At 38.3% G+C, this 72,089-nt stretch overlaps 4 protein-coding genes across 4 annotated transcripts; 3 read left to right on the plus strand and 1 right to left on the minus strand.

Moving 5' to 3' along the window:
* Positions 1-11,395: 11,395 nt before the first annotated feature.
* On the minus strand, positions 11,396-37,676 carry rragd (ras-related GTP binding D). Its single transcript, XM_053510591.1, has 7 exons — positions 37,374-37,676; positions 34,349-34,644; positions 33,720-33,919; positions 32,017-32,131; positions 29,874-30,016; positions 23,016-23,164; positions 11,396-14,384 (listed from the first exon to the last, which is right to left on the minus strand). The coding sequence occupies exons 1-7, from the start codon at positions 37,615-37,617 to the stop codon at positions 14,233-14,235; spliced, it is 1,299 nt and encodes a 432-aa protein (XP_053366566.1). The 5' UTR covers positions 37,618-37,676; the 3' UTR covers positions 11,396-14,232.
* A 4,240-nt stretch (positions 37,677-41,916) lies between these two features.
* gja10a (gap junction protein alpha 10 a) lies at positions 41,917-43,335 on the plus strand. Its single transcript, XM_053509681.1, has one exon. The coding sequence runs from the start codon at positions 41,917-41,919 to the stop codon at positions 43,333-43,335; it is 1,419 nt and encodes a 472-aa protein (XP_053365656.1).
* A 9,770-nt stretch (positions 43,336-53,105) lies between these two features.
* manea (mannosidase, endo-alpha) lies at positions 53,106-57,584 on the plus strand. The gene is made up of 5 exons (XM_053509219.1): positions 53,106-53,175; positions 54,117-54,733; positions 54,850-54,959; positions 55,696-55,768; positions 56,526-57,584. Exons 2-5 carry the CDS (start codon positions 54,199-54,201, stop codon positions 57,152-57,154), a joined length of 1,347 nt encoding a protein of 448 aa, XP_053365194.1. The 5' UTR covers positions 53,106-53,175; positions 54,117-54,198; the 3' UTR covers positions 57,155-57,584.
* A 10,504-nt stretch (positions 57,585-68,088) lies between these two features.
* On the plus strand, positions 68,089-69,916 carry fut9a (fucosyltransferase 9a). Its single transcript, XM_053510031.1, has 2 exons — positions 68,089-68,192; positions 68,285-69,916. The coding sequence occupies exons 1-2, from the start codon at positions 68,174-68,176 to the stop codon at positions 69,394-69,396; spliced, it is 1,131 nt and encodes a 376-aa protein (XP_053366006.1). The 5' UTR covers positions 68,089-68,173; the 3' UTR covers positions 69,397-69,916.
* The last annotated feature ends 2,173 nt before the right edge of the window (positions 69,917-72,089 follow it).

The following is a 72,089-nucleotide window of genomic DNA, read 5'->3' on the forward strand; positions in this document are numbered from 1 at the left end:
CCTCGCCATGTGGCATTACTCCAATCAGTCACTGATTATTTTTCCTGTGAAGCTTTTTAATCATCAAATATTACAATACAGTGAGCTATGGGTCTATTACTGCATTATTATATTCCTAAAATTTGTACTAATCCTTTAAATATGAAAAAATAATAATCATCTGTCTATATTGAAACAGCTCCATAAAATATATTTAGCCGATTTATCCCTGAGGGTGTGTGATATTTCGAGAATACCCCGACGGACACTAATCTTCAGAGTAACCTCTGTTGTTTGGGGGTGTGTTTGAAATGAGGATCCAGAGGAGCAGATGGTGTGTCCCTCTCTCTCTCTCTCTCTCTCTCATGCTCTCAGCTTTGTGGCTGCTGTAGTTCAGCTTATCTGGGATTTCGAGGCAGATTCCCTGCAGCAACTCCTGAGCTCCGCATACACACCGGGCCTCAACCCGAACCACAGCCTCGGTCTCTAAAGTGCCTCTTATGTAAAACATATCTCACAATAATAATAACAATAATAATACAATCTTGCTGCTTGGTTTGGCTTTTGTGATGCACCTTTAACAACTTGACAAGCAAGGTTTTTGTAAATTGAATATTAAAAGCTATTTAATGTGAATTAAGATGCAGAATGTAGAATACTTATTAATATTCGAATTAAATCTTTATCTCTGGAAGTCATCTTGTTACTAAATCCCTTTAATCATAACCGTTTATTTTATTTATATAATGGCTACACAGTTCACAATGCTTAAGGGCAAATATTGATTGCAAAGGTGTGTATTCCCTTTGTACTTTACAATTGATCTCCAAAACATAATTCTTTTGTTTTTTTTCTTTTTAATTCTATAACCTAAATATTACAACATTTTTTTAAATCTCAACAATGGTGTCAAGTAGTAAGTTCAAAAGTTTTCACCCTCGTTTACATATTCTAGGACACGCTTAACGTTTGTTGAGCGATATCACAAGGTTTAAGGATTTTCAGTATTTATTATACTCCAGGATTGTTTTTCAGAACGCCAATTCTTGACATGACAAAGCCAATAAGTCTGGATCTCGTTTAAATCTCACAACTAAACCTTTCTACTACTTTCACGATTTCTGCTATAATTCCCCTTACAATTAAGAAAATAAAAACAATCCGACAGTGTGCGGACTCCTATTATTAATTTGGTATCGTTTTTAAAGTCTATTTCTATTGCTGACTTTTAAAATAAACATGTTTCCAGTAACAAATAATATGTCGCGGAATAATATCTCACAAATGATTGGTTTACTAAATACAGTACGACGCTATCCAGTGACAGCACTCAAACCTGCAGCTGTAATTAGACAACAAACGAAGGTCCTGGCAGTGCCGATTTTCAGGACCTGTCATGTTCCATGTATGGGAAAATGCTTTTAAAGAAATTTTCTTACTGGCTTGTTGATTTTTTTCTGAAATATTTCTAAAACATTACTAAATAAAGTGTAAGTATGACAAAATACATACAGCTCACATTAGAACCTGGGATATATACTAAAATATATAATATATAATAAAATCTTCTATATTGATAAAAGAAAGGTTTAGTCTGTACATTGGTCAGAACTCACTATTTCAATGATCTCAGAAAATGTTTCTGTCTGTATGTCTGTATGTCTGTCCAGCCGATTTTGTCACAACATCACACAAAACTGGTTGGACAAATTTTATAAAACTTTACCAGTCCTTCGGTATTTGCCGGAAGTCAAACCTCGAACTAAATCCCACCATGAACTAAATCACACTGTTGAGTTGAAGGGAAATCATGAGCAGTTTTACCCATCGAGGTGGGTGTGGCTATATGCGTCACTCAGCATAACCAATCAATGCAATAGTTTATTTTAAATACTATTGATGAATGGGTGAATTAATGTATGTTTATTCTTCCTGCGAGAAATTTAAAACCAGTTTGTCTAATACGTTCCAAAAACAGGGTGCTAATAAACGGCTCGTTAAAGCAAACACATCCGCAGCAGTCGAATGTGAGGGTGTGTAAAATACCCGAGAAAAGTTATGTGACACATTTAATAATCTACTTTAAACAAGAAGTGCATTTAGCTGACGACAAAAAAAAAATACAACTTAGTGTAAACAAGGCGTAAGATCCTCAACCTTACAGAATGTGATTTCTTTGTATTAATAAGTTAGACAGAGAGTTCTGCCGTACAGAAAGACAGACAGACATGGATGTGGGCTTCAACCTCAAATAATAATAATAATAATAATAATAATAATATTACTTATTACATTAAAGATCAGCAGATTATTTTTAGCTTTAACCTTTAAACTGACCTTTAACTGACTGTTTCTACAAACTCTTTCTGGGTACTCACACCAGTAATACATAAAATTATATATAAAAACTTTTGCGGTTGTAGTCATGTTAACTGTGTAAGCAAGAGATTTTCTATAAATGTTCATGTTTTGGGGGCGTGACCATCAATAGTGATACTTCACCCCAACCCTGCCGTGTCCTTATATCCCCCAGGACGTACCTAACGATTGCTTTCTCACACACACACATTTTCATTGTGTGTATTCAATAACCAAATCTTAAATTGTTCTAACAAGATAAAGTTGAAGAAAAGAGAACGCATGATGTTTGATGTCTAATGGGTCGGATCAGAAGTCTTTTTGAAGTGAAATTATATTTTCCAATTAGCCCAGCGTTCAACATCCCAAATTCTGAATTCGGCTCTTTTGATTAAAGTCCTGTTTGCTGACGGAATAACGACACAAAGCAGGAAACGCCTGAATGATAATGAAAAGGGTGCTCGAGCCACAGAACAAACACCGGAGTCAGTTAGGGACAAAGTGCTTTGCGTAACAATGAACCCTTAAGCAAAGGAATTAGAGGTATTTGTTATTCATCGACCTGGGAATGGTGTGTGGTCGTAAGCTGACGGTAAGTCCATACAGAAATATGGTACCGAGACCATAGTGCAGTCTTTAGTGCAGGTTTGGTCTACATCAGGTGGACGTGTGTGTTAAGGGCCAGGATGTACAGCAAATTAAATACCAGAGTTCAGATTTTAACAGATAAACCGTCAAAAGCACTGGATGTTCAAGTCAAACCAGGACTTTTGATTGCTCAGAGTAACAGAACATGATTCTATTTTTCTATATAATCTCCCGCTACACTAATGTTTGAGCTGCATCACGTCTGGAACGCCAGCCTCCCAGGAACTCCTTTAATGGCTTTTTCCAAATGTCTTGGAGCGAGGTCAGGGGGACGTGCCAATAACTCCCAGCCGAGTTCCTGTAATGTGCAGGTGGTGATGGGGAATGATTGTGTGTACTGTACAGTTCACACACAGATGCGTCTGCAAGTTGGTGACAAGTTATCCATCGTTTTTTTTTTACAAGGACTAGGCTTTCCACTCCACTGACTCCGAGCCACCTCAGCCGGGATCATCATTCATGACGGTACGTGCTTCTTTAAAACACTCACATGTTTTAATGCAGCTAAAAGTCTCATCACCGTTCTGAGCTCGAAGTCTCCTGCAAATGTCGGCTGTTTCATTCAAGAGAAAAAAGAAAGAAAAAACTTTCTTCGAATTCAAAAAGTCTCAGTTTGACTTGAACACCACTCCAACATCATCATTTCGATATTAAAACTGATTCGCAGGAACACTTCATCTGATCCGTGACTAATAAACAGAAATAAAAAAAAAATCTCTTCAGTTTACTGCAAGTTTATTAACATTCTCGGAAGGAGTCTGCAGTTTTAGTGTTTCCTAACGGTTTTTTTTTTTTTTTCCCACCGCGGAAAAAGCAGCATAAGGATTGTAAACAGGTTGATTAAAGTGAATGTTTCATGCCTGCGTTATACATATTCACATCTCAGCAGGAAGCGAGCGCAGATGCCAGATCCGCTGTTTGCTTATATCCAAAAATTTCTGCCTGAAACTCCTCTTCAAAGACCTTTCTAGATTTTGTTTTTCATGCAACAGCAGAGAAAATTGTTCTGCACCCTGCTGTACATCTATGAAATATTTAGGCTGGACAAAAAAAAAGGGAAAACAATGTCCTTCTGAATCATAACTCTCAGCCTAGGTTGTGATGTAGGAGTAGAAACAAATGCAACTCGTGTCTTTAGATTGATTTGTTTCGTGACACATTGTTCAAGTGCAACAGGGTTACCAGTCAAAGACCGTAGAGATTACTGGGAAACAGTTATATCAATATAAAACATCATATAAAATATCAGATAATGCAGTCCGTTAAATTATTTTACTGTTATATTCTTAAATCTCTTAGATCTGATGGTGTTGATTCATTTTCTATAACAGCAGCCCTGATAGTCCATCCAGCTACTGTAGATTTCAAATAATATTAAACATTGTGTATATTGTATGATTCTGCATTTTAAACTCTGCCAGTTTGTTATTTAAGCATTTATGTGCTTTGAAAAAAGCTTATTTTTATTAATCATTAACAAAAAAATGTGTACATAATATTATATTAATAATAATAACTAATGCTGTTAGAAATAAAGCTGCACATTTCTCTTAATTTTAAAAGAAATTAAGGAAAGATTTTATAACAGTTGTTACATTAACGACTGATATATGAAAATTAAGTTAGATGGATATACTTTCCCAGATATAATACTGCATAATACAACAGCCACAGCAGTCTATACACTATGTACAGTTGCACTCAAAATTATTCAATTAGGTTTTTTTGGGCAAAATAACTTGCAGCTGTTTGTAATAAATCAGTGAAACGAGAGCAATTTAATTCGCTCAACTCAGCCAATATAACAAGTGGTTTCTTTAAAGTCAACACAAATGGCCCCTTTTAATGATTACTGCAGCTCCAGAATTAATTAACCCCTGAGTAAAATCCCTCATTAGAGCAACTAATTAGATGGCTCAGGTGTAGTAGACTGAGAAGGCATCAAATACCTGGACTTTCTGGAGATTTGTTGAAAGGAGGTGTTTGACTGCGTGTCAGAAATGGCTAAGTCAAGAAAGTTGTCCAGAAAGTTAAGTACAAGAATTAAAAAAAAAAAAATAGAAAAGGTACTAAATGTTCCTAGAAACACAGTTGGAAGCTTATTTCACAAGTTTAAAGTTAAAGGAACAGTGGCTACCCTACCTGAACGTGGCAGAAAGAGGAAGCTCTCACCTGCTGCTACCAGATTCCTGAGGAGGCAAGTGTTGAAAAAAAAAAAAAAAAACTCAATTGACTGCAAAAGACCTAAAAAAAAGGTTTGATGGCAGCAGGCACTGAAGTTTCACTCTGCACTATAAGGTGCATACTGAACACTGAAGGTCACCCCAAGGCGTACCCCACTACTGACCCTAAAACACGAGAAACGTCGGCTCCAAAATGTGAAAACCATATAAAAAAGTTTGCAAATTCTGTTCCATGGACTTTTCGAACCCGTGAACCAGCGTGGTATGTTTCGGGGAGAAAGAATGAGGTCTGTGCAGAAAAGTGGGGGCTGCTTCGCTTCCTCTGGCACTGGAAACCCGCAGTGTGATGGGTTCAATCAAGTGTCTTCAGGGAAAACGTCGTGTTATCTGTGAGGAAGCTGAAACTTGAGTGTCTTCAGACCGTCCAACAGGACAATGATCTCGAGCATACTTTAAAGTCCACCAAGGCTTGGTTTCAGAAGAAGTCCTGGAGGGTTCTGGAGGGCCATCTGACTTCAATCCAGTATAAAGTCTTTGGTGGGATTTGAAAAAGCAGTTGCAGCACGCAAACCCAAGACTCTTATGTACTCAACTAAAACCCAAGTACTGCATCTTACTAAAAAAGAGGCTATGAGGGATGGGCTAAGATCCCTCAGAAACACTGCGAGAAGCTATCGCCGGCTATACGCCACGTTTGCAGCAGGTCGTAAGGGCTAAAGGGGGCCTTCCTAAGGACTCAAGATGTTTCTCATCAAGGGATTGAATTATTTTAATACTGCAGTAATCATTAAAAGTAGCAATTTGTGTTCACTTTGGAGAAACCACTTGCCCTATTAGCCGTGTTGAGCGATTTAAATTGCTCTTATTTCACTAATTTATTACGAACAGCTGCAAGTTAGTAATTTTGGCCAAAAAGATTTTTTTTGCAAAAAAAAAAAGGTCACACTATAATATTTCATTCAACTGCTTTTAGCCTTGATTGCGGCACATAATTTGGTGTTCATGTGTGAAAATGATTGCTCATTCTCACAGAGCCACTCTGTCACACTGGAATACGGCGTGTGCCATCAGGGAAGAAGAAAAACTCCACAGATGTGATACTCTGGTGATTCAGAACGTTCAGGTGGTCAGCTGACTTCATTTTATTGCCCCATAACGTTGCTGAAACTAGACCTGAGTAACTGATCAACCCCAGATCATAACACTGTCTCCAGAGGCTTGTACAGTGGACACTATGCATGATTGCTTCATGCGCTCCCCTTCTTACCCTGACACGCCCATCACTCTGGAATAGGGTCAGTCTGGACTCATCAGGTCACATGACCTTTTTCCTTTGCTCTAAAGTCCAATCTTTATGGTTACTTATGGACATGGCTGTTCAGTCCCAGTCCTGTAAGGACTGATCATTTTTTTCCCAATTACATTCCTTATGTGGAGTTGTATACAGTATTTGACATTTCCAGTGATTTTAATATTTTCTTTGCTTAATGCAGGCCAATAATTAGACTTTTCTGAAACTCAACTTTTTTTCCCCCTTCTGGCCAGACTAAGTGCGTACACCAATGCCTCTCTCATAAAGGGTGCAGAGTCTCAAGTGACCTCAAGGCACCTCTTCTAGGAGTCTAATGGCCTGGGGAAAGATACTGCTCATGAATCTCAGCACTGATACTTAGTAGCCTTTTATTTCCCAAATTAAAGGAGTGTGACTGTTCAGTCTGGGCAGACGTGATTCCCAGCTGCAGTTTTTATATGCACCATATTAAAACACTCTCGGTGTTGTTTATACTGTACATAAGCGATAAGACCCGAGTTCCTACAGGAGATGAGTGTAACAGATGTTAAAACCTTAGTATGTCTCCAGGGTGGTGTGGCTCATATTTCATGTTACATCTCACTTTCATTTTTATTTTTTGACAAGCCATCTGAGCCAGATAAATACAAATTGAGTTAACTGCCTCTTTATGATTTTGGTGTAAAAGTAACATCCGAGTTATTAATGCTTTCAATTTTAAAGCCGCAAAATCGCTATCAAGGTAGCAGTCCTGTTCGATTTATTCCTTTTGTTTATATAGTTAATAACAGTAATTTTCCTGTTTCTAAGTTCACTCCGGTGGTAATATGAGGGCAGTGAGCTATGATCAAGTGCATGCAAACTAGCAGAACTATTAAACTGCCAACAAAGCTGTGTTTAAACACGGATATATCTCTCTCCCCCGCTAAGAAATAAAAAAAAAGATAGCAAATAGAGCAACAAACCGATGAATTCACCAGTGCTTGAGTGTGAGCGTTCTTCATCATGCTTGTCATCTGATGACAGTCCAGACTTTGGGGATTTACAAGCTGTCTAAATTAACATACTCGCAGCTTTACGTGCTACAGTTTAGGTATCACTAAAGCTTACAGCTTTTCTTAAATTGTTGGAATGATTCAAAGTTTTTTTTATAAATCTTTTCAATCCATTAAAGATCTCATGTTTAAAACGTTTAATTGTTACGTTATGCAATTACGTTGGGTTACATTATAGGTTATTATCAATGGCATTTTTAGAATATTCCAAAAACATTCACTCAGCCCTCTTACATTATGCTCAACAGGATGTTGCATCATGAAGTTGTTCAAATATCATAGAGATAAAAAAAGTTTTACAGAATACTAACTTTATAATTTCTTTTTTGCATTCCATTATGATTTTGACCTTCGAGGTCATGTTGAAAGTACAACAATGTTATAAATGTATACAGTAAGTCCCCTACATACGAACATTTGAGTTACAAACTTTCGAAGACACGAACATGCGTTTGCGTATGTTCATTTGTGGAATGTCCTGGCATACAGTGTCACATGCATGCAGCGTGTAAATAACAAAAAAAAAAGAAAATAATTGAGAGAATGGATTGAGGTGAAAAGATAGCAGACACCGCCCATTCCTTTAGCATGATTCGTACAACCATAGGCACGATTTTAAAGATCAAGGACAAGATCATGGAACATGTTAGTTTTTTACTGCGTATAGTCAACTGTGTTAGTATAAGTACCTACACAATGTTTGTTGAACTTACAAACAAACTTGACTTACGAACAAGCTCTCAGAACTCATTCATATGTAGAGGACATACTGTATATAAGACATTTGTTACTTCCTTGACAAAAATCCTTAAATTGCCTTTAATACAGTATCAACATCCCATTAGCATTGATGCTAGTTATCCACATATTTGCTATAAGGTTTTCTGACATTATGACATTATGATAGAGACCACTTTCCCAGGTCTCTATCTTATGCATCTCACTTTGTTCTAAATGTTTTTTCCTCGTTCCTTATATGGTAATACTTCCTATGGCTCGCAGGAATCAGAATATGCTAATGTGCTTCCTATCATCTGTCTGTCTCCGAGTCTCCATACGACTAATTCTCTTTGTTCTCCCTGGAACATGCTAATTACCTTTGTACCTCTGTAACAGACATACGCAACACCATGTGCCTGAAACATTTAATTACTCTGTATATCCTGTACATAAACTAGAGAAAACTTCAGACGTGTCATGGAAGGGCGGCCGGTAAGACACATGGCGAACACATTGAGTGATAATTACTCTTCCTTTAATTTATTTTAAATCTAACACTAACTCAACACTGTGACATTCAAAATGGTTGCATGTGCTTAAGAGCGGAATTTAACTTGTCAGCAAAGAGAGCGTCGTTTGTGTTTAAAAACACATTTCTAAACAAGTTAAATGACATTGTTTTCTCAAAAGCATTGTGGTTTTTTTTATTCAAAACCAAATATCTCATTATCTGCATTCATTAATTGTCTTGCTTATTCCTATTGTGTACCTTTCAGCTTTTTATTACAAATGCTTTATCCTGAATTGTTTATTATAAATGAATTCATATTAGATTTTACACTATTAATGCATTTTTTCCTTTAATAATTGTGTGCATGTATAGAAAAATATATTTCCTAATTAAAAGAATAAAAAAAAAATTTTTTCTGTATTTTTTCCTTAAAAGCATCTTAATAATAATAAACAATATTTTTAACAACACTGGATAAACCAAAATTGTGCAAACATTAAATGCATATTTAATAAGACAAACCTCATTTAGATAAGCAGGCGTATTTACAAAAAAAAAAAAAAAAAACATAAAAACATCAGCAATCATAAAAAGCAAAGATTTATTTTCATACCTATTGTTTTAAAAATTACTTCACTAATCTATGAATAGTGTCTTAACTACAAAATGAAGCACCGACCTCCTACCCAAATCTTAAATATATGCAAAAAATATGATTTTGATTGCATTAATACAACAGAAATGCAAATAATGAATAATGATGCACGTTGGGTGGAACATCCCTGCCATCAGATTTGCTCGTGGCTTACCCAACTACTGCTACAGAGTAAATGGAGTTTAAGAGATTATAAAACCCAAACATGAAATTGTCTTACATAACCAACTGCGGCTTCGCTGCACACAATTTAGCATCCGTCCCAAGAGGAGCAGCTGTTACATCAGCAGCTTTGACCTCATCAGGGTCACCGGCTCTCGTGTTGAAGGAAAAGATTCATTGGGGATTACACTTAGTGCTTTACACACATGCAAACTACCGTACACGTAGTACTGTACACACACACACACACACACACACACATCACTCAGTCCAATGAAGCGTCGAGTGAAGGATTTCAATCATCCAGGTTAAGGGGGGTTTTAGTATGTGTGGTTTGTGAGCAGACCCACCGGAGGTCAAATGTCATTCTGTTATCGAGACTGCAGAGGAGAAGGCATGTGTGTGTGTGTGTGTGTGTGTGTGGATTCTTTTTAACAAAACAGTGCGGTACTGCAGCTTGCTGCTTGCACAACAGTCACTGCAGTTGCTAATTTAACTCGATATCTCATTATTTCAGGAAAATTGGTCCTTATATCGCAGCCTTTCTAGCTAGTATGTCAATATTTGACCTCTTATAATTTTACGTAAACGTTTCTTTTACTTACTATCTCATTTCTTCTAGGTAGAATGTTGACATAATATCTCAATAATATCTAATTATTTTTAGTTATGTTGTTACTCTTAGTTTGTATCTTATTGTTTTATAATATTTTGCTCACTATATTTCTACTAGCTGTTGCTATTTTGACTTAATATCTAATTTCTTCAAGCTGTTATTACTTCTACTTAAAATCTCATATGTATTGGTTTATCTTCTATCTCATTATGTAAAAGTATGATGTTTTTACTTTTTTACTTCATTATTTCTACATATTATGTTGAGTTGTTGTTGCTTTTATGTACTATCTCATAATTTCAAGATAGTAGAATGTTACTTTTAACCTGCCATTCTTTTGATATCCTATTGTGTAAGAATATTGTTTTTTTTATTATATATTATCTTTAGCAATTATGTTGCTATGTTGACCCAATATCTCATGATGTCAAGCTACGTTGTTACTTTTATTTACTATATAATTATTCTCATAATTTCGAAATTGTTTGCCAAAATTTTGATATAGAATCTTATAGAATCTATAGAATTTTAAAATAATAATGTTACTTTTATTTAGTATCCTATTAGTATATCACTATTTTAGCCTAAAATCCAATTATGCAAAGATATTATTTTAATACTTTTACTTATGCTCTCATCTTTAAAATGCTTGACCTAATATTTATTTCATGATGGACTACTGTTACTCGTAATTGATCTCATTATTTCTAGCTAGTACTGTATATACAGTAGCCATTTTGACCTAATATCTATTATTTACAGATATTGTCATTTTTACCATTATTTACGGATATTATTTCATAATTCTTTACTACAGTATTTTAACCGAATACATTATTTCAAGATGTTATTATTTTAATTAAATATGTCCTTTTTAAATAAATGAAATTAATAATTGAAAATAAGATATTAAAGTAAAATACTAATATTTATTATACTATAATATTTATATAATTTTAATGTATATAATAATTACAAAAAAATCTTAGGAAAAAATATTTTAAAAATAATTATTTTACTTTGTTACCATTGGAGAGAAAACTGTGAAGCAGAGTGTTTGTCAGATAGAACCTTTGAACATCTAAAGAAGAAATATGTAAACAAATTTATACTTCATAACATCAGTCACTTGAGAGAGAGAGAATGAATAAGACATGACCAACAGGTGCAATCTTCTGTAATATTCTTTAATATTAGTATAAATAAATAAATATTCAGCAATTTAGCAGCATAATAAACAGTGGGTATAAACAGCGCAAAACTAATTAAACACTTTCAACTTTTTCTGAAATGACCAAAGTTATTGACTACGCAAAGCAAACATTTAAACATTGATTTCATTATGTTATAAAAAAAGTGCACAATTAGCACCTAACTAATCTAACTGTCCTAAATGTGAAAAAGCAAAGAACTAAGCGCTGATCTGATTAATTTTAACTCCTAATAAATGACTTCCCACTGCGTTCTTTCTGTAACAATATTTTATGGCTTTTTATATGCAACAGGTAACATTTTAAAAAGATTTAGTTTTCAGGAAACAGTACGAAATTTCAGTGTACAGGAGTGAATTTTAAAAATTAAATATAGTTTTATATCTGTTTTATAGAAAAATGACACATTTGTGCAAATGGTATGAAAATGTACGCACTTTCTACATTCAATGCTTTTTTTCTTAAAAAAACAAACAAACCAACAACAAAGAATAAACTAAAAAAGGAAACAGGATTTGAATCTTTAAGCCAAAATTCAGTCAGACATTCACCGTTATTTTTTCTTCCGCACAAACGTAGCATAGGATACGTGATTCTTCCGATTTATCTTGTTTAATTTTGTACTGGAGCAAGCACATAGAGTTCCTTTCATAGAGTTCAGTAGGTTAGATATTTCTTAAGTGACTTCTAATTTTGTGTGATGCTTAGGGTTTAATCTCCAACATACAGAATAGGTTAAGGGCTAAAAAAAACCCAAATTGCTTTGGCCATCATGGAGGCTAAGTACTGTACTGCATTCCTCTGGACAGTGTCTGCTATCACTTTGTGCAAAAGACTCAGCGGTTTGTGCTCTAAAAATAACACCATGGGCTACACTCATTAACCAGATCTCATTCGTTTAACCACATGAACTGTTTGTGTGCTCCTGAGAGTTTGAATTAGTTCACAGCATCATTCTTAGCACAATGATGTCAATCCCAAACTCAAGCATGCGAGGAGCCCAGCTAATTAGGACCTAGTTGAGTCATATCAACTAGACTTCTTTCTTGTAAGGTTGAAATGTTTCACTATCCATCCAAGTACCTTCTTCAGTCAACCTCACCTGGACGACTGAGAATCTTCACCAACAACGATAGCTCAGCGAACATTAAAACTTAGGGTCGAGACCTCCGATTGGTGCAGTGGTAAAGTGCTCGCAAGTTTAATTCCCGGGTGATGCTGTAACCTCTCGCAGCTGGAGGTCTAGAGAGACCTGATTGGCCGAGCTCTCTCGGGGGGAGTAATAAGAGGTACTCAGCGCTCCCACATTAAACACGGCTCTACAGCCAATCAGGGGCATCTGTGAGCTCACGCAAGCCGAAGGAGCAGATAGCGCTGTCCCTCGAGTGTGTTACAGTGTGTGAGCGAGCAGTTCGAAAAGATGTGGTCGGCATGGTTTGGAGAAAACACGTGATGGTCTTCAGCCCTCTCGATTGAGTGATGGTAGTAGCCTTGGAAGGAGGTAAAAAGTTACAGGGAGGAATTGGACATGGCTAAATTTGGAAGAAAATCAGGGAGAAACTTCCTAATTTTTTTTTAAATATAATCCTCCAAGTCATACTCAAAAGGAAACCAGATGCATTAGCAATAACAGAGTTAGATGAGACCAGTTTGACTGAGGATCCAATTGTTGCACACAACTTTGACACAAGTTTCACCCCAGATGCCCGTTCTGACACAACACTCCCATTTTATCCAGGCTTGGGACCGCCACTGCATCCAGTTTGGGTATCGGGTGTGAATTGAACCCTTCTACACGGCAGGCAAGAAACCGATCGCTGAGCCACCGATGCCCATCGACTGAGTATCCAATTCATTAAAATATGAATTATTTTTCTTGCTTTGGCGGCCGTAGTAGCAGGAGACGGCCAGGAAGAGATATTCAATTCAGTTTTATTTATATAGCGCTTTTAACAATGGTCCTTGTCTCAAAGCAGCTTCACAAAAATGAAAAGGAAATTTATGGAAGTGTGTATGTGTGAGAAAAATGTGTCTAGATAATAATGAGATTGTCTCTGATGAGCAAGCCATCAAAGGTGAAGGCAAGGAAAAACTTCCTGAGATGGCAAAGGGAAGAAACCTTGAGAGGAACCCACTCAACAGGGAGCTGTAAATAATAAAGAGAGAAAAGTAGGAAAGGAGGAGGAAGAAGAAGACAGCGGCCAACGTCCTGCTGTAGAAGAGACAACTAATTCAGAAGCAACAGGTCAGACGGAGAGCAAACACAGAGAAGCAGGAGCAGCACAGTTCAGAAAAAAAAGCAGAATTTTCAGGAAAACGAGCCTCATTTCTATTCCTCCGTGCTGGGCTGCCTGGTTGAGGATCTCACCATGTCAAATACAACCACAAAACAGGATCTAATTCTGTGAGAGAGCCTGGGTGGCTATAGATTTTAACTAGCTTCAGAACACAAACATGTCTTATTTGATTGACTACACCGAGCGAACCAATAAGAACTTCGCGTACAGTTTCACTGTTTGCAACTCGCGTCACTTCGAGTGTTTCTGTCGATCTCTAAAATAAAATGGCAAATTCTTCCTCTTCCCCCCACATACCGGGGCGTTCACACTGGGTCGGAGAAAAGTCAGCAAAACTAATATCCTACTTCTAACTTCATCTAACTTGCTATGAAATGAACAGAACTACCTTAAATCTCATATTACTATAACAGTATGATTTAAAGAATGGATGCCACACTTCTGATTTTCTATTAAAGTTTAGAAAAAAAAAAGTTGACAATTAAGATAATTGCGTATTTAATCTGTATGAATAATTTGGCTTGGTTTATTCTCTACGGGAAGTCTTTAGTGGTGCGGAGTGTGTGTCCCGTTCGGCACGCTCTGCTTGCTCCACCGTCTCTGGTTGAGAAGTTTACGGTTTCTTTGCACCTTCAGTCTCAGGTCGAACACCTCCTCTATGGCCTTCTTGAAGCAGTGGAAGTTGTAGTCGATGAGTCCTGAGGATGTGAAGAAAGGTTAACTTTACAGTCATGAGAAAATTGTTTTAAATACATTTATATCTAATACAAAAAAACATTATGATTTTACATAATTGGAAACATGTCGCTTGTCCATTTCATGATCGCTGGCTAGGTTTATTTTATTTATGTAGAGAGAAATTTCATCAGACTTTGGAAGCTTTCCTTTTGCTTAACTAAACTCTTTCAAGGCGAGTTGTGAGCTCATTATCTAATGAAACATTTAAGCAATAAAAGGTTGGAGTTGATTACAAGTTTAGTGATACAAGTAAAGAAGGCCATTGTTATGCTGAGAAACAGATCAATCAGACAATTTGCACAAACTTAAGCAAGGGCCAGATCAATAAGTTGGTAAAGTCTTGAAAACAAGGAATTTACTGTTAGGTTCAGCAACAGTAACAATCCTTCTTTCCATGTTCTCCCCATGCTTGGTGAGGTCCTTCTGGGTACTCTGGATTCCTCTCACAGTCCAAAGATATAAAGGTTAGGCTAATTGGCGTTCCCAAATTGCCCGTAGGCTTATTCCGACAACTCATACATTTCAAACTTTAACTGTAAACCATTTCTTCTGATTTGTCCAGCTTAAGGTCCCAGGGAGTGCATCAGGGTTCTCTATTAGGTCCTCTGTGAATGGTATTTACTCACAATTTATTAATCAAATGATTAATAATCAAACGATTACCTTTACACTCAACAACAGAAAGGATTATACTTCGGTTTAGAAAAAAATTAAAAATTAACCTGTGACAAAATTGGAAGAAAAGAGTATGGCAAAAGAAGAGTACTGTATGGAGAAGGAAAGGAAAAGCTCATGATCCTAAAATATTATGTGTAGGACACAGTGGAGACAGCGTTATGGGATGAGAACTAGGTCTCTGGTGGTTTACTGATGATAAAAGTAACAGGATGAATTCTGAAGTGTACTTTCTGCACAAATTAAGTAAAATACTGCAAAGTGATCCAGACTACAGATGGATAATGACTTAAAAGTACCATGAAAGCAACCTGAGGCAAAGAAATTAAATGCCTTAAAAGGCTGAATTAGTCACCTGACTTTAACCTAATTGAGCTACTATTTACTTAGTGAAGACAAAACTGAAAGCAGAAAAACCCACAAACAGTAAGAGTGGAACCGTTCGATGGAACGTATGTATTCCAGAGGGATTTCGAGCCCTGAAGTGCTCAGTACTTTAGCCCTAAGCTGGATTCTTCCTCTCCAACTCAGACCTCACCTTACACACCCAAAAAATCTGCTACATGATTCAATACTAAATAAAATATCATCGATCAGCAAGGGCATACCAAACACTAACACAAAACTTCGCTATTAAATAAAGTAATACAGAAATAGTAAAAGTTTTAGTGATAAATACTCTTACAATAGATCCTGTGCATTAAAAACCTGTTTTGTTTTTAAATTCTTTGAACGAAGGAATCTGAAAAGAATTGAAAGTGTATTTGTACTATGTTATGCTGGTTTGACTGATGCTGCTGATAAATTTACTGTATTTAAAGGTAAAGAAAGAAAATAAAGGCTGCGACAGACTAAAAGACTGAAGCGCTGCCGCATCGCTCTCTGTAGATTCATCCATCCAGGATCCTCTGTAGTCCAACTACGGACGATGAAGGCCAATAATGACATGTATTGTTCATGCATCGTGGCCTTTGGTTAACATTTACACACTACGGGCAATTTGTGAACGCTAATTAGCATAATCTGCATGTCTTTGGAATGAAAAAAAGATCCCTACAACTGGGATAAAGCTGAATTGTAAAGTTCTACCGTACGAGGCAGGGAGTCACGAGTGAAGAAGCTACTATAGGAGCTTTAAGTCAAACGCTTTATCTGCTCAGTTTTGTACACACACTCGTTTCTGCCTGGCCATCTGCCAAAAGAATGAACGCAAATAAAATTTTAACCAGTACATGGACATCAAACGCTAATGCAAAAAAATATACCGTCGTAAAAAGTGCATCATTATAACGCTCTGGAAGAGAAAAGAAGGAAAACATTTAAATCAGTAATCCGAGTACTTTGCGTGTCGCCATAAAAGAGTACGAAAGTCTCGAATAAAGTGTGTTATTGAATAATTTACAAAGCTATTAGCCCCGGACAGTAAACCGATTTAGCGGCGGATATTCTCTAAGGCGATGTGATTACCTCCTTTTTCACAAACAATATATTTTATTACAATACACAGACGCTGATTTAACAACACCGAAACCCCACAGACTTGATGTTAAGGATGTAGATACAGTTAATATCTTAAGGTTTTACAAAATAGTTTGCGTGTTTAAACCGGTTCACATGAGGGGAAAAAGGCTTAGAGGTCTTTAAATCCAATTATCTATTTATCCATCCATTTTCTGTACTGGTTTAGTGGGAGGCCTTGAGCCCATCCCAGGAAATTCGGGGCACAAGTTTGGGATGGTGGGGGGGACCATGGAGTGCAATCCCATTGCACACACACACACACACATACTGTACAATTATACACTACAGGCCATTAGTACATGCTTGCACAGTATTAGAGGAACTCCAATAAGAACACTGGAAAACTGGGAGAACATGTAAACTCCATGCACACAGACCGAAGGCAAGATTCAAGATCCTTAAAACCCGGAGGTACCAGGCGATCGTGATAACCGCACCATAAGCCACCATGTTGCCTCCGTGCTACAAATAATAAAAAATGAAATGAAAATCCCCAGCGATGGTGCTGGAGATTAGAGCCATGGAGATAAAGTTCTTTATAACACGAGGAAGAAATAAATGCAGAAAAAAAACTAATCAAAAAAGGAGAGAGGGATTAAGGTAGTAAGATTGGGTGAAAACGTGTTGTGGTGAGACGCTACAAAGACCGGAGTCTGACATCTTATCAGCAGCGCGGCTATAAATCAGCTAGCAGGGCGAGGCTTCCCCTCTCTTACAAGGTAAAAATAGACATAAAGTATGGTTGGGTTTTGGCATCCACGTCGTCGGAAACTCGTAATAAAATTCCTGGTGAACGAAGGCGTGAAAGCGATTGACATTTACAGGAGACTTGTTCACGACTCCCTGCTGTTATCGGAAATTCCTCGACAGCTCCCGACCAATCCGAATCGGGGGAAAAGGCTGTGGCACAAATCATTATGGATGTTACATTTTATGGACAAGGCTTAGTATTAGGGAATTCATTTGAAAAATATTTTACGTAAAAGCTTGTCAGCTAAAAACAGACAAATCCTTGAAACTCATGTAACATTACATCCTGAAAATATATCTAGCGCTTTATCAGTTTTATGCGTTTGGCGTTAAACGGACAAACTTTGACAACTTTTCTGCAAACTCTGTGAACTTTTAGAGATAACTTACAGAAAGCATCACACATGCACCATGAATGAAATAAATGATTTAGGCTGAACTGGATTTGTGAATGTGATGCAAGCGGAGTTTGAGTCAAACCGGGACTTCTAATGAAATTTCGGGTGAATGAAAGCGCAAAAGCTATTGATATTTACAGAAGACTTCTAGCACAGTATGGTGATGAGACTCTTAGCTGCAGTAAAATATTTAAACGGTGCAAACAGTTTAAAGAAGGCTGTACATCCGTGAATGAGGATCTCGACCGAGGTGGCTCGAGCTCGCTGCAGTCGTTCCGGTGATTAGTCATCAAGTGTATAAGATACCATAAGATGTACCTTTAAAATTTCTATGTTACAGCAGCAAAGAACAACGTGCAACATAAAGGAGTCACAGTGCCATGTATAAAGACAATAAAAAGAAAAAATTTACATTATCAGAAAAAAATAGTTATACACAGTACAGTGTATAAATACAAAAAAAGGGGGAAAACAATCAAATCAAATTGCACTAGGTAATATAATATTGCACAGTTCAAAAAAGATGTTATTGCACAATTACTATTGCACAAAAAATTCTAGATATTGTAACTATATCATGAGATAATGTACTGTACTGTAGCTATATATAGAATATTGTAACTATTGCAACCATTGTAACGCCTGATCCGTGAAAATCGATGTCGACGCATCTCATTTACCACCATTTACACATTACAGGGCCACGCCCCCCCCTACAGTCCTGACCCCGCCCCAAGCCATTTCCACATGTTTGAGAAAAGCTGTTAAAGGAGTTCCTGGGAGGCCAGTGTTTTAAAAAAACTTTCTACCTTGATGGTGTTCAAGCACTAGTGAAACAATGTGCGTTAGTGTAGCAGGGGATTATATAGAGAAATACAGAGAGTTTTTAAATCTTATAACTGTGTTCTGTTATTCTGTACAATCAAAAGTCCCGGTTTGACCTGAACACCAATACACAGTTTTTAGTTTGTGTAACTGAGCACATATGCACTCCAGTGACGAACTAAATCAGGTTGTAAAAAAAAAAGATATAATTTAAAAAGGTAAATGTGAAATCTAATTACAATAAGCACTAATGACATTAGTGCAACGCATAAAATAGAAACACTCCCAGAACAGACTAAGCAAATATTTTCTAATCAAAGTACAATTTCCACCTAGAGACAAACAACATTAACGTTTTGTCTGGACTGAATAAAAGACCTGGCCACTTGCACACACAGCTCGTCTGTTTACCAGCCCTGCTTTCTAGAAGAGACACGGCATAATTACAGAAGAAAAAAAAAAGCAGCTCTTTCAATGAGTTACTGATAGAGAGTAGATTATTTTTAGCCTCCCTATTTAATATAATAACTAGCTGTCGCTGATTATCAGAAAATAACTACTCTATCCTGGTCAGGGGCGTGATGATCTGGAGCCGTTCCCAGAAACGCTGGAGGCAAGAATACACCTCGTAGTGGCCTAACACAATGCCTTTATCTGTATTAGTGTAGTGTTTTATGTATCTGTATCTACATTCAGTATTCAAGTGTGTGTGGCTTAAACCGAAAGTCTCCCACTCCGCCCATATTACTATGCACCAGGAACGGCTGGAAAACACTGGAAAGAGGGCCGAGGGAAAGATGTTCCCAGGGTCCTATGTTCCTTAGTACTTTTTTCGGCTAACAAACATTAACCCTTCTCTGATTGAGACTAAATGTGACCCATTTTGAGAAAAATATTCCCTGAAAATTGTCCAGGTTTATTTTATTGAAACAAGGATTTAAAAAGCAACAATAACTAATGATTATCATTTTATGTGGTTTTGGACGCCTCTAGAAAGAATGATCAGAAATTATGAGTAAAATGTTTAAGACCTGAGGAACATAGGGTTTTGGGAACACAGGAGGCTTTGTCATGCTCCCATTATGCACCATGTAAAAATGGAGAGGTGGCCCGATGGCTTAGAGGTTAGCATCGTTTCCTTGCACCTCCAGATGTTCTGGGTTTGATTCCCCCCCCGGGTCTATGTGCATGTAGGTTTTCTCGGGGTACAGGCAGTCCCCTACTTGCGAACGAGTTCCATTCCAGAAGCATGTTCGTAAGTCAGATTTGTTCTTAAGTCCGACCAAGTGAGTCTTATACACCTTTGACACGAATATAAAATTTAAAGTAAACCAATACACTCGACTAAATCTCTGCCCCCTTTCACCACATGTGAAATTTAACAGTGTTGTCTCTGCACCTTTAACTTGTGAGAGAAATCCCGGAACCCATCTTGTCTTAGAGCTGTTTCTGACTGTATTGGACCGTTGAATCTGTTTTGTTGAGGATTTTATTTTTGAGAACATCAGGACTTTTTGGTTGTTCACATGGGCCTCCATACCGCTTAAAAAGGAGAAAAAAAATCTCCACTTTTATTTCTTAATGTTCCCATTTTGTCATTTCAGGTGGAAAATGGAAAGAAAAAGATGGGTTTGGGGACCCCTCTTCTGGCTGGACTCATGACCATTGCCTAGGAGTTTGCCATTTTCAAGCAAGGCCAGTTTCCTGCATTCTGATTCGCTAGAAAAATGCACGTCATTCAAAGCTACAGAAGCTAAAACAGTGTAATTGGATTAGAAGTGAAAAATAAGTCATTTTGCCTGCGTGGATATATTATGGATATATATTATGGCACCTTTAAACCAGGTGACCGTGACCAGGCACTTACTAAGGATCCGGTTTAAAAAGAAAAAAAGAAAAATCACAGAACATTCGTATTTTAACAAACTTTTACTATTTTGGTCTAACAGGCGTTATGTCTGCATACATTAAACTAAAATCCTTTTCCCCCCGATGCCCACCTCTCGTCTTTTCCAGCTGCTCTGTGAATTCCTGGCAAGATTTTATATATATTTTTTTTAAACCCTAACTGTATCAGGATTAATTTAACCTTCATATACTCATTTTAAAGTAGGGCAATTTAGACTAGCCGATCCTCCTACCTTCAGGATTTGCAAGGTACATTACGTAAAAATCAGAGAAGATGGAGGAAACCGACTGGGAGATCATGCAAAACTTAGAATAAAACTTTCCGGAAATATATTTGCCAAACGGAATTTAGCAAAAATATATACGACCTGCAAAGAATGAATGAAAGTACTGGAAAAAAAAAATCACATGCAGTAATAAACCTCATGCATTAATAGTAAGACAACAGAATGTATTGTTCTAATTATCTGCGCACATTACGAGGAGACGATGGCCATCAATGAGACATTTTATGTCAAAACCTATTAAAAGAATCCGTCCACTTCTTATAAATAATAAACCACTACTTCTGCTGTCAAGAATCTAGTTAGAGTTAGTAGAACTTTCTGAAAGAGCTGCTGCAGCTTAAAGAAAACATTCGTTATCGCATTACTGAAATGGTGTTGATGTAATTTATTTTAATTAAAAAAAAGCGTATAGACCGTACTCTCGGCTCTGAGGGTGCACGCAAGTCTGCGCGGCCCTGAAGCTTCCTTGATTTGTCGTCCCTCCTGCAGCGCCGCTAGATCTTTGCATGAATATTTCAGCATTCATTAACTTCCCAAATCCTTCAGCGTTATAATGCTTTTCTTCTCGAGTCTCGGAGGAGCCACATTATGCTCTTAAGTTTCAGCAGATCTGCCACGTTTGGCCCAAATTCACTTGGGCTGAAAATCAACAAACAGCGCAGAAGAAGTGCCGTCATCACTGGAGCTCTAAATTCAGTCCCAGAGGAGCAACAGTAGAATACTTTCCAAACTATTTCACACAATACACAATATACAATCCCGCCTTACACTCAGGGGTAGTGCATTATTCCTAAGATATGTTGATTAGCCAGAATGCACGATGTGCCAACTGCCCTTATCTACATATACGGCGCATCGCAGAAAATCTGAATATCACGAAAAAAATTTGTTTGCTGCTTACAGCTCATGAAACCCAAAAATACACTAGCTCAAAATATGAAAGTATTTTATTTTGAGATCTGGGAAGACTGCTGACGTGACAGTTGTCCAGAAGCTGATCATCGACACCCTCCACAAGGAGTGTAAGCTACAGACGGTGCTGTATTAAAGCATATTCCTGAAAAGATCCCTGGAAGGGGAAAAAGTGTGGTAGAAAAAGGTGGTAACTGAAGACTTAAGGAGATTGTCAGGACCTTGGAAGCGCTTCACAAGGAGTGGAGTATGAGCCTGGAGTCAGTGAATCAAGAGCCACCAGGGAATGAGCTCAAACTGTTACATCTCTAGTATCGAGCCACTCCTGAACCAGAGACATCATCAGAAGCAGTTTAACTGGAACAAAGGTAAAAAATAACCAGATCGTTGCTCAGTGGTCCAAAGTCCTCCTTTGAGATGATGGTAAATTTTGCATTTCATTTGGTAATCAAGCTTCCAAAGTCTGGAGGAGAGGAAGTGTGGAGAGGCACAGAATACAAGCTGCTTGAAGTCCAGTGTGAAGTTTCTACAGTCGGTGATGATATGCAGTGCCAAGGTTGTCTGCTGGTGTTGGTCTACTGTTTTACTGTTGTCCAAAGTCAACACAGCTGTCTGTCAGGAGATTTTAGAGCACGTTATGCTTTTCCCTGCTGACAAACCTTATAGAGATGCTGATTTCCTCTTCCAGCAGGACTCCTTTTTTTACCTGCGCTAAAACTACCACTGACTGCTTTGCTGCCAGCCAACTCGTCTGACCCGAACGCCATGGAGGAGCGTTAATTCATTCAGTGCTTCTGTTGCAAAAAAGACGACGCTATAGAACATGCTGTGTTTTTAAGCTTTATAAAATGATGTGCAGGTTAGAAATGTTAACGAATACTGACATTTCATGCTTTCTACTCACCCACCCACTCATCATTTATACAGCTTAATCCTGTACCCTGGACAGGGTGTCATTCCATGACAGGGCACACACTCATTTACACACTACAGTCTATTTGGGAACGCCAATTAGCCTAATCTGCATATCTTTGGAATGTGGGAGGAAACCGGAGTACCCAGAGGAAACCAACTAAACACAGGCAGAACATGCAAACTCCATGCAAACAAAGGCGAGAATCAAACCTGGCCGGGAATCGAACCCGGACCCTGGAGGTGCAAGGCGACATTCATGCATTTGATTTAATAGCTAACTAACTGTTCTTACAAATAGTAACTCGTGCGCTATGTAGGGTGTACAAGCCCTAAGTAAATACTGTATGTTACTGATAATAATGAAAAACATAAAAGGTGTCAGCCTGAATCAAAAGTTTACCTTTTCTTTCAAAACTCTCTTCCCGGAGGAAGCAGACGAGCGCCAGGAATTTGGTGACCTCCTTCAGGTACATGACGGTGGTGTTGTTGAGGTGGATGATGGCCATTGATTCTTTATCGTACGGTGACCCTGCTACATCCTCGCTCAATCTGGCATAAAAACAAAACAAAAACAATGACAAATAAAGAAAAGAAAATTCAAAAGTTTGTTATTAGTAGTATTATTATTATTTTTAGAAATCAATAATAAATTATGTTTACATTTAGGCATTTGGTAGACGCTCTCATCCAGAGAGACTTACAAAAGTGTTTTGAAGTTTCCTTCATTGGACAGATCCTTACACTGGGTAACTACTAGGTTACTCACTATTAGTACTATCACTTTTGGGAAGGTTTTATAAATTGAAGAAACAGATGGGTCTTTAGTCGCTGTTTAAAGATTGCTAGACACTCAGCTGTACGGACATCTAGAGAAAGGTTCATTCCACCAAAATATATACGATACTTATCATTTAACCTCACAGGAAGCACACTGTACAACAAACAATGTCTCTTAGCAATGTTTTAGCACCTTTTCTTCTAGGCATAACAAGCACAATCTGCCTGATCCTGACATCTCCACAACCTAGAGACCTTTTAGAGACATCTTCAGGACCCATTAAAGCCCTGAGAACCGTAACACCCCAGACATCCCAATTGACTAATATCACGCCTCCTCATACTAAAGTAATCTTTAGGGCATCTTCACGAAGTAATTAGCAGACCTTGGACTCATCAGGCACTAGCTGATGCGATATTCGATCACAATTTAGGCCCCCCCACATTAGTCGTATCCAATTCCCAAGAGTCATTAGGGCACTCCCATCTCAAGGCTACTACCATCCAGTCAGACAGGGAGGGCCGAAGACTATCACGTTTCCTCTGAGCCACATGACGCCGGAGGATGGCGCTATCCGCTCCTTTGTAAGTTTACAGACGTCCCTGATTGGACTTAGAGCCGTGACGGGATGTGAAAGTGCAGCGTGTCTTTAAAAAAAAAAAAGAGCTTGGTTAATCAGCTCTCTCCAGACCCCCGGCTGTGACAGGCTACAGCAGCATCCGAATATCGAACTCACAGACTCCAGATAATGGGGGAGCATTTTACCACTGCACCACTCGGGGGCACCTAGTCGCTGATATTATAAACACTTTACGTTTTAAACAAGCAAAAAAAATGTTGCTCCTGACGCATAGGAGGTTGTATTTATTGCTTGCCAACGTGTAAATACAGTGGTACCTGAATGCCCCGTCTCATGGATTTTCACCTTAATACCTGAGATTTTGCAAAAAATATGGCTTACAGTAGCATAAGAAGCATTTTTGACATATTAGCAAATAAACCGAATGTCAGCAAAGTTGCACGTGCATCCAGAAGCCGTTCAAAATTTGCTCGCGTCAGTGTAAAGCCAAGCAAAGCAGGTTTCCATATATACTTTTTTTTGCCATTTTGTGCAAGATTTAGTAAAGACATACAGTAGCACCACGGGTCCCAAGAACGTTAGCAAAAAGAAAAGGGAGCCACTTTCAGTTCAGTTTTTAAATCAGCCGGTGCCAAGAGGAATCATAAATTAAGGTACCCATCCATTCATCTAGGAACCTCTGTAATTTAACTAGGGGCCGTGGAGGCCAATGGTAACCATTGTATTCACAAACATAATTCATTCCGGAAGCGTATTTTAAAACACTCGTAAATCAAAGCGAATTTTCCTATAAGAAATAATAAAAACTCAGATAATGCGTTCCGCATAAACCAAAAAATAAATATATAAAAAAAATTATACAAAATATAAAGTAAAAATAAAACAAACTAACCTGCACTTTACCTTTAAATAAAGTAAAAAAAAAATTCCGACAGATAAGTGTTTTCACTGTGTATGTGTGTGTGTATGTGTGTGTGTATGTGAAGTAAAGACACCCTCTCCCTCCTCTCGTCTTACACAGTAACCCTTCCTACTCTCTTATTTAAGAGGGAGGAGGACTATTGTGCTGGACGAATTCCACACACACACAAGCACGCACACACACACATACACTCACTAACGGAAACACTGCCTCAACAGGAAAAATTAACAAGATACATCTCTGAGACCCGATCTTAAACCTCTCTAATGAGACAATTACCCACAATTCCGCAGCGTAAGAGAAAGAAAAACCGTTGGCTTACTTGTGATCATGTGACGCTCGGCGTCAAAACAAGAATCGCATGCGTGTTACATGATACTTAGTATGTGTAAATTTTTCAAGTCAAATTTTATAAAAAAATTTTTTGCTCGTCTTGCGGAACACACGCAAACCGTGTAACTCGCAATCCGAGGTTCCACTGCATGACTATAGTGTTGGAATATGTAATGTTCGTTATATTTTTGGGTGGCTGGAACGGATTATCTGCATTTGTATTATTCCCTATTCATATGTGGAGGTACCGCTGTAGTTTAGGGCACAAAATGTAGGATTACGCAGAACCAGCTACATTTTACCCCCTCTAGTTCAAGCATGTATTTCACAAATCAAGAGAATTTTTTTATTTTTTATAAATTAAACATTTGGAGTCAGTATGCCGAGATCACAATATGGTTTTCCACGCCATCCCTAGTTATTAGTAATATTTTATTTTTGTGAAGACCACCTAAAGACCTCTTAAGGATTCATGAACTTTAAAGATCTTTCACAGATGACCTGAGGGCTACTCTGCGTGCTCACTGGGAAGAAAAAATCCTTCTCAGTAAGAAAAAAGCGAAGCGCTCAAAATTTATGTTGAAGCACTTCAAGCATCTTCCAGCGTTTGTGAACACCTCTGTGCTGGGATTCAGTTTAAGGTTAATGCTGCTATATTCTTGTCATAAAATATAGAAGATAATCTGTTAAAACCAATTCTTTTTTTTCAATCTGCATGTGGAAATCGCTCAAAGACATGTAAACTAGGGTTTTATATAAAGTGTGCATACTTCAGGATGACAAAAAAAAAAGAGAGAGAAATACTTAAGACACCCACACTACACTGAGGGAAATAAAAAAATTAATAATTCAAATATATGAATATGTTCAGACAAATATACCTAGAATCCAAGCTTCATAGAATTAAAAAAGTTAATAAGTGAAAAATAAATATATGCCGAAATTAATCACTACAGCTGCTTAATAATAAGACAACCATCTTGGGGGGCGGGGGTTATTATAGTAATAATGATGATGTCTTTCAATGTATTAGCCGTGCTTGTCAGGGTCTAATGGTGGAGGCTCAAGTGAACAAATCGATCTTTCATCTTTTTAAAATCCACCTCCACATTTTTGGAATATTAAAGTCCTAAATGCTTTTGCAACAAAAAAAAAAGAAACAAGACAATGCCATGGCTAGAAGCATTTATTTAGCTTTTTGTGAAATTTTATTTACTAAAACCCCCATTAAATTCCAATTCCTGACAACTTCCTTCTAAGAAACTTGAGATGTGGGTGTCATGTCACCCAGCGTCACACTGAAAGTGCCGCTACAAAAAATTGGGTGAATACAGTTAGAACTTGTACAACTTGGCAGAAATGCGGTAGCAAAGACGTAGTATTTATTTTCTCCCTCGATGTTGAGCAGTCATGCTTTTTTGGACATGTAAAAAAACAAAAAAAAAACCCTGATAAAGACGTGGCCGAAGCACCAAGCAAGAAAAACTTAAGGACGGCACTGATTGGTTTCTACAGGACTGAGAATGGAGTTCTTACAGCGCCCTCTTCAGGTGCTACAACCATGGCAGGTCCAGAAGTTTAGAACGTGAAGTTCATCTTATGTTCTTTTGGTGCTTACCGCGTTTGCAGCACATAATCAGGACGTCTATGTCACGTTCAGAGAAATGTGACATTTAGTATAAATACTGAATTCGATTTCTTACACGAACCGCCGGAGGCAACGACAAAGTAGTAAAGGCGTGGCCATCTGATCGGACATAGTAAAAAACTCGGTTCGGTTTAATCGGACATGGCGAGCACCTGATTGGAAATTTGGGACGACGAGACAGCTGCATTGAGTCGAGGCTAGGAAACAACTTTTACATTTTAACCACGCTGATCGAAAGGTCCCAGGTTCAAATCCCACCAGTGGATAAGGGCATCGGCCAAATGCTGTAAATGTAAATATTTTGTACTCCTTGACCTTTTCTGTGGATATTTAACCTGTTTTTCCCCTCAAAATGTGTAATTTCCCAACGTTTCTGGTTTTAGAAATGGAAATTAAGCTAGCACCAGTGTCCTAATGTTTAGCAATACAGTGACAGAACGAAAGTGACCTAATGCAGATCAAGCTGGCTCCAGACGCTACTAAAGTATTATTAAAAACCTGCTATTAAAAATTTATATATCTGGAAGTAAGATACTTTCACCTAAAGCCAAAAGTTTGGGGAATATACAGTATACAAAGTATATATATATATATATATATACACACACACACACACTTTGTGTAGTGATGGTACTTTATGTGCCCTTGATGGAAACTTCGCCATAGTTGCTTTTTCCTAGGCTCCGTGTTTACACCCAAGCATTTCCCCAGCATTGCTGTATTATGTACTTTAACATGGCAGGGACTGTCTCGCTTGTAGAGTGCTGAGCAAAATCAGAGGACTAAGACCTATGCGGTCTCTTATTCATTTGCTGAGACTCATCTGTTCTGCAGGCCAGCGTGGGCAGACAGCTGGCATGGCCCCGTGCTGCACCTGAATGCCCGCACCTTCCTGCGCGTCAGCGTCCAGATAGCACAGGGTCAGCGGTGCCTGCGGTGCCTGAATTCGCCCTTCTGTTTACAGATACTCTTCAAACACACTGCCGGTGGTGCTTAAATTGAAATGAGGCCAGACAAGAGAAATGGTCGCTGCATACCAAATACTCCATTCACATCTACTTCCACATTCATTATTCCCCAAAGGCGAAGGAGATTAGCCTGATGTTTCATCACTTTTTTTTGAGAAATAAAGTATAGGAAATGCTGTATTTTGGTGGGGAAAAGTGCCTTTTTGCGTAGGCGGATAAACTAGAGGTTTATCCCGGACTGGGGCCTTGAGAGGACGAGGTTCAACTTCACTCGAATTTATCCATTCAACATTCGAATTTGAATATGAAGAGTGTTCAAGTCAAACCGGGACTGTTGAGCAGAATAACAGAATACAGTCAAGGTGAAAACTCCATTTATTTCTCTATATAATCCCATGCTTCACTAATGCTCCTATCCCAGCGTTTCACTAGTGCTTGAATGCCATGAAGGAGCCATGATCAGACTGACTGCCTCATGTCTGAATTCTTCTTCGGTTAAGAAATATGTGTGAAATTTTCAGCAGGATCTTTTTTAACAGCTCGGGTCAGTCTCGGAGCGAGGTCTGGACTGCACGGGGGATGTGGCGATAACTCCCAGACGACTTTCTGTAACGTGCAAGTGGTGTTGGCGAATGATTGTGCGTACAGTTCCCACAGACACATGCGTCTCTCCCGCAAGTTGGAAACAATTTACTCATCAATTTTCAAGAATCAGGCGTTTCACTCACTAAATGTTCACGGGAACGGCTGGGAACTGACTGATCGTCATTCACAGACGTACAGCCTTCTTTAAAAAGAGTTTCATCACCGTACTGCGCTTAAAGTCTTCTGTACATGTTAATTGCTTTTACACCTTTAATCACAGTCCCGGTTTGACTTGAACACCCTCCGTCGTCACTTTTCCTATGCGCATTCGTAAAATGTTGCCCCAAGAGTAGCCATATTCGGCTTATTATACTAAAATAATCATTTCTAATCCAAGTAAAAGACGTGCAAGGAAAAAACGTCCAATAACAGCAGTGTTTGAATCTCGGTGTATCACAACAACATGGCACCAATTCCAATTTTTTAATTTATGATTTATAAGAGAAGTCAGTTCCTATTATTACGTATGTTGGAACAACTAAACAAAGTTGATAAATAAGTAAATAAATAAATAGGGCTGTAAATTTCACACATTTTTCTTTTTCCGATAGGGAATAATCAATGGTTTACGTAAATTGTTAATAATTACTGATAACAAGATGCAAATTTTTAAATCAATAGAACAAAAAAAGAAAAAAGGCGGTAATACTGCTTTTGTCACTCACTCCTCTCTTAAAAAAAAGCTAGAAATAAAAGTACAATGTGCAGTATTGAGTAACTTGTGACGTACAAATTAATATACAGGTAGTCTCCGACTTATGAACATTCGAGGTTACGAATTTTCTGAATTTTTACGAAAATGTCTGTCCTGTAAAGCTGCCCTGATGGTGAATAATCCTAATTTCAGAAAATCCTTAACAAAACAGAGTTGACAGTCCAATACAGTGGAAAACAGCTCTGAGACAAAATGGCGTCTGGGATTCCGCTCGTGATTTAAAGGTGCATTTGACATGTGGGATTCATTTCCTTAGGTGCACTTAAGGTTTTTGGCCACATGAAGACAGTGTATATCCGTTTGTATATTTGTGTCAAAGCCGTATGAGACATGCTTTGTTGTACTTAAAAACAAATCAGACTTACAAACATGGTCCCGGAACGTCTACCTGTTTACATGAGCTACAGAGAAACATTCTGCAAAACATTGTCGTTTTTCAGAGATTTTTAATCAGTTAAATAAACTTGATGCCAATTGATCGATTAAAGATTAATAATTAACATCCAAGCTGGAGATGATGCATGCAGCTATTTTTCAGATAGCCCTCCCTGTGAGTAACGGGTCAGTTTTTAGTTTGACTGAAGAGTTGCTCTGAGAGTAAAAAACCTTTTAGTGATTCACTGTTTTACAGATAACACTCGAGCGTGTTGACGCAGTAACCCCGCTCACCCGTAGATGCAGGAAATATCGATGACGACGTCGATCATGTCGCAGCACAGCTCGTACGTCTGCATGTCGACTGGACTGCTGTCTGTGGCGATGTAGATCTTACTGACCACGTCAAACAGAAACGCCTTTTCGATTCCTGAATTCTGCAACGAGAGCCAACACGAGTTCCACTGCTGCCGTGACAGGTTTTCTGTATAGAATGAAATACATTTTAAGATTGCTTTGAACAGGGATACTCTTAGGAGACGCAGTCCTTTTGCTTATCTGGTGGGTTCCCCGTTCCCAGGTTGGCTTTGCTTTCTGGGCCGACTGGTGCCCGACTAGACCGTGCCATTAAGTGTGAGCCAACCATATGAGCCCAATCTGTGCACAAGACTAGTGTTTACCTCAAACATCACCATCTGTCATCTGTAAATCTCAGGAAGTGTGAATAATAATGGATTTTAAAAAAATACATTTATGCATGCTGAATTTTTCTTTGTCAAAAGTTTTTTCAGAAGTGTAAACAAGACAGAGTTTTCAATAGGACTCGACTAGCTCTGCTTTGTTTCCCTTGCTTTCATAATGTTTCCCCGGACCGGGTTGAACTCGAGCCCTTCCATCATTCCAGCAACATCCCATCTGTAGGAGAGCAGTGTGTCTTGGGTTACATTTGTGAACCTGCGCTGAAAGGAAAGGTTGTGCGAAGAAAAAAAACCTCACATAAGATGAATCATCAGTTTCATTCATAATGAAACACGCGCGGCTCTACGGAGTTCCATAAAGAGAGGTGGAACAGAGTTTACTACGGGAACACTTTGCAAAGTTTCTGGATATTAATAAATTATAAATTCGAATGTTGAGGGTTCTCAAAGCCGATTTCAACGCGTCCTGGTACTTAAGTGTAATACTTTATTGTTCACAGCTTTTTTTTATAGTTGATGTAAGTTTGTATTTAGAAAAACTATAAAAAAAATACAAATATCTAACATTAAAAAGTCAGAATTTTCACATTTCACCACTTAAAATGCCAAATTTTAGGACTGAAATAACCTCGAAATTATTTTAAAAAGCATTTTATATATATATATATATATATATATATATATATATATATATATATATATATATATATATATATATGTATATAGTGGCAATATATATATATATATATATATATATATATTTTATATATATTTTATTTATAGTCGGTTAAGGCTGTGGGTTACTGATCGAAAAGTCGGGGGTTCGATCCCCATCTCCACCAGGTTGCCACTGTTGGGCCCTTGAGCAAGGCCCTTAATCCTAACTGCTCCAGGGGCGCTGTACCATGGCTGACCCTGCGCTCTGACCCCAGTTACGCTGGGATATGCGAAGAAGGAATTTCACTGTGCTGTAATCTACAGTATATGTGACAAATAAAGGCTTAACAACTTAGTATTATATAAACCACAAAGGAAATTATTACTACAACTACTATTATTGGGCCCAAGCACTATGACATCAGCTCTAGACATAAAATCCCCCCCTTTTCTAAAATTACATCATAATGGTATTGACATGTCCCCTTTAAATGCATGTGCCCACTGCCCATTGTCTTTCTCTTTAGCCTGAGTGGCAGCGGCGTAATGTGCTTGGGCCCGCTTGTTGTTGCTTGCAACTATAATAATAATAATAATAATGTTAATAATAATTATAATGATAATAATTTTATTAATTAATGTTTTATCTATTTTATTATTTTTATAATTACCAGATATGTAAATCACTGACAAATATTTTACTTCTACAAAGTATTACATAAACAACTAAAGGCATTATGACCGTTATTATTATTTAAATTTTTTGTTGTATTTTTCTTTTTTTTTTATTACAGACAAATAAATCACTGGAAAAAATTTTACTTATGTAATGTATTATATAACAACAAAAGATATTTATTTATCTATTTTGTTATATTTAATTTATTGCCTTAACAGGTTATTCCTGACTCTCTGCTGCCCTCACCTGGCTGGTTTAAAACATTTGATTTACAGCCTTTTGCCAAACACGTACTCTACAGTCTATTGTGCACAAGTTCATCCCTAAAACAAAACTCAAAGTACAAAACTTTTATATATATATATATATGTGTGTGTGTGTGTGTGTGTGTTTGAGTACTCACAGATATAAAAATGTTGAGCAGATTCTCCAGAGTGGGGAGCTGTGGGATGAGCTTCTGCACCACTTTACTGAACGCCTCGAAGATGGAGTGATCATAGATGCTCGTCAGGTAGAAGCTGAAACCAGAGAAAGCAGCAAGGTTTTCCTTTAAACCTCCAGACAAACTTTCTTTTAAACAAACAAACAAACAAAAACAGAAATAAATGCATAAATCACATGACGTTCATAAAAGAATTGAAAAAGAATTAAAAGAAATATTGGCCTCTGGATTCTGGTACTAAGTTAGATCAGATTTTTCCAAAGTGTATTTTGGGACAAACACACACAAACATTATTATAGCGTCTTGGTTTGAAAGGAATTTGACCATGTAGACTAATATTTTCTCACAACAGTGGTGTTTATCCTCGACTCACAAACCCTATTTACATTAAATAAAGGGACCCATTCTGCAAAACCCTGGGACTTACCTTCCCTTAATCTCCATCTGTTACCCGTGATGAGATGAAACTCTACGTGTGGGGAATATTTCACCAAAATATATCGCTCACACCACAGCAATTCGCAACAGGATTAAAAAAAAAAAAAAAAAAAAAATCAAGGAATATATCAAGGAATGGATTTTCCCGCCTTTATTATACAACGAGCCACTTCATTATGATGGCTGTAGATTAGCTAGAGAGACTTGTTTACGTGCTGTGATTGAAAATTCCTCAACAGCTCCTGACCAATCAGAATCGAGACAAGGCTGTGGTACGAATCATTACGGATCTGACATTTGGTGTGACAAAAGATCCTCAGAGCATGGACAAGCATAGCATAAATTTTAACGAAGCTCATCAGCTAAAAACAAACCAAAAACATCCTGGAAATATCCAGCGTTTTGTCAGCGTTACGCGCGTGGCGCCAAACGGAGAAACTTTTTCAAATTTTAAAGACGACTGCAAAAAGCATTACAGGTTGACATGCACCATGAATGGTATAAATGATTTAGGATGTGAGGAGTGTTTGGACTTGGGACTTGACGTTGACAGAAAACTTTATGTACAGTACAGTGATGAGACTCTTAGCCGCGGTAAAACATTTGAATGGTGCGAACGATTTATAGCAGGCTTGATGTCCATAAATAACGATTTTGGCTAAATCTGTTAAAGGAGTTCCTTGAAGGCCGGTGTTTTAGAGGTAAAGCAGGGAGTCCAAAGGGTCTGGCAGAATAAGAAAGTTGTCTACCTTGATGATGTCCAAGTACAAGTGAAACACTGGGATAAGTGCGTTAGTGTAACAGGGGATTATATAGAGAAATAAAGGGAGTTTATAGTTTGTCATAACTGTGTTCTGCAAAATTCTGCACAGTTTGACTTGGACGTTTTTAAGTCTTTTTATTCTCTAGTCCTTTTGTAGTTTTTATCATTTTGTGCTTTCTGACACTCAGCACTTGGACCCCCTAAGCTCGGAGACAAAATGGTGTCCAGAATTCCCCTCAAGATTTAGGGAGACACTGTTACATAGGCGCGGTTATGTATTTTGGCCACATTGTGGCAGTTTGGGGAAAGGCGACAGATTTAGTCAAATGGATTGGTGTGTGGAAAGGCGTATAAGACTCGCTTTCTCGGACTTAAGAACAATTCCGACTTACAAACATGCTCTCTAAACGGATTTAGTTCTTAAGTTGAGGGCTGCTTGTATATGGTTTTTCCGACACCAACCTTAAATGGATCCTTTCTAAGCTGGCGTCTGCCAGGTCGTCGTTGGCGCGTTTGTGTATGTCTCTCTGTTTCTCGATCTTGTGATCGTCGGAAAGGCCGTCCACTTTATGGATGAACACCTCAAAGTTGATGTCCGGGTTGACCTTGTAGGCTCGAGTCACAGTCAGGTGGAGTCTGCTCAACGCTTCCACATAGTCGTCCTACAAGGGAGGGAGAACAAAAATGACTCTACAGCTTAAATGAATGTATGGAGATTTTTATGAGGAGATGTTTATGTAACATTTATAGAAGAAGTCTCCAGTAACAGTCAGAGGTAAAGGGGTAACTTCTGGAATGAGGATTTTCCAGTTTCTTACTAACATGACAAAGTAAATATATAAATGAAAGGAAAAATGAGTAAGATGACAGAGAAAAAAGATGCATGTTGTGGTATAAGTAAAATGAAGTACTTCAGGACATGCAGCGTGAAGAAAATAATTAACTGCAGGTTTGTAGTCATAACTCGGCTCCTTTTTAAACTCTACTAATGATCAGTTTTCCAGAACCTATTACAGTTCTCTAGAACGTTTCCACCGATCAAATGAAAAACGTTCAGGACTGAAAAAAAAAACAAAAAAAAAAACACCCACCTGTGAGTCGATAACAAAAATGAGCGCCCCCGTGCCCCGGAATATCATCTCGTAATCGAACGTAGGGTCGAAGAAATCGATCTGTCCAGGAAAGTCCCAGATCTGAAAGCTGACGAACGAGCTGTTGGACACGTCCTCTCTGCAGATCTTATTCGTGCTCTCCAGGAACAGGGTCTCGTTAGGGGACATCTTGTGGAAGACCACTTTCTGGATGGAAGACTTGCCACTGCGCCGCAAACCCATCAGCAGGATACGCGGCTTCACCTCGCTGCAGAAGGCGTCCGGGAAGCCCAACACTGCACGAAAAAACACACGGACCGGGAAAAGTGCTTAGTCCAGAGTGTAAGAGCAGCGGAGATCGTTTAAACAAGAGACGTAACTTACAAATAAATATAAGTGTCTTCAGGAATGGAATAAAACACTTTAGGGTGCGCTGATACAGGGAAGTAATCAACGACAGGGCAGGAGCAGGGGTCATAACTTATCTATCGGAGGACACACACACACACACACACACACACACACACACTCATTCACACACAATGGGCACTCCAATTAGCCTATCTGCATGTCTTTGGACTGTGGGAGGAAACCGGAGTACCCTGAGAAAACTCAGAACCTGAAGGTACAAGGAGACAGTGCTAACCATTACACCACCATGCCGCCTAAATTGAAAAAACAATGAAAAAAATATATTTTTTAACGATTTTAGAGGCGATATGGTGGTTTAAATAATGTGGCCTAGAGAGTCAGGAGTTCAATTCCGACTTGTGTGCGTGGAGTTTGCTGGGTTTCCTCTGGTTTCCAGATCGCAAATTTTCTATATTGTGTAAAAAAATAAAAATAAAATAAAAATGTTAGAAGAAAAAAAATGTTGTCCTTTTTTTTTTTAAATGCAACGTATAAATGCATTCAACAGCCAGCACTAACACTCCCTCCTGATCACATGCCTGTTCGAGCTCTAGGACTTCGACAGCTCTCGACTGAGGAATGCACAGGGCCTTCACAGGCACTTCCAAGCCCCAAAATACTGAGCTTGCAATTCATGGCATGTTTCTGAGTGGAACACTTCTAGGAAAAGAAGTAAACACGCGCGGACAACGACAAGCCGCTCCGTCCAGAAAAGCATTACAGCGCGTTAAGTGTGCATTAAGTATCCTGTTACACAAATACACGACGACTGAATTAATTTTAGTCTTGTTTTAGTAAAAATATCAGTGTAAGGATGGTTTAGTTTTTCATTGCCCTGATGTCACAGAACACTTCGAGTCGTATATGGCGCTGCCTACAGCAGACTCGATACAGCTCGAGCAACTCGACCGTGCAGACCGATCGCTGATACCGTCGTCGTTTGTCACGCCACTCTTCATTCTTAGGTAGATTCATCTTCAGCCAATAAAAACATAACCCATAGCTAGTTATTCCATCTATGACCAAATATGACTAAAGGCCAAACCGTCATTTCATTTTGTTCACATTATTGAAAAAAACTAAAACAAAAACAAAACAGGATGGTCAACATCTGTCTCTCAGCAATGCAAAGAACCCCAGATAGAGAAAATCCAGGTGTTTATACAGGCATCATGAATTGCAAAAAAAAAGGGGGTTCAGATCTCGTAAAAGTCCTCAATTTTCCATAAAAAAAAAAAAGTTATTCTTCTCAAAGCCAGGTTACAAGACATTTCCCATGTTGTTACAACAAACAGAAATGATTGAGCATTTTCTTCTTTCCATTTACCAAAGTATACGCAGGATACACAATGTGGTAAGCTGGAAGTTGTGCAAAATTTTCACAGTTTATAACAAGATTTGAAATCCACTGTAATTTTTATTACAATCAATAGGAAAGAATGAAATATAGAATGGGATACAGAAAAGTTTATGTTTACGCCTTGTTTACACCAAGTTGTACTTTTTTCATGGTCAGACAAATACACTCCCTGTTCGGTAATCGGAAAGTAACTCACAGATGAGAAATGGGAAAAGATGTTTAAGATGCATATAAAGTTTTGTCTTTAAACGACTCAAGTGCGTTAAAATTCACTTATACCACTTATATCTATTCAGTTTATCTTTTCTAATTAATATCTATTGGTGCAGGTGTTTGTTTACATCGACCAAGTAGCGCATTAGTAGATTATTTTAAAGTAGATTAATAAATCCAACACCTAACATTTTTAATTTCACTGAGGTTAAACTTCAGGCAGATACTGTATCAAAGTACTGCAAAAGTTTTATTAAATTCTGTCCAGACAGTTTTGTGTGATGCTGCGACAAAATCTGCCTGGACAGACTTACAGACTGAAACTTTTCTGAGACTGGTTTCGGGTCCTTCAATGTATGAACCATAAAGATAAGATCGAAAGAGTGAGTTCTGACCAACGTACAGACAAAACCTTTCCTTTATTTATATAAGTTATGTCAGATTGTAACAACCTTAAATCTAGTGCAGATATGAAAGGGTTTTTTTTTTTTCTTAGAACCTGTAAGTGATACAGTACATTGTATCAATGAATAGTTTAAAATCTATTCTACATGTCTGTTGGAATGTTTTCATCTTTATCTAACCATGTTATGATTAGGCACCTAATTAAAACTATGCAAATTAATCAACGTTGTCATCAGAAGTCACCTAGCAACGTGTTTGTTGATCGTGTTTAATCGTTGCCCTGCCTCGCCCTGCAGCGCGGCTTAGGGTCGATCCTGACGCCCAGTTGAGAGACTGGTTTTCTTTACCTAATAATTAATAAGAAGCCAAATCTTGACATCTTAACACAAGTCTTAATTAAAAAATTTAAGACAAATCCTAAACACAGTCAGGTCACCTCTCTGACTAATGCATGCATGTGTTAAAGTGGGTGAAGTAAAAGCAAAGTGGCATAAAGTGCATGCATTCAAGTGAAACACTTTGGAGGTCTCAAAGGCGCGTGTAGAAACCCACGCACCAAGGTTATTTCAGTGTCCTTGAGTTTAATAAAGTGACCCTGCAAACCCTTAGATCATGCAGTGTAAAGGCAGGGCTGACCTCCTTCATCACAGCCACACACTGCATCCTCTGCAAACGCGTCCAGATCATCTTCATCATCATCTTCATCATCATCATCATAATAACAGAACAGCGCTTCCTGCTCGTCTCCTGCAGCGCGCGCTCTGCCGTCGGTCCGCTCCGTCATTCTGTCGTCTGTTGTTCCGAACTTTAGTTCAGTGGAATCCCGCGTTACAGCTCCGGACTCCGCCACACTAACTGTCACCTGATCAGCGCGAGCCATTCTGACCTTTTACCCCCCGCCCCTCTTCTTTCATAGAGGATCCATTTTACACAACAAGCCGCTAAAATACATCCCCATGCCCCGCCGCGAAATCACTCCCACCACACACACACACACACACCCACCACACACACAGATACAGTATACCAAACCACCAGCGCTGAAACCAGTCCGAAAATGGAGCGCGTGCGCTGAGAATCATGGGAAATGTAGTTGTTTAGCTCAGCTGCTCGCGCTCGCGCGCGCGCGCCTGGCTCAGGATAAACCCAGGATTAAATAAATAAATAAATAATAAACCTGGTTGAAACGTGCATAAAGTAGCTGTAAAAAAACCCACAACAACAACAAAACAAACAAACAAACAACAACAAAAAAACAACAACAACGTGCTGTATATACACCCCTAAAATAAACTTTTGTATTTGACCATTTAAAAAATACTGTGTGTATTGTGTGTGTATATAGAGTATATACACTACCGTTCAAAAGTTTGGGGTCACTTGCAAATTTCTTTGTTTTTATAAAATAACACATCTGGAATTAGGTAATTACGTAACAGTTAGTTGTTATTTTAAGACACAGAGGTCAGCCTTTCTGTAATAGTTGCAAGAACAGTATTGTCAAGTGCATTTGCAAAATCAGTCAAGCATCATAATGGAACTGACTCTCATGAAGGCCGTCCCAGGAGGGCGAGACCAAAACCTACCTCTGCCGCAGACGAGAAGTTCATTTAGAGTCATCAGCCTGAAAAATGACCAATTAACAGCACCTCAGGATAGAGGCGTTATAAAGTCTTTACAGAGCAGAAGTATTAGACACATCTCACCATTAACTGTTTTTGTAAGTCTTTTTGTAGACTTACTTTTTGTAAGTCGCTCTGGATAAGAGCGTCTGCCAAATGCCTAAATGTAACTGTTTAAGGGAGATTAATGCATTTTTTGGACGCCTTCAGCATTCCTCTACAAATGTACAAAAAAATAAAAATGAAAAAAAGTGACCCCAAACTTTTAAATAGTAGTACAGGTATACACACACACACACACACACACACACACACACACACACACACACACACACACACACACACACACATTTTGTTTAATTAAAATTTATTTTGTCCATAAATAGTATAGATTATATATATTATTTTACTTTTGAAAATGATATCCACCCCAGCCAAAAAATTATCTTTTAAAATTAAAATGCACAATTACTGTTTTTTTATTCATTTATTTTTTTTTAAATATAATCTTTAAAAGTAATTATGTTTAAAGTAAATGTTTTATTTATGTAATGCAAAATTTTCATCCTTTTTAAATTAATAATTATATATAATTTTTTATTATTATTATAATTTTTATTTTTAAATGTATTGTCCATTGATGTTGTGATTTCCACAAAAATACATGCCTGTCTTTTTATTTATTTTAGGTTATATAAAGAAATTGATTTACTCTTTGTTTATTTTAAAAATTATATGAGTTGATATTAAAAAGAATAAATAAATTCTAGCAAACGTACTGTTTACTTTTGGTACTTTTTTCACATGTTTAAAATACATTTTAGTTATTTTTTGAATCCTAAAAGTTTTAAGTTTTTAAAGTTCTTCTTAAAAAATATTATTAAATAAAAAATTGCATTCTTTTCAAAATAAATCATTTTATATTTCTGTGGAGTGTGATAGGCTTCGCTCCCTCTATAACTCAATGAATTAATGAATTTAGAGCATACAGTACTTGCTGAGCCCTGCGATGGACTGGTCTCCTGGAAAAGGCTCCCTGTGACCCTGTATACAGGAACAAGCGGTATATACAGTATGATGTGTGAGTAAGTGAGCACTTGGTGTTTGTGTGCAGGGACGCTGGATGGCACTGTAGGGTTAGGGTTAGAGTTAACTGCACTATAGCTGTCTAATTAAATGACTTATAAAACAGTTAAACAGTTGATCATTTACCTGCATAGAGCATCAGCTAAAGGTTTAGGAAACAGCTCGAGAAAAATAATCGAATAAATATGCTTTCATGCTGAAACAAGAAACATGTCGTGAGGACCAAACCCGTGTTTTAGAGGTCTTTACGTCATTTATAATTCTCTACCTTTCTCCACAGCGAGTCCTTTCATGACTTTACCACTGGTGGAATAACCATCTACAGGAGTCTTCGGCCTTTTCCCTCATCCCTTGTATAGCTAATCATGTTACAGGCCTGATGCTACTGTAGATGTTCTCCCAGCCGAATCTTTTCAAAATGTCTTGCTTTTTCAGCCCTTTGTTGCCCGTCCACCTATTTTTCGAGATCTGTAGCAGGCATCAAATCTGAAATGAGCTCATTTATTGGATAAAATGTAAAGGTTTAAACATTTGTTATGTTCTCTATGTTTTATATTGTGAATAAAACATTGCCTCATGTGATTTGAAAGTCTTTTAGTTTTTGTTTTATTTAAATGTAAAAATGTCCCAGAATGATGTTTTATGATCTGTGTGGAACCTTTGTTGTTCCTCTCAAATCTTGACATAGACATTCCCCCAGAAGACTGAGAATCCCAAATCCGGATCACGTTTACCTTGTGTCCAGTGTCTTCTTATACCAGGTAAACTTAAAAGAAAGACTGCTCAGTACCAGTCAAAAGTTTGGACACACATTCTAATTCCATTGTCTTTCCTGATTTTCTCTTTCTTTATACATTGTAAAACAATTCCGAAGACGTCCATCATATGCAATAATCTTTTTTGAACATCTCTAATCTGAGGTGCTGGTTGTCAATTGGTGATTTCTGACTCTAAATGAGTTTTGGACTTGTTTGTTTGAACTGGGAAGGTCTTCATGAGACCTTTCATGACAGTTTCATGATGCTTAATGGGTTTTGCAAATGCACTTGTGACAATACTGTTCTTGCAAGAACTGCTCCAGAAGAGCAGACCTTCATGTTTCATAGAAATCGCCAGTATTGTTGTAGAATGTTAAAAAAAAAAAAAAAATCACTAAACAAAAACAAAGAAATTTCAAGCGATCCCAAACTTTTGAGCGGTAGTGTAAGTTTAAAGGCTTCCCGCGGCATTATTTAGACAACCTCTTCATCCTATCTCTTTTCTCTTTCAGTCAGAACCGTTAGATCTGATGGGCATGGGCATCCACATAGCAAAGACAAACTGATAGTTTTCTACAAATCTCTGTAAAGCTGTTGTGTAAGAGGTCACCCAGCAGGACCTCTGGCACTCACGAGGGAAAATCTAATCAATCCTTCATTGACTCTGTCAGAGGGTGATGGAAAGCTAATTACACGCCCGAGGCGCAGCTGGTCGTTTCATGAGTGTGTATCCAACGTAGGGCACATCAGGATAACAGGCTGACTTGCTCACATTGATTTGATGGAGGGCATTTTTTTTCACTTTTTGTTGGTTTTTAACTGAACAAAGCAGTCCAGAAATAAACATGATTAGAATTTAAAATGATTTCTACAGAGTATGCATTATACAATGTGCCAGGTTCATATCAAACTTATTATTATTATTATTATTATTATTATTATGCCACTGAGGCTTGCCAGGTTTAGTCTCATCCAAAGTCTTCATCCAACACTGATGAGAAACATTATATAATTAATAACTCATTTTGTTGTATAGATACAGTAACATGTGAGATTAATCAGATATAATTAGGAAATGTACATAAACTGTACTGTGTATGTTTGATGTTCCTTTCTTGAATTGATCCAATATGATCAGATCATGACACAGGACAATCACTAATTGTTCAGTTGGCAGTAACTCTGCAGTGTTGGTTGGCATCTGCCACTGGGCATTGTCCGGGTCTTTTCAGATCAATTTCTTTTCCTGTAAACTTTGCGTCCCAGCCAGAGTGTGGAGCATTCGCTGTAGCCAACATCATGCACATGGAGAGAAACTGTGTTCGTATTACAGCTTCATAGCTGTTTTGGTTTTTTTTGGATTGAGTTTTTGATCGTCTTCCTACCAAGAAAGGTAAAGGACACTGTATGTTTTAGTTATCATGGATTCTATTTTTATTTTTTTATTACTTTTTTTTAAACTCAATTTCGCCCTGAAGACCTTTAATCCTGTTTTTATAATATAATTTGTAAAGACATGGATTTGCAAATGCTGATAAAAATCGTACATGTTGTCTTGATCCTTTATAGATTTTGACAAAAACCTGCTAGTTTTTCCATGATGAATCAACAAGACATTGAAGCAAAAAAATTTTTACATCAAGCTTTACTCAGAACATACTTTTACACTTTAATATAATTTGAACATGCGGTTGTAATAAATAAAAAAAAAAAATGGGAGACTGGAATTTGTTGGGAAGCATTTTGGAGGAGGTGCACATTCACTCCACTATCATGGGCAAAATCTGGCTCACCATCCTGTTCATCTTCCGGATGCTTGTGCTCGGTGTGGCGGCGGAGGACGTCTGGGTGGACGAGCAAAGCGAGTTCATATGCAACACTGAGCAGCCAGGCTGCAAGAACGTCTGCTACGACCAGGCGTTCCCGATCTCACTCATCCGCTTTTGGGTTCTGCAGATCATCTTTGTCTCATCGCCTTCGCTGGTGTACATGGGTCACGCTTTGTACCGTCTCAGAGCCCTGGATAAGGAGAGGCACAAGAAAAAAAATCAACTTCGAGCTGAGCTGGAAGAGACAGAGTTCTTGTTCGAGGAGCACAAGCGTCTGGAGCGAGAACTTCGCAAGTTGGAAGAGCAAAAAAAAATGAAGAAGGCTCCTCTGAGAGGCTCTTTACTACGCACGTACATCATCCATATCCTGACCAGATCCGTGCTGGAGGTGGGCTTTATTGCGGGCCAGTATATCTTATATGGAATAGGGCTGGATCCTTTGTTCAAGTGCGACAGGGTGCCTTGCCCCAACACTGTGGACTGTTATGTGTCCAGACCAACAGAGAAGACCATCTTCATGGTTTTTATGATAGTCATTGCTGGTGTTTCTCTGTTCCTTAACCTACTGGAGATATCTCATTTGGGGACAAAGAAAATCAAACAGGCTTTATCTGGCTGGCAATTCACGGAGGATGACATCCTTTGCAAAGCAAAGCAAGCAGCAATGGCTGATTTATCGCTGAGCAAAAAGGCAAAAATCAGCATTCAGTCCGGCCCAACGGACCCCCTGTGTTTACCCGACATGGGTTCAAATTCCATGCTAGCTGAGCAGAGACACAGCGTCTTTGCAGGTACGACTCTTCCTGTGTCTTGCATAATTCCGACACGTCAAGACAGCCAAGGCTTCGTCCACAACGGGCGTCTTCATAGTCTGATGGAGCAGCATAATGATCAAAATGATGACCTGCCTCCGGACAGCAGCACTGGTTCAGGTAGAGACAGCAAACTCTCAAACTCGGGCCAACAAAGTCATGACGGTCAGCTCACTCAACGGCCAAGCCATGGTGAGATACCAGGATGCGTTCGTAACATTATGCACCGATCGAGCCATGTCCTTGAGCCGACCGAGGACGGCACAGAATCCTCAGACAGTGACTTGTACCATCACCCCAGGAAAGCCAGCTTTATGGCACGAATGTCTTCAGACAGCGCCTCGCCCAGCCCGTCCTGCCCCAGCACCAGGAGCTCGGAGTCCGAGCTCGGTTCACTTAACAACCTACCCATGAACCCACCGCCAGGAGGACGGAGGATGTCAATGGCAAGTAGAGCCAAAAGACACACGACCACTGACCTGCTGGTTTAGAGGCTCAGCTGTTGTAATTCAGTCTTCTGTGAGTAGCTTGTGACTACTGTAAGACAGAGGAGTTTGATAAAAGAAATTCACAAACTGATCAGTTATTTTTTAAGGGTAATATTTTTAAGTCGTTAATCATGAAACTTTGGGTTTTACTGGTATTATGACAATAGTAGCTCATAACGTCTCAGTAATTTGACTCTATATCTGAATCAGATGAATTCCTAACTATTCCAAACTGTTCTCATCCTAACACCCTAAACCTGAATTCTGCATTTTTTTTTTATTTATAATTTTTTTTATCATTTATTAGAAACTTAGAAAGTTTCTAATCAAAATAAGGTCCTTAGTTATATTAATGTTATCAATTAACTAATCTTTTAAATGCTACAGTATAAAGTATCCAGTGGTGGAAAGGTATCTAAGGAAAGTTTTTCACCCATCTGTACTTTAGTTGAGTCATTTTTATTAAAAGATTCTTTTAACTTTGACTCCACTACATTGTACAGCAAATATCTTTACTTTTACTGCACTACACTTCTGCATGCCAGTGCATTACATAACCACAGAGGCACCTGCTGACTATTCCTGTACTGGTCATATACGTGTTTATTATGTGTTTGCCTTGTGACACGGCTAATAAAGTTATAGGTGTATAGCGAGAAAGAGAAAGTTTTTTTTACAATGAATTAACGGCTACTATACAAGCTCAGTACATTTGTATATTTTAAGGTGCAGTACTTTATACTGTACTTTTCCCACCACTGTAAATAGTTTTATTAGCACAGTATGAACCAACTAAACAAGCAAGTGACATGTTCAGGAGTCGGCGGATAAATTTCGCAAATTAATACCAAAGGTTATCTCAATCCCTACTGTATGTGAGGAAAGTTACCGATTAAACACTATCCTAAGTCAATTTTCTTGGCTCCATATTCAAATTCCTAAAACCTGCATGTTGTTTACACCTCCAAGAAAGATTTTGTTTTATTGAGTAGAAACGATAAGAGTATAAGAACACAGGCACTTACTTTTAAAAATTCAGGTTCAGATATATTCATGATTAGGAGTCTAATATATTGCCAATATACAGTACTGTCACGTCTTGTGTGAGCAGCACATCACATTTCTCAATGCAAATTTGGTTTTAATTAGCAACATGGCTCCGGTGTATTCAGTAAATTATAAAAACGGCACTTAATCCAGCACATCCTGTTATTTAACATTTAACAGACACATTTGACCCACCAAACCCACCAATTTCTGGTTCAAAACCATGTACGGAATTAAAATATGATTAAATGATCTGCAGCCATAATTATAACAGTGATGTAGAGTATAATGATGTCTGTTTCATTTGGTGAAGATAGGTTGATTTGACTAATACGAAACCCCATTTCCCCCCAACTTTTCACACTATTATTGTCTTTCAGAGCGTATTCTTGGATATCTCTTCCATCATGAAAAAGTGATAAGGAAGACAAAAAGAACCGGAGGACTAGAGGACACGCCGCCGGGGTATCAACCACATATAACCCTCCCGATTCCGATAAGAAGGAACTGGTTAAAACAGCGGAAAGTCCTGAGGGGATGTCCTGAAACGCAGAAGACTGAAATGCTATACACTTTATTCATTTTTCAGAAACACCGTAAAAGATCGCAGACCCTGCAGCTTTAAATCACTGTCCATGGCTGAAGATAGAGGAAGGTGTGAACATCAGAAAGGTCTCCTTGATGCTCTGTATGGCTCTTGCAATTCTGAACAAAATAAATCTTTTTAGTGTATACACTGTTTATTTATATATTCGTTATTTTATTTCACAACATTTCACAAACAAAAAACAAACACACGAATTTCTAGAAATGTCAAAAAGTAAAAAAAAAAAAATACTTTACATTATTTTATGAGTCCTGAATTTGTTTCCAGGGCGTAATAGAGAAGAATCAGGAATTAAGCTGACAGGTAGATAGATCTAGATAGGTAGATCTTTCATGGATTCTTCTTCAACCTTCGACTCATACACAGCTGTTTTTGGTATTTCAAAGAGAGTGCTATCAGTAGAATTTGGGGGAGATTAGTTTGGTTCATTGGTATCTGAGTCTGATCTGACATTTTATGGTTCAAAATTTGAAATACGACAACAAACCTGTCACATTTCTCACTATGAAGCCAGCGTTTCAGATGTGAAGCAGACATGTGTGGTATCCAACACTGGGATAAGCGCATTAGTGTATCTGGGATTGTATAGAAAAATAAAGAGTGTTTAACCTCTCATAACTATGTTCTGTTATTCTGCATAATCAAAAGTCCCGGTTTGACTTGAACAACTCTTGTATATTGAGTGTTTCCATATACTGTACATCTGAATTTCAACCAAACTGGTTTAATATGGTGTGTGCCAACAGATGGCTAAACTATGCAAAAAAAAAAAAAAACAATAATAATTTTTAACATATTGCTCCACAAATTTTAATAATTACAAATATAATATATATATATATATATATATATATATATATATATATATATATATATATTATATAACCTTAATAATAAAATATGAAGAAAGAACCTAATTAAAGTTTCTGCAACAAGACCTTTACCATTCTGGATGGAAACTTAGTGTCAGTGCTTTATAAAGGTGCTGTAGGTTTTCCACTAATAAAAGTCATCAGGACAGAGGAGCTCTAATAGTTTCAGAGCTGAACTTTTTTTTGGTCTTATTGATTTAAAGAAAGAGAAAATAAGAAAAGCTGGGACATTATAATCTGAATCCCTTCTAGCGTATAATATACAGTCATTTATTCTCTTCAAACACTCCAAAAATACAAAGAAAAAATATTAACCTAATCTGCATGTCTTTGTACTGTGGGAGGAAACCGGAGCATCCGGAGGAAACCCTCCAAGCATGGCGAGATGTCCATGCACACAGACCCAACACTGGGTTAAGTGCATTAGTGTAGCAGGGATTATATAGAAAAAGGGAGTATTCTGCATAATCCAAAGTCCCGATTAGACATAAACAGCCCTGGTATATTACTGTATATACATGTATAGTGTGTGTGTGTGTGTGTGTGTGCCCTGTTATGGATTGACACCCCATCCAGGGTGTACCCCGCCTCGTGCCCTAAGTCTCCTGGGATAGGCTCCAGGCCCCCTGCGACCCTGTACACAGGATAAAGCGGTATAGACAATGAGTAAATGAGTGATGTACAGTATAGTAAAAAGGCAGTAATGTGATATTATGACTGTTGACCACGAGATGGCGCTGCAGTCTTACTTGTATTTGTATTTCTGTAAATCTGTTTAAAAGTTTTTCTGTTTTAATTATGGAAAAAATAAAAGGCTTGGAAATATCTACTAGTATTTCAAAGAACACTTTGAAGTCTAGAAATCTATCTTACATCTAAAAAAGTGTTTCCCTTAGAATAAAAGTAGCTGATTAGCCAAGACTTTAAGAATAATAATGTTGCTAATAATTAAGGGAAGCGCATGGCAGGTCAGCATTGTGCTAAAACCCCATGTTTGTGCTTTACAGGCGAATATAATATATAATAAATAAATATAATATATATTTTCTTTCTTCTCACGTTCTCCTCCTCAGTGCTCAGGTGTTGTACTTGAGCACTATATTTAGCCACTCCACCTCTATAATAAGGCTACAAAGACAGATTGGGGCTTTCAGTGACACCATTTCGTGTCCCAGTCATTTCATTTCTCTAAAAACACTAAAGTAGGGCTTATCGTTTAGACAGGAAAGGTGAGGTGAGGTCACTCACATCATCATGAGCGTCTGGAGACCTGAACAGCCCCATCAGGCAGAAAAGCTTTCTGAGGCAGCACTTGAAAATGTGCAACAACCTAAGTGCTTGTTTCAAACAAAAACACATAGAAAACATCTTCATATACCCTTCACTGTAAAGTACACTGTCCTACCACAGACATACAACTGGGGATAAATATAGTAGTAATCACCACTGGCCTTCATGGGCCCTAGTTAGACTAGAGAGGTTGTTAGATGGATGGATATATGGATGAATGGATGGATGGATAAATGGAATACACTGCTCAGGCAAAAACAAAAAAAAGGTCACACACACTAATATTTCGTTAAACTTTTGTTAGGCTGCGTGAAGCCTTCTCCATCACATCGAACCCAGACCCTGGAGGTGCAAGGGGACAATGCTAACCACAACACGCCGTCTAATGCTATTACTTTCACTATTTCACCAAACATTTCAGTGATCTCTGACCATGATCATTTACAATATATGATGGTTCACCACTATTTTACCCAATATATAACCCAATTTTAGTACTCTTAACCCTTAGTTGTTTGCTTTGCTTGAGGCGGGACAATAATTTGACCCTTCATAATCAGAGTAACATCTGTGCCACGACTACAGGATATGTCTTGGACATGGTTGTTTAAGCAATGAGAAGCTCCTCACTGCATCAGTTGGGGGTAAATAACTTCACGTTCTCAGCTGGACATCGTTAATCACTGCAGTAATTACTGTATATAGCGCAAGGATCTCACCTATTTGCTTAGCTAAATCCAGGTGGTGACTTTTTAAATTGTATTTATTTATTTAATAATTTTTGGCCAGGCAACATACATTAATTCTTAGAAACCTACGTTTTTGAGTAACATATTTAGATTTAGCCTAATATCTTATGCTTGAAGTGTCATTTTCACTGAGATCCATTACAGGTTATAAAAAATGTCATCCATCATTCACTCGACCCTGATACATGAGCATATCTACCTTTATGAATTATTCGAAATCAAGTTGTCAAATTATGCAAATTTCCTTAAAATTACAGGAAGAAAATATGTGCATTATATTATTCGCGTTTTTCTTTCAGTGTACAGCTACTGTGATATTAGCTGATGACACTATAACCTTGTTACCCAAGTTATTGATTGAGAGTACATTATTAATATGTATATATGATAATTTATACTGTAAACTGTAAAATAAACTGTGTAATGATAAATAAACAACTATTGCTAAAATATTTTATTGTTTAACACACTATAAATGGTTTCTTAGATTAAACATTACCTTGAAAAGATAAATTTTTATCAATTACAAGGGTCTAAATTGGACCTCGGGGGTAAAATCTGTCAGTGGAACAATATTTTGCCATGGGTATAAAATCATATGTTTGTGCTTGCTAATATGCAATATAAAATCAGTTGAAGTATTTTGCTACGGATTTAAAAGCCTTCATATTTCTGTCTGTCTGTCTGTTTTCTGTGATTATTACGCCATCATTGCAATCATAGCCTCTTAGCTGTGCTTGTCATGTATTGAAAAGGAAAATGCATTTCACCATAGCACTTCAGCATGAACTGACATTATACTGCTTAGAGAGCGGACAATTTTAATGGGCTGCACCATGCTGCTCACCAATAGTGATCCACTAATGGAAATAATTAGCCTCAAGTGAAACTGGTCAGTCTACATCAGGAAAAAAACAAAAAAAAAACAAGTGGAATCATGTGGCTTCAGAAGGCAGTTGGTCTGAACAGAAATTATGTCAAGTGATACAAGTAGAACAACCAATCAGTCCAATCAAACTCTCGAAGTGTACATGTGTGCACTGTATGTGTGTGTCTTCTGCCAAATGAAGAAAGATTTGAGAAGATAGAGTCTCTGAGCCTATCGCCATGGAAACGCTCACGTCTGCTCCTACATCCTCCAAGAATCGACAGAAATAAACTCATATCTGCAGTGAGTCAGTGATTTAAAATAAATGAAAATGCAGTGCACATGCTGTTCGGGATAATAGAGTCTTATAGGGTCTGGTCTATAAGATGTAATTGAAGGAAAAAATAACCCTAGCAAAACACACAGTCACAGAGAGAAAGAAATATATCAGCATCTTGATGGTTGTGTGTGTGGGACCCAGGTCAGGATGTTTCTCGCAGGTTAAAGGAATGTGGTTGTGTTGGCATAAGAATAAGTTTTTCACCATAAAAACTTTGAATTGCATTACTCAAGAGCATTTCTATGAGAACATTTGTGCCTAAAATAGTCATAGTCTTAAGATTCCTACTGATTGAGACAGTAGTGAAGTTCACACCAAGTGCCAAGTCAGCACAGTGCTACGGTTCCCCCTGGTTCTGGTTCTCCCTAAGACAAAGAGTTAGCTGGACAGAAGACACTGATGAACCACAATCCTCTGTGCACTGCTCCAGCTTCAGTCCCGCCTGTTCCCCTCAAGGTGAACACAAGAGCCCGGATTCGGATTCAGTGTCATTATACAATGCTGGCTTCCTTCCCGATTAGATCTGTTGCCCCAAATGGCACTCTCAACCAGATCATCTGCTCCTGTGGTGTTGGCTCATCAGACCAAATCCCCACCTGAGGCCCAGGAAATAGTTCTTTATGCAAGAGTTACTAAAGCACACAGGTCTTGCCTTTAAGTCCAAGATTTTCTACAAGCAGACGGCAAAGTGGCTTGGTGGTTAGTAACCTGGAGTTTGCATGTTATCTCGTGCTTGGTGGATTTCCTCTGGTTTGCCCCCACAGTCCAAAGACATGCAGATTATGTTAATTTGCATTTCCTAATTGTTGGTTGTGTATGTGCTCCATGCCTAAGTCTTTTTGGATAGGCTCCATGCCCCCGAGAACCTGTACACAGGATAAGTAGATGATGAATAAGGGATAAGTAAAAGATGAATGAATACATTTACTACAAACAGCTATATTATATTTTGCATTTTCTTCTACTTGTGATGCCCCTTTATACCCTAAGAGTGAACTACTGCCTTTCTTAATGGTCTTCTCTTGTCACCAACTTTATACCCTAAGAGCACCGCAGGATCTTACCAGAATTGAAATGTATGTCTCTGAAAGTTGCCTTGTTGCTGTTTAAGATTTGAAGCCTTGCTTGATAACGTAATAAACTGCATTGGCGTCTAGATAAACCTAGTGGCCTAGTGGTTAAATTTGAAATTCCTACTTAAGTTTGTATAAGTATACAGTACTTTGTACTGTAACTCAGTCTATTGACCATCATGAACCTTTCAGTGAGGGGTTCCCAGTACCACACATTTATAATGTACATTTATAACATATGTTGGTACCATTAATACAGCACTACTGTAATTCACAACCATATATTAGTACCATACCTCTTATTTACACTACATGACTGGTTGAACATCCCATTATCCCATTATTATATTTAGTCCCACTTTTGTATTTACTGTATAATAACCTCCACCCTTTGGAAAGACTTTCCAGTAAACCTTAACACATGGCTTAAGAGATTTGTGTTCATTCAGCTATAAGAGCATTACTGAGATCAGGCACTGATGTTGAGTTTAGGACAGAGCTCTGTGCTGGCCACTTGAGTTCTTCCAGCCCAACTGTGGCAATCCATGTTTTCATGGATGTTGCTTTGTGCACATTGTCCTTGTCATGCTAGAATAGGTTTGATCCTCTTAGTTCCAGTGGAGGAAAGTCTTAACTCAGCAGCATACAAAGACCTCCTAGACAATTCTGTGCTCTGAACCTTGTGGTAAAATCTGGATAAGACTCATATATGGTTGCTATGGTCAGGTATCCACGGTTTGATGATATTGCATACTCTACAAGGGTTTTGTCTGTATGTTTGGGCCGATGTTGAATAGTCCCCCCTCTGCCACCATAACACTAATGCACTGTGCGTTCCCTTCATTTAAAACCTTTCTATGGGAACTATGGGAACATCACCCTTCTTAGGAATTGGAGTAGCTCTTCTACTGGATTACGCAGATTACACTGGCCAGCCTTTACTCCCCATGCTGCCAATAACCCTGTCGCTGGTTCACTGGTTTTCCTTGACTACTGCAGACCAGGAACATCTCACAAAACCACAAGAGCTGCCATTTTAGAGTTGCTCTGACACAGTCCCTATCAAAATGTGGCTTGTGTCAAAGTCCCTCAAATCCATATGCTTGCCCATTTTTTCTGCTTCCATATAGTATACCTCAAAAGAAGGAATCTTGTAGATGAAACATGACTTGCTGACGATTTTGCAATGTATTAATGAACTTAACTTTTCCTGTGCAACCAATCAAACCACAGAACTTGAGCCTCCATTAATAAATGTACCTTTTGCACATTCTTGATATTGCTGTTTGTTACAAATCCCCCCAGGGTTTCACATTCAGCAACATTCCAAGACCAAAAACTGCTGAGAAACAACAACTGAGGCACAGTCATGTTGAAATAGAAAAGGGCCTTCCCCAAATTGTTGACACAAAGTTGGAAGCATAGCATTGTCCAAGATATATTGGAATGCTGAAGCATTAATTACTTGGACTAACCAAGTTATTATAAGTAATTACTTAGTTATTAACCTAGTTAACCCAGTGTAAGTATGTATCCAATTATGTAAACATTAAAGCACTTTTTGTAAGTCGCTCTGGATAAGAGCGTCTGCCAAATGCCTAAATGTAAATTAAGATTACCCTTCATTGGGGCTGAAGGGCCTGATTACACCTAAAGTCGATAAATAACAGGTTTAGCCTAATACTTTTGTCCGTATAGTGTATATTATCTATCCTGTTAGGGCCCAAGGAGTATAACCTTGTTATAGTGTGTGTAGTCTATTCTTCTAAGGATTTTTTTCCCAGTATACAGGGCTTTTTGGATGCTGGATACTCAACAAGCCTCAACAAGCACACAGGTTGTGTGCTGCACTTGGGCGGCGATGGCTCAGGTGATCATCCTTACTTTCCAACCTTATTCTTATCTTGTGGGATTTTCCTGGTCTGCAGTGGTCAGGACATACAAAAAGTGCTCCAAGGAGGAAAAAACGGTGACCTGGCAAAAGAAGAGGTCATGGACAGCCAAAGCTCACAGACGCATATGAGGCGTAAAGGCTGTCCCGTGTAGTCTGTTGCAATAGAAGAGCTCCTGTACGGCAGCTCGGACTGCAAATAATTAATGCTGGTTCTGATAAACAAAATAAAAAAACTCAAGGCCCGTTGCTAAAAAGGGTCGACCTGCTCAATAATTGGCTGGTCATAATGTTTTAGCTGATCTATGTCAGTGTTGTTTTGCAAAGAAATGGTCACCTAATACTATTTTTTCGTGCCCTAACACCTCATGCAAATTCCTAGCTGAGTAAACGTACTCACATTCTAATGTAAGGGAAATGTTCTGTTTGGTTGGGAGTCAAACAGAGAGTTACATACAGAAAAAAGAGAAATAAATAAACACTATGATGTTAACACACATTAAAATCATCACATGCATTATTATTCAGTGGATGCACTGACCCCTGGTATACCTGGAACTTTCCAATCCAATTAACTTAATGTGTTGAAATTGGTAACACTAGACACTTGCTTTGGAGCACTTTACACTTCAGTTCTGTGAAAATTATGAAAAGCTGGATGTTGTCTTTGAATGTGCAATTCACAATGTTTGTATTATTTCTATTTGCTATTAAAGTTATATATATGAAGTTGTTCGGTGGCGTGTGCTGATTACTAAACATCACATTAACAATATAAACCTGGAATTTTATTTTAAAAAAGAAAAGTAAAATGTAGTGGAAAATTAAATGCTAGGATGATTTTACACCGGCGTTTACGACAGTCACCAAAGGGTCCTTTGTGATAGCCTTGCGACAGTCTTATTCAGCGTTAGAGCGGCTGAAACCCAAACAGCTTCGTCATCACTACGCGGAAGTGCACTCGCTACTTACGGAGACGGTGGCTTTTGTGCACTGTGTAGTGCACTAGTTGTTAAACTGAGACACGGGATGACACTTCCGGGTAAACAGTATTAGTGTCAAGTCCAACATAGAAGAGAACCAGTTCTTCAGCAATGTAGCTAAAGGTAGCCTTGTTGGTGTTTATTAATTAGTATATGTTTAGTCGTTTATTTATTTAGTGCATGTTTTCTTATGGCTTATTTTTGTTAGGCAAAATCTTTTATTATTTTTTATTAAACTTTATTATTATTTAATAAGATTTATGAAAGTCTATACTTTTGTCATCTTTAAAAATTTTATTTCTTTTTTTTTGCATGCAGGTAGCATTGACTTAGATTCAAACAAACAAATATATATATATATATATACACACACACACACACACACACACACAAACACAGTACATACATATATGTAATTATAAATATGAACTATTAATCAATGGCAGTAATTTTATGATTATTATTATTATTATTATTAGGGCTTAAGCACTATGACATCATCACCGACACTTTCATAATGTTGTTTTAATAGTTTTGTTATAAATATGCGTGAGCCCGCTCATAGTTGCTTGCAACTATATATTATTTATATTATTGTTATAAAATACAAAAAAATGAGATGCATTTTAAATATAAATGACCGTCCAAGAGAAAAGAGGCCCATCCAGTGAGTTGATAATCTGCATAGTCCAGTTTAGATCGCCTCGGACGCTCGTGACAGTTGTTGTTCTTTAAACCACGTTTGGTATGTACAGTACAAACCCTGCGTCCTGGGAAATACCCCCCAAAAAACCCTGCTGGTCATGAAGACATCACAATTTTGGCCCTTCGTCGCCACGAAGGGAATCACGTTTGGCCATTTTCCTTCTTTCAACACATCTACTTTGCAATACTTAAAGATAATCAGTGTTGTATATTTAAATAATAAGAAATAATGATCATCCATTGTTTGAAATGTCTCTTTGGTAAACAAATGAGCTTTCTTTTCACTCTAAGATTATGCAAACTTATTTTCAAGATCACATGTAAATGTCCTGACTTCAGACAGTGTATTTGTGTTTTAGTAGGAAGAAACAACATGACTGAGAAAAGACTTCACGACACAGAGGTCAGATTTAGTGCAGACCTGCTGCTTGTCGAACAGACATGTTTTCCCGGAGAATGACGCGATTTCGGCGTAAACTCTACTGCACTTTGGTCGCCCTGGTCTTGTTCATCTTGGTCGTCCTGAAAAGCATGTCTATGGACGACAGGATCTCAGGGGGCGGCTTTGGGCTTGAAGCCTTTCTTCAGGAATCCCAGGGAGACGGTGGTGCTGGTGGTGATGCTGAGGTTCGCATCCTGTCAGAGACCAGCATGGTCAAAAACATCCTGAAGGAAAAGGTCGCGAGCATTTTTAGGAGAGGCGTCCAGGAGAAAGATTTCCTTCCACCTAATTACAACGTACACGTTTTCTACTACACGTGGTATGGAAACCCTTGGTATGATGGGAAATACATTCACTGGAATCACCCGTTCCTGCCACACTGGAACCCCAAGGTCGCAGCAGGCTACGCGACAGGAACGCACAATCCTCCTGATGACATCGGTGCCAACTTCTACCCTGCGTTGGGGGCGTATAGCTCTCGGAACCCTTCGGTTATAGAGGTCCATATGCAGCAGCTACGGACAGCAGCCATAGGTAAGATATAACAAGATAAGAAGACATGTTATCGAACATTTATGAAAGGAGTCTCCAATGTCGGTGGTCTGTAACAGACAATTTCTCTGCTTATTTTCATCATGATACTTCAAAAGGGGTTTTGGCGCTGTCCTGGTACCCGCCTCTCATGAAGGACGATAACGGTGAACCGACTGACGACATCGTGCCTTTGATTTTGGAAGCAGCAGCAAAGTACAAAATAAAGGTAGGAGTGTTTTTAAGGTAATTTTTTTTAAATGAGGGGTGTTCAAGGTAAACCTTGTACTTGTAATGCAATTTCTGGTGAATGAAGGCGTAAAAGTGATTGGCATTTACAGAAGACTTCAAACACAGTGCGGTGATGATGCTCTGCAGTAAAACATTTGAATGGTGCAAATGTTTTAAAGAAAGCTGTAAGTCTGAATGACGATCCTGGCCAAGGTGGCTCGGAGCTCGTTGCAATCGTTTCCATGTAAGTTCGTTCCTGTTACCGTCTGATCCCTGAAAATCTACGGGTAACTTGTCATTAACTTAAGAAAGAGACGGATCTGTCTGAGGGGACTGTACACATTCATTCACCAACAAAACATTAAAGGAACTCGGCTGGGAGTTATTGGAACATCCCCCTGTATAGTCCTGATGCTTCCAAGCCATTTCCACATGTTCGGAAAAGGCATCAAAGGAGTTCCTGGGAGGCCAGCGTTGCAGACGTGAAGTAGGCAGTCCGATCACGGCTCTTGCGTACTGAGAAAACCTTCTACTCTGATGGTGTCCAAGCACTAGTGAAACACTGGGATAAGTGCATCAGTGTAGCTGGGGATTATATAGAGAAATAAAGGGAGTTTGTTACGCTCATAACTGTGTTCTGAAAGTCCCGGTTTGACTTGAACAACCCTCGTACATATTGTGGCTCTTTTTTTCTTTCCCCAGCATGATCTTTTAATGAATAAATCTTTTTTCAGGTGGCTTTTCATATCGAGCCGTACAAAGAGCGCAACGACACGAACATGCTTGAAAATGTCAAATACATCATTGATTAATGAGTACAAATGATACGATATGGGTTATAATTATAGATTAATTTTTTTTTTCATGTACTATACAATTTTTTGCAGGATTGATGAGATAAACTTTGCCTCTAATATGTCCTGAGACATGATTTCATTCATGTTAAGCTTTAGTAATGCATGAGGCATTTGCAGATAAGAAGCACAACATCACACCCGCAGTGCTCCCACCACCATGCTTCACCGTTTGTACGGTAGTTTTTTTCGGGATCATACACAAAAGCCACCCTTAATTTATTATTATTTTTTTTAATTGTTCCAAAACCTCTTTGAGAAGAGCTCCGATCCATCTAGGTTGTTCTTAGATGTTTTTTTTTTGGCCAGTATGCTGTGAAACAAAATCATGCAGGAAGGTGTGAGGAAGAACCACTACATGGAGTAACAGAGATCTGTCTATGGTTTTGCAATGGTATTATGCTAGGCAGGATATACTCTGACTCTGTGTGTGTGGTAGAGCCACAGGTTTTCCGCCACGCCGAGCCGATTGAGAGGAGCAGCACGAGATGTTCAGGTTCAACTAAAGGTTAACATTCTCTTTGCCAGTCTGTGCAGAGCAGGGAAAAAAATCAGGCTGTCTAAAAAAAGACAGGAAGAGCACCGAAGCAACAGAAATACCTTGAGCGAAATAAGATATTCGCTTTATGCCTATTGATTATTTTCCTGTAATAAGTATTTGTTTTTGCACTTGCCTCAAGAGCTTTCGACTGACAGATGTTTTTTTGTAAATAGGTACGGAGATCATCCTGCATTCTTCAGATACAAGAAATCAAACAGCAGAAAGCATCTCCCGTTGTTCTATATTTACGACTCCTATATGCAAAGTCCGACCGTCTGGGCGCGGCTGCTTAAGAACGTCAGGAACACCCAGTACGACGGCATCTTCATCGGCCTGCTCGTGGAGGAGAAGCATAAAGACGAGGTCGTGGCTGCGGGCTTCGATGGCGTTTACACGTACTTTGCGACTAACAGCTTTTCCTACGGCTCCACTCAGCGGAACTGGAGATCCATCAAGTGGTTCTGCGACAGCTACAATTTGATATTCATCCCCAGCGTAGGTCCAGGCTATATCGACACCAGCGTTCGGCCCTGGAACGCACAGAACACACGGAACCGGATGAACGGCAAGTATTACGAGACGTCTCTGAGAGCAGCGCTCGAGACCAGGCCCGAGATCATCTCTGTGACTTCGTTTAACGAGTGGCACGAAGGGACGCAGATCGAAACAGCCATACCTAAGATGAGAGGCAAGACTGCGTATTTAGATTACCTTCCCTACAAACCTTCCTTGTATTTAGACATTACGCGCAGGTGGGCGGAGAAATTCAGAGAAGAACAGGAGACCTGGCGAAAGTGAGAGTGCTCCGAATGGGATGCGAGTCTGGGTGAAGGAATTCTTCATGAAATGTTGAACGGTTGATGTTAATCAAGTATTCAGTCAAATCACTTGTGTTAAATCCTGGATGACGTCACTCTCAGCGGAACGACCGTCTCCGATGCTGTCGGGTTAATGACATTGACAAAAGCTTATAATTATTCATTAAATCGAAATAAAATGCCGAACGTTAACTACTTTGATTCCGTTGTGGACGTAAAAGATTTCACGGATTGTTCAACAGGTTATTCATCACGTTTGACTGAAATGTCATTTTATTGCTGGAATTAATTTCCAATTAAGCTTTCATCGCTTAATTGATTTGGTAATCTGATTAAATCCCATGAAATGTCATGAAGTCTGAAATCAGAGTTTTTCTGCCAATAAATTAAGGTGACATGTGTACAGAAAACCTTTTTATTCACGCTACCATCTAACCTCAGCTAACCTGGGTGTCAAAAAGCCTGGTGAACAGAAGCAGTGATAAAAACATTCAGTCCATCTAAAAACCCCACTATAACCAATCGATATCCCTCCACACTGGGAGCTTCATGCTCTGATCACATCCTTTAAACTTTTCATCTTTTATCAATCTCTTAGAAAAAGTTATTTTTTAAGGATTTAAGACCAAGCCAGAAGATTTTTAAGTCTCAGAAGTTTATGTATTTTTCTTTATACTCGCATGCGTATGATAATGAAAATGCTAATCAGCTGTAAATCACCAACCGTGTGCACAGCACAGCTGATTTGCATTCGATGACGCCTTCAAAACTCTTGAAAAAGCTCCTGCAGCAGAAATGACAAGTGAAAGCGTTCTCCGAGTTCACATTATTTGCTTGCATCATGCAAAGAAAACAACTAAGGATTCACAAGCCCCCCCCCCCCCCCCCCCCCCCCCCAATAAAAAAGTAAATTGATTTGAAATAAAAGTGATTGACTGATCATTAATGGAACCGTCGCTCTGGAGAAGGCCGCCTGCCAAATGTAAATGTAAAATGTAAATCTTAGGCAATTTACAACTGATAATACTGAAACTGGACTGAGAACTGTCTGATACATTATTAAAACCTGGAAGTGCTGAACGACCAGTTTCATAGAAGAAACATTAAGGAAACAGAATGGAAAAGAACAGTTAGGAAAAGAAATGTTTGAAGATGAAACGTTTGGTGAAGTTGCAACTTAAAACAAAAACTGCCAGTAGAAATCAGAGCTACGTTTAATAGTGAAACTAAGAGGATTTACATACACACACAATAAAAAATTACTTCACAGTGAGACTCATCAAAAAAAAAAGTCTTCAGTTTGCTAGAGAGCATAAAGACTGGACTTTGGAGCGATTAAAAAAGGTCATGTGACCTGATGAGCCCAGACTGACCCTGTTCCAGAGTGATGGGCGTGTCAGGGTAAGAAGGGAAGTACATGAAGTGATGCACCCATCATGCATAGTGTCCACTGTACAAGCCTCTGGAGACAGTGTTATGATCTGGGGTTGATCAGTCGCTCAGGTCTAGACTCAATAACGTTATGGGGCAATAAAATCAAGTCAGCTGATCACCTGAATGTACTGAATCACCAGGTCATCACATCTATGGAGATTCTTTTCCCTGATGAATGATGTCACCTCCTTACAGAAGTGTCACTCCACTCTTTTCCATGACCAAATGGTAGTCATAGATAGTGTGTTAGAAGCTGCCCGTGATCATGCTTATATGATCTAGATATAATAAGAGAAGAAAACAGGCAGCTGACTTTTTGGAAATGTCTTAAATGGGACAAAATGATTTACATATACACACACACAAAAAACAGTTTCTTTAACTTAATTTATTAGTCTGAAGTTTTTGGTTAAGGCGTTGGACTACTGATCAGAAAGTCCCTGGTTCCAAGCCCACCACCACCAAGTTGCCACTTTGGGCCCTTGAGCAAGGCCCTTACCCTCGACCCTCAGATGTTTAAGGAGATAAAAAAAGCAAGTCGCTCTGGATAAGGGTGTCTGCCGAATGCCTAAATGTAAAGGGACAACATCGTGTAAGTCTTTTTGTCCCTAATATCAGTGTTGGTGTTGGTAGAATTTGGGTTATGTTGTAAAATATGCAGACTCCCTTTGTTCTCACAGAGCATCGAGCAAATTTGTGCATTCGTTCATCATACCGCGTCTTCATGCTACTGGACCATCAAATACTGTATTGTGTGATGAAGTGCTTCACCAGACATAAAGTCGTACAGTAATTCTCACCAATTAGTGAGTTGTGTGATAATCTCCATCTAATGATGGCAGTAAGTTCCTCTGCACAGCATTCTCACTGCGGGGCTTGTAGGCTGTAGTTTGAGCACTGAGTTGACGTCAGCATTAACCCGGTGTTTCTGGTTCAGGAAATATTTAATACAGATTTCTGGAACAATGATTTCAGCATACAACCATACACGGTATGAAACGCAGTGAAATGCTTATACGACTGACCTAGAAAGGAAAGATAAGATGGAATTGAAAGAAAGATGGAAAGATGTCACTAAAGTAAAGCTAGAATTTCCAAATAAAAAATAAGAATGTAAAAATTAAAAACAACGACAGACTTGGTTGGTCTATTTATTACAGTCTGTGTCCGCTGCATGCCAGAGTATCTTCCAGTCTGTGGATTAGAAAGAGTCCAGAAGTGTTTAATGTATATTTAATATACTTTCACATACAGTCCATTTAAGTCCAATAATAAATACATTAAATGTCATAGTAGACAGATGCGTCTCTCCCACAAGTCGGCAGGTTATCCATCAATTTTCATGGATCAGGCGTTCCACTCGCTGAATGTTCACAGGAACGGCTGCTGTGGGCTCAGAGCCACCTCGGCCGGGATCGTCATTCATAGCTGTACAGCCAAATTTTAACAAGTTTAAACCGTTCAATTATTTTATTGCGGCTAAGAATATCATCTCTATACTGTGCTAGAAGTCTTCTGTAAAAGTCAATCAGTTTTATGCCTTCATTCACCAGAAATTCCCATAACGAGTCCCAGTTTGACTTGAATAGCCCGCAGATTTCCTAAAAACCAATCACTTAAGACTATATGAGAAATCTTTGGGGTTTTTTTGCAAGCTGGTGGGTATGATCAGTTTATGGTAATTCTCCCAGGCTGTGACCTTTTTACTAAAAAAAGCACTTAAAAACTATAGCCTCCATCTTACTCTGTCTTAGGGTGAATTTCCATCACAGTAGTGTACAGTATGTGTGTGTGTGTGTGTGTGTGTGTGCTTGGATGGACTAGCATAACCACAACGCTATACAATATTCCTGACCCTGACCAGGATAAAGCCTTATCAAGTATAAATGAAGGAGAAGTTAAATAAATAAATGTTAACACATTTGTTTAAAATTCATCATTTTTGGATACATGTACATGCAGGATTTTGATGAAAAAAATTAATAATATATCATGCCAGGAGATAAGGGTTATGAATGCATAAATTGACCTTTCAAGGAGTGGTAAGGGTCACAAGAGAGGGAAAGAAAGAGAGAGCGCATGTGGAACTGAATAATAATAATAATAATAATAATAATAATCCCAAAACTGCGCTTAGACTGAAGATGATTTTTTTATTTAGTTTATTTAAAAGAAAATCACCTAGGTTTTTAACAGTACAAAATCTGTTTTTCGATTACGATTTGTAATCCTGACCTGATTGACAGGCCATTTCTTCTTTAAAACTACAGACACGAAAAGCCAGTCAGTCTTGTATTCCGAGCCTCCTCACTACTAAACGCGCTTCTTTCTGTATTTATGAAACAGTTGTTACACTGGGCTCCTTAAATTCCAACCAACTGCCAGGAAGTTAAAGTCAATAAATAAACCCTTTAATAAAGATCTGATAGTCACCAGGGGACGTGTGTCATTAAAGAACAATAATAATAAGAGTTGATTTATTTTCCATGCCAATACACATCTTGTATAGGGGTCTGGAGTTTATTTTATTGCAGGGGCACAAAGTTGGTGACACCCTTGATGAGGTGCCAGTCTGTCTCAGGGCACAAGCGCATGACTAATAATATTGCCCTACAGATGCACTTTGGAACTGGATTACAACATGTATCTTTTGACTGTGGGAGGAAACCAGAGAACCCAGAGGAAACCAAATTACATATTACCATATTACAAAAATTATAAATACCAAACCTCAGTTTAGACTATTTCTTATTGACAAAATTATTTATTTTAGTCAATTAAAAGGAAATTATAATACACTACTACTATTAAGATCTCTCTTTTTACGTGTGTGTACATACAGAAGTTTGGGATCACTTTCTAACTCCACGGTCATTCCTGATTTTTTATTTTTCTCTACACTGTAAAACAATGCTGAAGGTGTTTATCCAAAATATACCATAATCTCCTCTAAAAAGTTGATATTGAGATGTATATCTGCTACTTCTGCTTTGTGAAGCTTCATAACGACTCTACTCCGAGGTGCTGGGTGTTAATTAGTGATTTTTGAGGCTGGCGATCTCTAAATGAACTTCTCTTCAGCAGAGCTCAGTTTGGGTCTTGCTTTCCTGGGAAGGTCATCATGGAGCTCGATGGGTTTTGCAAATGGACTCAACAATACTGTTCTTGCAAAAACTGTTCCAGGACAGCTGACCTTCATGTCTTAAAATAACAACTAATTGATGTTGTTGTTGTTTTTACATAATTACTTAATTCCATATGTATTTCATAGTTTTAATAATTGCCAGTAATGTTGTAGAATGTAGAAAATAAATTAATAAACAAAAACAAAGAAAAATAAATAAATTTGAAAACTAGTGCACACACACACACACACACACACACACACACACACACACACACACATATATATATATATATATAAAACAGAATTATATATATATATAAGTTATAATTTGATTAATATTTTATAGTCTAACTCACTCACTCACTTACTCTTCTATACCGCTTTATTCTGTATTCAGGGTTGCGGGGACCTGGAGCCTATGCCAGGGTGCTTACGGCACGAGGCAAGGGTACACCCTGGACAGGGTGCCAATCCATCACAGTAATTAATAAATCTATAATAATTTCTGTATATATATAAGGAATATATATATATATAAGGAAATATAAATGATGAAATAATATATATAAGGAAGTTAAAATATAACTAATAACCTATAATTAATAAATCTATAATAATTTCTGTATATATATATATATATATATATATATATATATATATATATATATATATATATAGTATAAGGAATATAAATGACAAAATAATATATATACAGTATAAGGAAATTATAATATAACTAAAAACCTATAATTAATAAATCTATAATAATCTCTCTCTTGAATCATTTATACAAAAGCAAAAGGATATATATGGAAGAGAGAGAGAGAGAGAGAGAGAGAGAGAGAGAGAGAAAATATTATAGATTTATTTATTATAGATTATTAGTCGTACTGTATTTTAATTTCCTTGCATGTATATATGTCTACTTTTTAAACCTCTCTATATAGATGATTATGGATTTATTTATTAAAGATTATTAATCGTATTATAATTTTCGAAAAAAAATTATAACAACAGACATGCACATATATATACAGCACAGAGCAAGATGCGCTTCACACAACCGCATTGGAGATCCAACACACGCGCACGCGAGAGAGAGAGAGAGCACGCAGAGACGCAGTTCAGTTCCGACCCACACACACACACACACACAGAGCGACATGTCTGTTGATGAGGGTTCACACGTCGTGCCCAGAGAGGCAGGGGGAGAGCATGGCTCGCGGGCGCGGGCTCGGTGTTAGCGCTCCTCGGCCGGGGTCTGAGTCGCATGCGCGTGCTGTGTGGGAGAGCCGCAGAGAGGAGATGGAGACGGAGGGATGAGAGAGAGGAGGAGGATGCTGCTGCTGCTGCTGCTCCTGTCCCTCTTATAGGCTTCTGATTTTTTATTTTTTATTTTCTTTCATCACAGCCGAACCAAGGAGATGGTACGTACCTTTGTGTTTTTATTGTTCTTGTTACATGTGATTTATTTATTATAGCGCACATCATGCGTGCAGGGAACAAAAAAAAAAAAAAAAAAAACGCGCACATGAGGACAGAATGCGACCTTTTTTGTTTTTGCGCGGTGAGGGTTATTGTAATGGTTATGCACATCCACTGCTATTCCATTGGCATGCAAATGTATATAGATATATGTGTGTGTGTGTGTGTGTGTGTGTGTGCTGTAATATTGATTTTCCATTATATGCGTTAAACAGTGAAAGATGAGCTGTAGAGCTAATGAAAAGCCGCGTGATAATGAAATGCTGCTCTCTGTCCTGTGCCTCCCTGTCATTTTATTACCCCTGCCACAAAAAAAAGCACGTGAGTCCACCGCATGCCCCATATACTGCAAAAAAAAAAAAATTGTATTTCCAAGACTTGCTTCTCTTTCATTGCAGGAGGTGCCAGGTGTGGTGTGTATACTGTATGTAATGTGTATGTAAGTAATGTCTAATCTAATGTATGAGGTGAAATGCGGAGTATACAGAGCTATATAGTATACAAGAATGCAATCAGGGTAAATTTAAAGATATATCCCTGTAGTTGTGTGATTGTTCTTTGTTTTATCACCAAGCAAAAAGTCTATACAAAAAGGTGCCGTATTATCTTTAGTACAAATGCTGTTTTAAATACAGTACACCGATCAGCCATAACATTACGACCAGCCACCTAATATTGAGTAGGTCGCCCCTTTTGTCACCATAATAGTGATGCACTGTGTGTACTGACACCTTTCCATCACAACCTTTTCATAAATTTAAGCTACAGTACAGTAGCGCTTATATTGGATCAGACTACACGGGCCAGCCTTCACTCCCCATGTGTATCAGTGAGCTTTGGCCACCCAAGACTCCGTCGCCAGTTCACTGGTTTCTCATCCTTGGATTACTTTTTGTATGGCCTGACTACTGCAGACCGGGTACATCCCGGTGGCCAAGGCTCATTGATGCACATGGAAAGTGAAGGCTGGCAAGTGTAGTCTGAACCAATAGAAGCGCGACTGTAATGTAGCTCAAATTTATGAAAAGGTTAATACAGGTTGTGATAGGAAGGTGTCAGAACACACAGTGCATCACTGTTATTAGGTGGGTGGTCATAATGTTATTGCTGATCAGTGTCTTCTTCTTCTTCTTTGTCTTTCGGCTGTTCCCTTTCAGGGGTCGCCACAGCGAATCATCTGCCTCCATCTAACCCTATCCTCTGCATCCTCTTCTCTCACACCAACTAACTTCATGTCCTCTCTCACTGCATCCATAAATCTCCTCTTTGGTCTTTCTCTAGACCTCCTGCCTGGCAGTTCCAACCTCAGCATCCTTCTACCGATATAATATTGCTGATCAGTGTATGCATGTTTATCATATCTGCTTATTATCACTAATCTAATTACTATTTCCCAACATACCGTAACAATAAATCAATAAATAAATAAGTAACATTACAGAAGAATATTTGCATGTCTGTAAAGAAAGCAGCATATTACATGGCAGACCTGTGTTCAGATGGAAACAAACAAACAAAAAACCCTAATGTAGGCTCCTGGGTTTTGCATGAAAAGGGAAAGGATCAAGTGTGACAAACTGATCAAAAGAGCTTTGTCATGTTCTCCAGCACGCTGGGTAAACAGATGCTTTACTTAAAAAACTGCACAAATCTGTACCTAACACGACTTATTATTTTTAATCACACCAAATATTTTTTGGTCTTTATTTTATTATTCTTTAGTGATCTTTAAAGAAGTTTCTTTTATGCAGAGTTTCTTTTATTTAAGTTTTCAAAAGCATATTTTCTTGTGGTGTCATTTTTTTGTAATGTATGATTCCAAGGCTTTTTGCACAGTGCTGTAATTTAACAGCTGTTAGGTTTTACTGAGTGTGCTGGAGAAAATGACAAAGTTCTTCTGGAAACTTTGTCACACTCGCTCCTTTCTAGTTTCACGCAAAACCCAGGAGGTTATTAGGTTTCTTTACATCTGAAACCTGGTCTGTCTTGTACATGTTTTTTTTTTTTTTTTTACCAGCATGCAAACATTCTGTAATGTAGTGTAATGTAATGTAATGTAATTAATTAATTAATTAATTAATTGAGTAGTAAGTTATCTTTGTAAATAGTGAATGGTTTTGTATATAATAATGCAGATATGAAAAACATATTTAACATTTGTACTACAGATAATACAGTAGCTAATACTTTTGCACAATAGTGTACATATTTAGAAAACATTTAGACACCTTTTATACATGTACAGTAGTTTGTATTGTTTCCCTCTAAGATCTTATTATGTGACAACGGCACAATGCATGAAAGCAATGCAGATACAAGTCGAGGGCTTATGTTTCATACTTACATTATGGTATTATGGTTGGTGGTTTGAGTGTTTCAGAAACTCTTGGGGGGGTTCTTAAATTAGAAGAGCATATGCAGAAAGTTAGGACGAAACTGCAGCAGAGTAAAAAACACAAAGTGAGTGGCAGATTTTGCGGAGAGAGTCATAAACACCTCATCGGTGAGGGAGTTCAGAGGAGAATGACCAGACTGGTTTAAACTGAAAGACAGGTTACGGTAAGGCTAATAACCACTTTTTACAACTACGGAAAGCTGAAAAGTATCTAATAATGTACAGCGTGTCATAGTTGTCAAAGCGATATGCTACAACAGCAGCTGTCCAAGTAAGGTTGCACTCCTTTTAGCTAAACGCAGGAATCTGAGGCTACAGTCGGCACAGGTTCATCCAAACAAGACAGGGTACTGCTTTAATACTGTATGTCTATATGTATGTTTGTACTGTATGTACTGTATATATATATATATGTATATATATATATATGCATGTATGTATGTACAGTATGTTGCACTACGGACTTGCAAAATAATTGAAAAATGCAAATTATGCAAAATAATTTGACTTGTTTTAAAACAGGATGTATCACAACATTGTAATAAGTGAAAAAAAAAAACAACCTCAGTATCCTGTGCAGTGACAGACTGTGGTGTCTGAGGTTTTTCATTCTGCACGTCTACTTTTTTGCCCATCTGCTGCATTGTCAGCGTTCCTGATTGAACTGAGCTGAATAACTTAGACCCGAAACAGGTCGTATACAATATAATGTGAACGTCATTCATCATTTATCTGTTTGGAATCGTTTGAAAATGCACTCATGCATTTATATCAATCTATATGTCTTCCTGAAGATGACAGTCTTCTCATTAACTCAATTTTATTGTCATCCCACCTATCTCGATGAACACAACAGAGTGTAATGTTGAGATGCACAGAGCGACACGTGAGCTCCAACACACACTGTGTAAATGAACATGATCAGGACAATGTAAACTGGAAGGAACAAAAAACCTCTCGGACCTGACTCAATGACAAAGATGTTTCAGGAATATAAGAGGCTTATTGTGTTACAGCAGTACCTTTAGTTTATGTTGATCCACATGACACTGCCCCTTAATTTTATCCTTATATAGTACACATGTCTTTTTTCACTTACTAACCAAAGCTTCAATCTGTTGATTATCAGCCAAAATATGGTATTGGTGCTAAAAGTGTTTCACCTACTGTAGGTTAAAAAGTGAATTTTCAGATAGGATCATATAACACCATTTTTCATAATACTTAATGCTTCTTGTCTCCAATGCTTAGTTTTTTTTTTTGTGAAAATGCAGACATATTTTTTTTATCAGATAAAAAGAAACACGTGCTAAATACAGATTTTAATTAAAATCTTTCAATAATCTTAATTGTTATTCAAATGAAACTTGAAAAATTATTATTAGTTTTTTTTTTTACATAAAAAGACATTAACCTGAAAAAGGGTATTATTCTAAAATGCAAAATTGTTAAGATATTGCAAAATTAATTTCACATGGTTACGGACACTACAGATTTTTTGCTTTTTAAGCTTTTACCAAAAAAATATTTAAGCATCAATTTTTACAGGTTATATGCTTCCAAAAGCTTACACCAATTTTACTCTTAATACTCATAAAGAAATATGAATAATTTTCATTTTAAATTATTATTGTTTGGCCATTTTTGAGGCACATCAAATTATCTCTCCAAAACGACTGAAGTTTGCAACTTGAAATTTTTAGGGAAGCAACGTGTTGCATACAGTAAACTTCAGAAGTAGCTTCTTTGGCACACACATTTTATGTATTATATGTATAATATAAAACATAAGGTATATATTATAAAACATACGGTATATAAAATCAGCACCAATACTGTGTTTTGGCCATCTATTGATTTCTGTTGGTTTCCTGTTGCAAACCAGCGTGTGCAAGTGTCTATGCATCAGATTGCTGCCTTTCAGGATTCTGAAGCTTGCAGCCAAAAGAGTGTACAAAACGATATCAGGCAGTGACTCGGATGAAGCGTCCACTGATGGGGGATTATGTTCACTGATGAAATGTTCACTCCAGCTACATATTACTGGTGAACCCCAGCTGATCTAATGCCAACTGTGAGATATGATCACTCCAGCTAGTCCTAGGGCTGGCACAGGGTCTCTGTCCATTGGGATATGCCTGATGCTCTGTCTGGAGCTAAGCATGGGATATCCTTCATAGGACTTACCTCTGCAACCAGGCATGGGACCAATCTGCAAGCAAGTGCCTGGTGACCAGGTCATCCATGCATCCCATGCATTTGGGTTTGGACAAAGTGATGACATGGCACCATGTTAAGGGGTCCCTTGTGATGGAAAGGCTTTTATTATAGAGCAGTGTTGTATAAGTGTAAGCAAACTATTTGACCATTTCAGACTCAAATAAATTATATAATTATCGTTTCATCTTTTCTCTAGGGACCTACACTGAGAAACCTTTCTGAGACTGGAACAAATACAGATTCAAATGTGTTTAACTCTTCATAGCTTCATTTCGCTTTGTTTCTGTTAAAGAAGCAAAAATTTGTCCGAAGCACCTGCTTTGCAAAACCCTTTCTGAATGACGGCAAAACTACCAGGTAACCATTTGGGAAATCTTTTGGTCATATCTCATTTATCAAACCTACTTACATATATTTTAGTAATGTTGTGTCTTTGTCATTTCTTGAAGGCCAGAGTATGCCATCAGCACCTACACACAGGATTCTTCGACCCCTCCTGCTTGGCACCTTCTTACTGGGCTGTTTTGTGACTTTGTTTTTGATGTACATCAAGCCGTCCACTAGCTGGTTATCAGGCCCAGTTGAATCAGAAACATCTACGGCTCGAGTAAAAAGCCTCCTGTCCAACCGAAGTGAACAGAACCAGACCACAGTGCTCGTCTGGCTCTGGCCGTTTGGGGAAACCTACGACCTGAACGTGTGCAGCTCCCTGTTCAGTATCGACAACTGTTTCATAACCGCAGACCGCAACCTTTATAACAAATCCGATGCAGTCGTCATCCACCACAGGGACATTAGCACCGATCTGTCCAACATGCCACCAGCATTTCGGCCTCCTCTTCAGAAATGGATCTGGATGAACCTCGAGTCGCCGTCGCACTCATCACAGTTACCCGGCATCGAAAACCTGTTCAACCTGACCCTGAATTACCGCCAGGACGCCGACATCGAAGTGCCTTACGGCGCCATTGTTGCTTCCCAAGGCGAGGAAGGTTTCGTCCCACCGAGCAAGAACAAGCTGATCTGCTGGATTGTGAGCAACTGGAACCCGGATCATGTGCGAGTGAAGTACTACAATGAGCTCTACAAGCATGTGGAGATCCACGCCTACGGCCAAGCGTTCGGCGAGTACATATCGGACCAGGACTACTTCCCCACCATCGCCAGCTGCAAATTCTACTTGGCATTTGAGAACTCGATTCACAAGGATTACATCACGGAGAAACTGTACAACCCGCTCTCAGTTGGCACGGTCCCAGTAGTGTTGGGCCCACCGAGGGAGAATTATCAGAACTTTGTAGAGGGTGGCGCTTTCATCCACGTGGACGACTTCTCCTCCCCGAAAGAATTGGCTGAGTATCTTTTATTTCTGGACAAGAACGAAGAACTTTACTTGAGGTACTTTGACTGGCGTAAACACTTCAAGGTAAAGAAAGCCTATTTCTGGGCTGAACACACTTGCCTTGCATGTGATTATGTCCGGAGACACAATGAGTACAGGGCATTTAATAATCTTGACAAATGGTACTGGGGTAAATTCGGGGATGTGCTGATTGGTTGATTGGTTGGAAGTAATCTAAGCAGTTGATACCATATTTTCCAGGCTATAAGGCACATTTTTCATCCTGTAACGAGTTAGGAATTCTACAACAAACTGCTGTATTATACAGTATTACAATATTTGTTTGTGTCTGTGGTAGACCTAGTACTCTAGCTTCCCTTTAGGAAAACGAAACATACATTCCCAGTGTTAACTTAGATCTTAATTAAATAAGAGTTAAAATCTGTGTAGGAAAGGTCACGAGTCTGTTTTACATAAATGATCATCAGAATCGGCTTTTACCAGGTTATTGCCTTTCTTTTTCCAGATTTTTTGATTTTCACAAAACAAATTTATTGTAATTGTTTCAATGAAATATACTTTACTTAATCCCATTACCTGGTGCATCCCATTACCTCATCAGCAGAGGTGTGGTAATAAATCTGTAGTCATACATTTACTATATGGACAAAAGTATTTGACCAAATCTGTAGTGATGTTGTATCCAAATATATACACCCAATAATATGGAGTTGGTGCCCCTTTTGGATCTATAACAGCTTTAACTCTTCTTGGAAGGTGCTTTACAATATTTTGAAGTGTTTCTGTGGGAATTCGTGTCCATTCCATTCACTCTGTAGAGCATTTATGAGATCAGACGCTAATGTTGGATAAGAAGGCCTGGCTTTCAATCGCCGTTCCAGTTCCTCCCAAAGGAGCTCGATGGGGTTGTGGTCAGGGCTCAGACAAGTTCTTCCACATCGTACTTAACAAACCATGTCTTTATAGTCCTTTCTTTGTGCACTGGGGCTCAGTTGGGCATTGAGCATTTTGGGCATTTGGGCATTTAGCAGACGCTCTTATCCAGAGCGACTTACATTTTTATCTCATTACACATCTGAGCAGTTGAGGGTTAAGGGCCTTGCTCAAGGGCCCAACAGTGGCAACTTGGTCGTTGTGGGGTTTGAACCTGGGATCTTCCGAATCGTAGTCCAATGCATTAACCACTGAGCTACCCCTGGCTCAGTCATGTTGGAGTAGAAAAGGACCTTACCCTAACTGTTGCCACAAGTTGGAAGCATACTGTAGCATTGTCCAAGATGTCTTGGTATGCTGAAGGATGAAGATTAACCCTCCCTGGGGATAAGGAACCTCACTGAAACACCTGAATTAAATAATTAACAATTCAGTAGTTTCGGCCAAATGCTTATGTCTATATAGTATACCTCAAGAGAAGGAATCTTGTGAATGAAACATGACATGCAGACGATTTTCCAATCTATTAATCCACTAAACTTTTCCTGTCAAACCAAACCACAGAACTTGGCAGCAAACTGAAGCCTCCATTAATAACTGGACCTTATGCACAATCTTGATATTGCTGTTTGTTACAAACCCCCCAACCCCACCTCCCAGGGTTTCAACATACATAAAAATTCCAAGACCAAAAACTGCAGAGAAACAACGTCTGGCGGTGTTCTACATTTGGGACCAAATCTTAAAATGAAATCGCTATATAAAGGGGATTAAGCAAAACATCTCAGATAATATTGTATGTACATTATATACAAAACAAGAGCAACACAAAAACTAAACCTTTTCAAATAAGTACAGCGATTGCTACTTTAATTTTAGGGCGGTGTCTTATTACATAAGCAGAACTTGTTGTCCTGGAAAATATGGTAAATCAATAGGGATCAGAGTTATCTGCTTAGACGGCTCTGGTTTATTTTTGTAAAACGAAGCGGATGTTAATTTATTTTGATAATCATGCCAAGCACTTTGTTCCCCATATTTATTAATTTGAATGCAGAGAACATATTTTATTATGTGACAACCTTTGTGACTGTTTGGTTTACTTAATGCCTTATTTATCATGTTTCGCAGTTGGTGATTTTAAATCGATGTCTAACTTCACGTCTGACTACATCAGAAATTACTCCGCAGAGAAAATAAGTGTTGAATAGGAAATACCTGTGCGTTATTTATTTCGCAAGTGTAGGTGTAGTGGTGTTCGTCAAGTATGCTGTGTCTACAGATTTGAGAATTGTACGTGTATCATCTATTTGCTGTAATTAGTGCGATGTCTGAATTTTAATTTGTTTTGGTCATAATTTAATAGCACGATGCTATTTAATGTTAATTTTTTTTCATTAATCAGCCACGACATGCGCTTTAATCACCAGCACAAGTGCTATACTCTCATATCGATATACGTAGAACGTATAGTAATCATGAGAATCATCTGAAGTTACCTTTTTTTACATTAGGATCCTATTGAAAGTTAACAGCGTAACAGCCAGTGAACACATGGACACAGTTTTACTTAAACCAACGTCCGATACCAGGCGATGCTACGTGAAACAAGCCTGGTGTATGTGGTTGCGCCAAACAACAAGCAATAGTTTAGAGCATCAACAATCAAAGCAGTCTGCAAACTGTACTGTGAAAATATTTTCTTACAATATGAGTATCGTAACGTAAAACCAAGCACAAGGAGTTCAGTGCTAGCAGCAGATAGCGACACTCACTCAACATCGCAGCAAAATGGTAGCTAGGGCAAGAATTAAATGTCTATATAATAAAAAAAAATGAAATAAAAAAACATTATTAATTAAATATGGGAATCACCAGGGACAACCCGATAGGATATCATTACAATACTTCGGTGCCAATTCGATTTGTATGGCGATTATGTGAGTAACACAGTTTTT

Source organism: Clarias gariepinus, chromosome 13, assembly GCF_024256425.1.
Source record: "Clarias gariepinus isolate MV-2021 ecotype Netherlands chromosome 13, CGAR_prim_01v2, whole genome shotgun sequence".
Lineage (NCBI taxonomy): Eukaryota > Metazoa > Chordata > Actinopteri > Siluriformes > Clariidae > Clarias > Clarias gariepinus.

Bases quoted from the DNA above. Each gene is read 5' to 3' on its own strand.
- rragd (XM_053510591.1), bottom strand. From the start codon at position 37,617: ATGGCTCGCGCTGATCAGGTGACAGTTAGTGTGGCGGAGTCCGGAGCT. The intron at 34,645-37,373 runs GTCAGCCCTGCC...TTTTTCGTGCAG, and splicing joins GTGTGGCTGTGATGAAGGAG to TGTTGGGCTTCCCGGACGCC. The intron at 30,017-32,016 runs GTGAGTACTCAA...CTCTCGTTGCAG, and splicing joins TGCTCAACATTTTTATATCT to AATTCAGGAATCGAAAAGGC.
- gja10a (XM_053509681.1), top strand. From the start codon at position 41,917: ATGGGAGACTGGAATTTGTTGGGAAGCATTTTGGAGGAGGTGCACATT.
- manea (XM_053509219.1), top strand. From the start codon at position 54,199: ATGTTTTCCCGGAGAATGACGCGATTTCGGCGTAAACTCTACTGCACT. The intron at 54,734-54,849 runs GTAAGATATAAC...ATACTTCAAAAG, and splicing joins GCTACGGACAGCAGCCATAG to GGGTTTTGGCGCTGTCCTGG. The intron at 54,960-55,695 runs GTAGGAGTGTTT...ATCTTTTTTCAG, and splicing joins CAGCAAAGTACAAAATAAAG to GTGGCTTTTCATATCGAGCC.